General features: G+C 46.1%; 2 protein-coding genes across 3 annotated transcripts; both read left to right on the top strand.

Annotated features, from left to right (window-relative positions):
• The first annotated feature begins 14,523 nt into the window (after nt 1-14,523).
• Nucleotides 14,524-52,055, top strand: LOC115080612 (zinc finger protein 282-like). Of its 2 annotated transcripts, XM_029584889.1 has the most exons (9): nt 14,524-14,709; nt 16,905-17,031; nt 19,057-19,230; nt 19,648-19,761; nt 19,919-20,032; nt 20,775-20,924; nt 21,271-21,378; nt 51,356-51,783; nt 51,887-52,055. In XM_029584889.1, exons 1-9 carry the CDS (start codon nt 14,686-14,688, stop codon nt 51,905-51,907), a joined length of 1,260 nt encoding a protein of 419 aa, XP_029440749.1. In that variant the 5' UTR covers nt 14,524-14,685; the 3' UTR covers nt 51,908-52,055. The 2 variants fall into 2 exon arrangements, with proteins under 2 accessions (XP_029440749.1, XP_029440750.1); XM_029584890.1 differs by lacking the exons at nt 51,356-51,783; nt 51,887-52,055 and adding an exon at nt 42,207-42,564.
• Nucleotides 52,056-52,259: 204 nt separating this feature from the next.
• Nucleotides 52,260-55,700, top strand: LOC115081043 (oocyte zinc finger protein XlCOF6.1-like; the record flags this gene model as incomplete). The annotated part of the gene is made up of 1 exon (XM_029585555.1): nt 52,260-55,700. A coding segment is annotated over one exon (933 nt), but the record flags the coding sequence as incomplete, so codon positions are not given.
• Nucleotides 55,701-72,089: the final 16,389 nt, after the last annotated feature.

Genomic DNA, 72,089 nt, shown 5'->3' on the forward strand with positions numbered 1-72,089 from the left:
AGCCCCGGGACTCGCGTAAGTCCCGGGGTTCTCCGAGGGGGGCGTGTCGGGGGCGGTCCCGGTCGTCGCGGCGTTTTCGGGGCATGTCGGCAGCGTTTTGGGGGCGGGTACGGGGGCGTGGCTACGGCCCGTGGCGGTCCGGGGGCGTGGCCGCGCCCTCCGTACCCGCCCCCAGGTCGCGGCCCGGCGCGCAGGAGGCCCGCTGGCGCGCGGGGATTTACGCCTCCCAGAGGGAGGCGTAAATCCCCGGAGAAAGGTAAGGGAGGGGTGTAGACAGGGCCGGGCGGGTGGGTTAGGTAGAGGAAGGGAGGGGAAGGTGAGGGGAGGGCGTTAGAGGATTCCCTCCAAGGCCGCTCTGATTTCGGAGCGGCCTTGGAGGGAACGGGGGTAGGCTGCGCGGCTCGGCGCGCGCCGACTATACAAAATCGATAGCCTTGCGCGCGCCGATCCAGGTTTTTAGCAGATACGTGCGGCTCCGCGCGTATCTACTAAAATCCAGCGTACTTTTGTTTGCGCCTGGAGCGCAAACAAAAGTACGCGCTCGCGTATTTTTAAAAAATCTGCCCCATAGAGAATTGTATGATCTCTTATGCTGTTCCGTCTGTAAAGATGCAGAAAAATGATGGCAACAAAACATGAAATATTGTACACTGTGATTGAACATAAATTTAACAAATGTGAACAATGACTGCACTTATCAATATATCTCTATTGACTTATTTGATTACTCATTTACTATTATATTTATTAACGAATTGTTAATTGATTCTTATATGCATAATAGGTGCTGTAATAAAAATTGTAATGTACATATGTTTCTGATATCTATATGTAAAAATATTTAATATAAAACATAAAAATATTGATTAATGAAAAAGATAAAAACATAAATATAAAAGTGATTGTGTGTGTGTTCTTAGTATCTGTATACTGTATGGGAATATATAATATATGTATTTGTGAAACGTAAAATTAGTGAATAGTAAAAATAAATAAAAATAAATATGAAAGTGATTCTTTGTGTGAGTATCAATACTAACATTTATTGTGATCTTAGGATGAAAAACTTATCACAAGTGAATGAATAACACGAGGTGGGCCATGTGCACTAGATCTTCCTATGAAAAATCTTGCATAAGATAATTTAACCAAAATCTATAAAAATGCTAATTAAATATGACATGGAAACTTATATAGCATGTGTGCTCTAATGCTGAGACTGATCCGATCAAAAAATGGAACCATTATATCCCTTAGCTTAAGTGACTCCACAAAACCAAAGCAATGTGATTCTGGCAAGCAATACTAATACACACCAAATGAAAACCACACTTCAAAAATCGTGCCAACGTCTTTGAAATTTGAGAGTTGATTAAGAACATATCAACTTAAATCGCTAACCAAAGTAAATCAAAAGAGATTTATGAAAAATATATACTAAAAATTACGTGTCAAATTAATAAGCCTGCAATCGGTATTGCCTGTAATAATTAAATGTACACGCCATAGAAGAATACATCTATAGGATGACTGATACAAACCTATACAATTACTAGTAAATGCTCTATTGTGTATGCAAAGTATTCCTTTGTATTTTGCAAAATGAAAAAAACTCACTCATTGAAGGCTTATCTGGTTGGATACATGTTGTAATTAATTCACTGCATCGTCTTCAAAACAACGCAGAGTTAGAAATGTATTTTACAATATACAAGCAACACACTGAAGGCTTAACTAGTTGGATATATATTGTAACTAATTCACTACGTTGCCTTCAAAAAACGTGATGGTAAAATTGTGTCTAATGCAATAATTGCTACAAGCTGTCGATATCAAAATGAACTTCTATCATGAAAAATATATAATATGTATCTTTACATTTGTGTATCAAAAAACGTTCTGCTAAAAACACTCTCAGATAAAAAATTGTATGCACAAAGGTGACTTATCTAATAAAAAATATATTATAACTATTCCTTCATACAATTTGGAAGAATAAGATGTATTTTTCATACAATAACTCAATATTGCTAGCGCTAAGAAGAGATCCATATCATGTTGAACTAAATACTCACAGCGGGAAGGCTGCTGAAACGGCGATCAGCGCTCGAAAAGCACGGATCTTAAAGGCTCACAGGAGAGTGTTTATAAAGGCTAAAAACTCAAGTTTGCTATTACACATACTAAACAGGGAGGAATAGAGCAAGGAAACTATCAAAGATATCAATTTACCTTGAAGCGTTCGCAAAAATCGCTCTCCACTTGTAAAGTCAAACATGGAGAAACTGCTATGTGGGGAATGTTTATAGTCAAATTTGGCGCCAAAATCCAGCTGTCAATCATTGACGACTCTGTTATTTAAGTTATGCACAAACAAAAATTGTTCTTTAATGTGTATATAAGAAAGGATATACATAGTGAATTACGATTACTATATTTTGTGAAAAAATATGAATGAAATAAACAACCGAAAAAAGTGAGCTGTCAATCATGTGAGGGGGCGTGTCTACAAACAACAAACGCTGTAAATAAGGATAGATATATATGAAATAAATTATTGTGTGTTATAAAAAAGGGGGAATAATCGAGAAAAATATTTTATAAGTGTGTATGTTGGTGCTACTAAAAGAATCAACTGAAACTGTGTGTCTCTAAGCCAAAGGTGGTACAATAATGTTTATATCGAACCTGAAGATATCAAGGCAAAGTGTTGCCTTAATCAACTTAGACGTGTATCCAATTGTGGAGCATAAATACAGCGACCATAAAAACATTTAATGCATAAAAAGTTAATGTCAAATTGAGATATATTGAATGTGTGCATGAGTCATATATCACACATGATAATAATTGAAAAACTTTTACAAAAAAATTTTTTTTCAAAAATTCTCTATTCAAAAATATTTTTGAAAAAATCCTTGAATAAATTGTTTCCCAAAAGAATTTTTTTTTAAAAAACCGAAACAGTTAGGTAAGCGATGCCATCATATTTCTGCAATCACCAAGTAGTATAATCTATAATCTAATAAAAATGATGATCAACATTAAATTCATAGGATTCCTATGTATCACTGGTATAAAGATTATATCTATTGAAAGACAAACTAAAACCAATCAAAATTGTCAGACAATCAAATAACTATATAGAACATATTCAAATAAATAATAACCACTATTAAAGAATAAAACATGTTACAATATTAAATAAATAATTAAAACCGTGAGGTAAAAAAAGATATCTGTCATAAAAGGATATTACTATGTAGTAAGACTGACATAAGAATATTTCATAAATACACAGAATAATCTATTTCAGCATTCAGACCATTTGGAGAAAGAGTATCAAGTTCATATATAAATTTTTGTTCCTGTCGCAGCAGTAAACGGTCTAAATTACCTCCTCTCCAATTTAAAACTGGTTTTTGAAGAACACAAAATTTATAATCCGTGAATTTATGTTTATATTCAATAGAATGTGCCACTAAGGGTTTGGACAGAACATTACGTGTAATAGCACTTTTATGCTCTATAATCCTTTTATTCAGTTCTCTAATAGTCTTCCCTATATAAAATTTGTTACACGGACAAATGACTATGTATACTACTCCTTTACTTTTACAATTAGTGAAGGAAGTGAGCTTGATGGTTCTCTGTTGTTTGGGTATCAATAAATGGTCTGTTTTTAGATTCACTATGCAGACTGAACACGAGCCGCATGGGCGATGGCCCAATGGTCTTTTGTCTTGAATTGGAGCAAGTGGTAGGGCTGAAGGAGCCAACATATCTTTTAAGTTTCTATCTCGTTTATTGGCTATTAATAACCCTTTATCTTTAAAAGCGGCTAGTACCTGAACAATGGGCCAAAATTTCTTCAAAATAGAGATGATACTGTGTGAAAAATGTGTGTAGGTGAGTGGACACACCATGCGGTCTAATGGTGCTCTCTTCTTTTTAGTCAATAAATCTTTTCTTTTTTGTTTTGTAGCTTTAATGTAACCGTCTTCAATATATTTAATAGGATATTCTTTATCTAAAAATCTTGCTTTCATCTCTATAGTTCTTTGACGGAAGATGGAATCGTCTGCACATAATCTCCTTAAACGCAAAAATTGTGAATACGGTAGGTTCCTGAGTAATGACTTGTTATGGTAACTCTTATAATGCAATATTTTGTTCGTGTCCGTGGGTTTTCTATACAAATCTGTAGAGAACAACCCATTGATAAAACTGACTTGGATATCCAAATATGGAATCGATCTGTTGCTGTAATTCATTGTAAATCTCAGGTTCTGATCTAATGAATTGAGCCAAGTAAAAAATGTTCTCAGTGAGTCCAAATCACCTTTCCACATTAAAAAAAACGTCATCTATATACCTCTTCCATAGAATGATATTTTCCTTAAATTCATGCACAATTAAAAAGTCGTGTTCAAATTTAGCAACATACAGATTGGCTATGGAGGGCACCATTGTAGAACCCATGGCCACCCCTTTAATTTGTTGAAAAATTGTGTTCTTGAAATTGAAAAAAATTTTTGTGAGAGCTATCTCCGCTATTTGTATCAAAAAATCATCAGGTACTCTTTTGTGTATCGTGCGTATTTCTAATTCCTTGATGACGATATCTAAAGCCACTAGCTGCGGGATGTTAGTGTATAAGGCCTCTATATCAAGTGTCACCATAAATATTTCACCTGTTAATGATGTGAATGTTTCTAAAATATTGATAAAATGTGATGAGTCACGTATATAAGAAGGTGTCTCTATCACCTTTACTTTGAGAAATTTGTCTATGAAGGTGGAGAGGGGTTCTAGTAACGAGCCAATTGCAGAAACTATTGGCCTGCCTGGTGGGTCTGAAAGTGATTTATGTATTTTCGGTAATACATACAGAGTAGGCATAATGGGATTGTCAACTGTTAGGAATCTTAATTCTTTGTTGGTTAGGAAACCTCTATCTTGCGCCAGGGAAAGTATAGAATCAATTTCATTTTTAATACTAGCGGTAGGATTTTTGTCTAATTTAAGATAACATGTGTTATCTGAAAGTTGCCGTTCGATTTCACCTATATATTTGTCTGTATCCATAACCACTATTGCCCCTCCCTTATCCGCAGGTTTGATAACAATTTTCTCATCTTTACTCAATTCTTGTATAGCTTCTCTTTCTTTCTTTGTGATGTTATAAAATTTTTTCATTCCTCCATCTTCAAGTTTGCCTATCTCTTGTAAAATCAATGTTTCATATGTCTGTATGACCGGGTTGACCACACCTGGCGGGATCCATGTGCTGGATTTATTCACAATTGAGATGTCTATGATGGATTGTTGTTTATTGGCAAAGAAATCAGCAATTTTTAATTTCCTTATAAATTTGTATAATTCGATCCTAGTACGGAATGAATTGTATGAGGGAGTAGGAATAAAAGAGAAACCTTTATTTAATATATTAACCTCATCTATACTAAGGATTCTTGATGAATGGTTGACAATCCTATCTTTACTCAATACAACTTTATCTGTAGTTGTTCTTAATCTTGATTCCAATTTCTCCGATCCTGTTGTACTTGGTAATGGTTGTTGTAACTCGGTCTCCTTCCTCTCCCTCTCCCTCTCCATTCTCCTCTTCCCCTGAAAAAAGAAGTTGATGGTTTGGAAATAATTTCTTCTCTATCTGAATCACGCCTCCAGAATTTACCTATCTCATTGAGTCGTGTATATGGTCTATCTTTATCACCAGTTGTGAAGAGCGGAGCTGACGGATCAATGTCTGGTTCATTGTTACTACGTACTCTTTTAGCATTCCTATCTACATTCGGACTAGCTGGTAACCTTTTATCATTCCTATCTTCTCTAACATTTGTTTTTTCTTTCCCATTTCTAGTATAATCATTCTTTTTGTATATTGCTTGGTTGGAATATTGCCACGAATAAATATGGTTATTTCTATAATCAGTTTCGTCTCGTTTGAATTTCTCAAACTTAGTAGTTTTCAAATCTTTAGTAAATACATCAACATTTTTCTTAAAGTCCTCATGAATAATATCAAAACAGATGTCATGTTTTTTCAAAAAATCCAATTGTGTATCCAATTCACATTTCAATTTTTCTTCTCTCTTCTTTGCTGTCTTGATTATAAGGATCATGAGGTCCAGCGAGCATTTGTTGAGTATGGCTTCCCAACAGTTCATGAATTCTGGTCCCAGGTAACCTGGGACCTTTTCAGTGCGGATAAGTACCCGTTTTTTATCTTGGTTGGCAATTGCCTGGGTTACCTGGGACATTTTCAGTGCGGATAAGTACCCGTTTTTTATCTTGGTTGGCAATTGCCTAAAAATTTTTTTGAAAAACTTTGAAAAACAAAAAAAAACTGAGTTGATTAATGATTAAAGCAATAGTGACCCCTATGAGAAACGAGTTGTACACACAAATGTCTGCCCGTGAATAGAGGGTCTTACAAAATAGAAAAAAATACAAAATTTGTTTTGGCGTTCTAGGTGCTATATTAATTTCTAGACTAGTACACTGTTTGGTTTTGGTTGTTTACATTGGTGTGTACTGGAGTACACCAGTTGGTGTGTGTGGGTTTTTTTGTGTGATTGATATATTACTATCACCCAACGACGGGATAAGCCATGCCCTATTATCCATCTAACCACAGTCGTGGGATATCAATCATTCTTTGACGAAATCTCTCAACTCGACGAGGAACTCAAGAAACATGCTATTTCTCATCAAGCAAAGAACATGTTTGTAAATCTGGCCGAGAACATAGCCTTGTCCTTGGAAGTGCAAAATTGCTTTGTCTGTGGTGGCACAAACATTGGAGAACAATGGCCTTGGGAAGCTAAAGAGATCTTCCAGTTTGACCTAAATGCCATGAACATTACTACAACATATAACCGAAAGAACACTCCTTATGAATGGGCTCTTCAGACCGATGTGATTGGAAGACAATGTTTATCCTGACAATTCTCTAAACTATATACTGTGCCAATTGGAAACTCACCGTGCACAGGAGTCCTCACCGTTACACCGAATAATCATACATGGTGGCAAACAGAGAATCAGACTATACCTGCTACATTTTGGACTGAATCCAGGTTGAATGCCACCTGGAAGACAGCTGGACAGTCCTCAACTCAATTTATAGCCCCTGATGGATATTACTTTGTATGCGGACGATGGGCTTATGAACTATTACCTCCCAAATGGTATGGCACCTGCTTCCTAGCAACAATACGCCCTAGTTTTTTCCTGTTGCCAGTCACAGCAGGTGAAACTCTAGGTGTTCCTGTATACAGTCCCATGAAACCACACAAACGACGACGAAATTCTCAAGTTTCGATTGGAGATTGGTCTGATCAAGAATGGCCACCAGAATGTATTATACAATATTATGGACCAGCTACCTGGGCGGAAGATGGTTCATACGGATACAGAACACCAGTCTACATGATAAATCGCATCATCAGACTCCAAGCAGTGCTTGAACTTCTTACTAATGACTCTGCACTGGCCCTCAACATTCTAGCCAAGCAGAACACGAAATTAATTACTGCTGTATACCAGAATCGATTGGCATTGGACTACCTTCTAGCTCAGGAAGGTGGGGTATGTGGGAAGTTTAACCTTTCTAATTGTTGTTTACAGATCGATGATAAAAGCAAAGTCATCGAAGAAATCACTGATCGAATGGTGCGACTAGCTCATGTTCCTGTGCAGACCTGGTCCGGGACCTTTGATTGGACAGCATCAATGCCCAGCTGGATCTCATCCATTCCAGGGTTCAAGAAGCTTTTCTTTCCTTTAATATTTTTCTTAATCTCTTGTGCTATATTTCCTTTATGTCTCCCTCTTTTCCTCAGGAACTTACGTACCATGATAGAAAAGATCGCTGATCGAAGAGCAGCAGCCCAAATCATGATGCTGAACCAGTATACTTCAATCTCAACATTTCCTTCCTATGATTCATCAGACTCAGAAGATGAATACTCTGACACTAACCTTTAATGCAATTAATGTGACTAACGTACTTGGGCCATTATGTCTGTTAGGGTAAGTCCGGTTACAAAGGGGGGGGGGGGTGCTCCACTAGGGACCCCTCGTCTCAAACCCGGTGAAGAAACCAACAACCTAACAAACATGTTAGGGCCCACACCAAGTGAATGTAATACTAATTATTGTTTGTCTTTTCAGCTACCTCACAGATGAGAGTGATACTTCCGCCTTCTACAGAAGTTGAAGTATCAAAGGGGGGAATGAAGGAGTTCAATTTTATGGACGATTGTTGAATGAGACAACTGAAATCCTCTGATTAACAGCGCCAGCATTGAAACGCACAGCCATATTGAACGTACTAACATTTGGAACGCAATGGCTTGCATTACGTAGTGACGTAGTTACGTACTGACATTCAGTGGAACGCACCACCATTTTATAATAATAATTTGTATTGTATTAATACGATAGATGCTATAAAATGTCTAACATATCACGTCAATTAAATGACGAAAACAATTACTTGATTATAAGCTACACCTACTTGAAAGAATGTATAAAAGTTTACTCCCCACAGGGAGTGGCATACAGTTGTACTAAGCCATTGTCTTAGCTGCATCTTGCTGGCAATAAAAGTCTATCTTTACGGATCAGTTGTCTGGGCCTCCTTTCTGACTTTTTAAGACGGTTACACTGGTACGGCTTCGGACCCTTGTCCTGTTTTGATCTTGGACTGGACTTCGACCCTTCCTGTGTACCGAACCCCCGGACCAGCTTTGGACCTGCAGGAGGCGCCTGCATCCAGACCCTTCTTCAGTCTTCAAAGGAGTCTTCTAAGTCCCAGCGGCCGGATCCCTACGGGCTCCTCCTGGGGGGGGATCTCGAGCTTCCAGGGTGGTCTTCATTCAAGAACTACAGCCAGCGGCCTCGCCCTTCGACGGTAGAGACCTAGGGGGATCGCTTCCCTTTCAGGTAGCACTGACTCTACCTCGGAACAGGGGTCCACCTTCAGGTCCATAACAGCAGCTCCCCCTCAGCTTTACGATATCCGCAGTGAATGCTCATGAGAGAGATTTGCATGCGTTGGAGGCCCGGTATATGTTACTGGTGGAATAAGATAAGTGCAAGCATTAGCATTATTTACACAGTGCCTGCACCTGCCATTCTCTGCAACCTATGATTAGACAAGCCCAGTGTTTCACAATATTTGACAATATAAGCCATAAAGTTCACTGTGCCAACATATGACGCTTGCTAGAGAATATCTCACATTGAGTTCTTCTCCTGTTACAGCTGAATTTTTATTATTTTGCAAATTCAGCTCAGCATAAAGAAAAGCAATCAGGTAGTTCTCAGGGAACAGGACTGCAGTCAGACTACTCTGTCCTTGGAATTGCACCCTGGGCACATAAAAATGACTGGTACCCAGGTAATGCAATTTCTTAATGAGACACATGAGTAGAAAAAGGTAAAATACAGTCTTGATCCATCCATCATTTCATTTTTAGATGTTCAGGTACAGTTACGTGAAGAGTCATTTAGCACATCTAACTTTCGGAAAAGTACGGATTGTAATACTTTATTGTGATTCGATAGTCATCGTCCCACTTCTCTAAAAATGAACATTCCCGCCAGACAGCTACTAAGGCTCCTGTGCCTCTGTTCATCAAAAGAAGCTTTCATTATTCAAGCTAAGCAGATGGTGCTCAGGTTTAAAGAAAGAGGGTACCCTCATTGGGTACTTCGTAAAGCTTTTAAGAGAGCTTTATACGTGAACCGCAACCTTCTTTTTCTTCCCCAAACCAGGACAGAGGACTCTTCAATTAACTGTATTTTACCTTTTTCTACTCATGTGTATAATATTACATCCATTTTGAAACGCTATTGGTCAATGCTATCTCTTCATGAAGTCTTTAACTGTCCATTACGCTTTTCCTTTTGCCGTGGGAAAAATTTGAGAAATATGTTAGTCCTCTCTCATTTCCAACATGACTTGATCTCTGAAACAGCTACCATTTCGGGCCACCAACCATGTGGACAATGCTCAGTGTGCCCCTCTGCACTTTCTGTAACCACTTTGGAACATCCTATTACACATAGACAATTTTCCCTTAGATTTTCCACTATCTGTCATTCACGAGGAGTAATCTATGTGATTGTGTGCCCTTGCCCCAAATTATACGTGGGCAAAACAACTAGACAGGTGCGTACCCGTATTATAGAGCACCAATCTAACATTCGCACTGGCCGTGAATCGGCTCCCCTTGTTACACATTGGCAAATGGCAGGGCACTCTGAGAATGATTTAAGATTTCTGCTAATTGACCTGCTTCGTCCCCCATGTCGGGGGGGGGGGGGCAATTTCTCCAAAATGCTTATTCGTAGAGAACAGAAGTGGATCTTTACATTGAATTGACTTCACCCTGCAGGGCTCAATAATGAGATCGATTGGCAATATTTCATTTGATTCATTTGTGTCTTTATTTTGGTTCTGGCTCCTGTATTGTTTATCTTGGCTCTGATTGGCTGTCTTGCTTGCTTTCTGATTGGTTGTAAAAATCCGTGCCAAAATAGCCAGTTTTGAAACGCTGTGTTTTGTTGATCCGCCCGCTCTCCTTGCCGTATCAGCTGTATGAACTCCTCAGCTTGTTTAAAGGTCTGTGTTCCCGGCGCCATTATGTATACTCTGTACCCTTAAATTTGGTCCATAGTTCTAAAACAAATTTTCTGTTGTTTCCTTTTAGTTTTTGCAAAATTACTCTGTCCCTCCCGACGCAGCCTTCAGGCGAAACACGGGGTCCGTGTCGGGGGACCCTGAAAGAATTATTCACTTTCACTGCTTTGGAGCAATGGAGTTGCCATATTGATTTTTCAATAAACTGTACTTTGTTTCTGATGAAAAAACGTTTGGACCAATAATTTCTCTGCACTCCTTGTGGATTTGACATTGTGATTCTGAGCCAGCTATTAAGTCCTGCATGCAGGTTTTCCTGTACATTAGCTTGTACTGTACTCTTTATTATTATGTGAGAGCCGGTGTCACCATGTGGTATCACATGGCTTAGAGCCTCTGCTACATATACAGATCACTTGTTTTATGGTCATTGTGATTCTGAGCCAGCTATTAAGTCCTGCATGCAGGTTTTCCTGTACATTAGCTTGTACTGTACTCTTTATTATTATGTGAGAGCCGGTGTCACCATGTGGTATCTCATGGCTTAGAGCCTCTGCTACATATACAGATCACTTGTTTTATGGTCATTGTGATTCTGAGCCAGCTATTAAGTCCTGCATGCAGGTTTTCCTGTACATTACCTTGTACTGTACTATTTATTATTATGTGAGAGCCACTGTCACCATGTGGTATCTCATGGCTTAGAGCCTCTGCTACATATACAGATCACTTGTTTTTTTTATTGTCATTGTGTTTGAGTCACTTATCAAGCACAACATGTTCGATATGTTCCATGTAAACCGCCATGCAGGCGATAGTTATCTCTGTTACTTGTAAACCGGAGTGATATGTATACTATACAGGAACGTCCGGTATATAAAAACCAAAAATAAATAAATAAATAAATAAATAAACATGCAGGTTTTCATGTGAACTTGTACTGTACTATTTATTTTATTTATTTAGTCAGTTTTATATCCCGATGTTTGGTTTTTTGAACCTTCACAATGGTTTACAATTGTATAAAAACTAAAAAAACATGCACTACAAAATACAAACTACATAATTTAAATAAAATTCGCTTATAAACTACAAGAGTTACAATTAAATAATTAATAAAATACTAATGAAAGCAAAACTAACTCATTCATAAACTTAAATCAATCAAAACACTTAAAATAAATAAAATCGAAACAAAAAATATAAATCACTGGCTTGAGTCTATACTATCTGCTTGGTTAAAAAGCCATGTTTTTAACACCTTCTTAAACAGCTTCAGGTCTTTTTGTAGTCTCAATTCAGGAGGCACGGTGTTCCATAATCTTGGGCCCGCTAACGAGACAGCTCTTTCCCTGACAGATGTCAGTTTGTGCTGACATCTGTCTTAGTCCAATTATTTCCCTCCTCATTTTCACCCTTCTTCAATTCCCCCCATCTCTTAGCCTTCTCTGTCCTCTCTCTCTCCTGCCCACATTCCTGGTCCTCTTCCCTCTCCTCAGTCTTTGGTTCTCTCCCCCTATCAATCCCCATGATCTTCTCCCTGTGCTGACACACAGTATCCCCTGCTCTCACCCAATAAAAACAAAACAAATGATACAGATGCCAGCGAGGAAAATAAAACCTGGAACTGTTTGTCCGTGAGCTTCAGATATTTCTTTTTTTAATTTTTAATTTTGCGTTTTCAGAATATAATACAATATCCATTGATTAGGAATTCAAGAGATTATAACAAGTCATAATTAAAGGTAAACATAAAGGTAAAATAAGTTACATCTCTCGTATTAAGGAAACATGTTGGGAACCAAGATTAAGGAAATTGGAGCTAAATTAAGTATTTCAATCAAGTAATATAACAACTTCCCTGTAAGAACAAAACATACCCAAATTTTACACACTTTCAGGTTTCCCATCCAAGAAGCCCCTTAATTGTCCCGGTTCTAGAAATATGTATGTTTCCTTTTGATACTTCAGAACACATCTACAGGGATATTTCAGTATCATGGTTTCCCCACGATTTATCACCTCTGGTCTTATACGTAGGAATACCTTCCTGCGCTCCTGAGTAGCTTTTACAATGTCAGGATATATCCAAATATTCTGTCCGTAATATTTATCTGTTCTATTTCTAAAGAAAAACTTTAGGACCATATTCCTGTCATGCTCAAAGGCGAAAGAAACCAGTAGAGTTCCTCTTACTTTAATCTCTGTCTGAGATGAGAGTTCAATAATTTCAGTTAAATTCATAGACTGTTGTTCCCGTCCATCCGTATCTTCTGCTCCTATTGGCTTCCGCGAGATGATAAACGCTTTAGTAATTACAGGCATTAATTCCTTAGGAAGTTTGAGAACCTCCAACAAGTAATCCTTAAATGATTCAATAGGCGAAATTTTTTCCAAGACCGGAAAATTTACTACTCTTAGATTCATAAATCTTAGAGAATTTTCAACAAACTCAAATTTCTTTTCCATCATATTCTCAGATTTGATTAAATTAGTTTGGACCTTCTCCATAGATATTACTTTAGTTTCAATTTTCTCGATCCTTCCTTGCTGGAGTTTTGTGCTCTTCTCAATATTCATTTCTTTCTTACTCAAATCTAAAAAAGCCTTGGTTAAAGATGTTATAGCAGTTTCAATAGATGTTAAGGCTCTAGCGTGACAACTTGAGGCTTTCTTAATGCAAAAACAGTTCCAGGAATAATTTTTACCTCTGCTTCTTGTGTGTCTTCGGTGGTTGATTCCGGTGGAGCCTTGACGGGGGTACAAGGGGGGAGAGTCATTCCTCCAATAGGAGCACTCTCACCCAGTTCAGACTGCCTTCCTCCGCTTTCAACACCGGGGTCTATGGGATCCAGCCGCTTCCTTTCTTCCCCCACAGGGCTCGGCAGATTTTCTCCTTCAATCCCCCCTCGTCCCCGGGGCGGGGAAGGAGTCATCGGAGCCCCCGGGCTCAGCGAGATCACCTCGGCCATTGGGCTCGACCCAAGCTCCAAGGTCTCACCCTCAGTGGCCCTCGCTTCCGGTATCTTGGGTGTTGAGGCGAAAAAACTCTCGATTCTTGCTTGTTGGGAATCGTCAACCTTTTCTAAAGAAATATTTTTAAGCTTTGCTTTACGCTTAGTATGTGGCATCCCTCCAAGTTGTACAAACGCTGAAAAAGCACAGCAGGAAATCCTCAAAAGGTACTACGCAACAAGAGAGCTCCTCCGCCACGTCTTACAGGTCGGCCATCTTGGTTCCCCCCAGCTTCAGATATTTCTAATTCTTGTTGCAGAATAGAAACTGATCTGCAGCAGGGAAATGAGGCTGTGCCTAAGGCCATCTCATCCGTCTTGTCTGACCTTCCAGGGTGGGGGGCGATAGCACCAACTCTGCCTGGAAAGGCAAAATCCTAAATCTACAGAGGGCAGGCAGGAAGCGGAGAGTCGTATGTGGCCCGGGCATGAGACTGGCTCTGGTCTGCAATCTGAAGGTGCCAGGAGAAATGCCAGGGGGGAGAGAGAGAAGGGGAAATAATGTGGTGGGGATGAGCTGAGTGTGGGGAGAAGAAGGATTTCCCAAGCAGAAAATCACAGGTTCATAGATACACAAGGAATAAAGCAGTTCCCTGACTTGCTGCTCCTGTCTCCCACTCCGCCCTCTGCAGCTGATTCTCTCCCCGGATCCACCTTAAGGAATAAAGCAGTTCCCTGACTTGCTGCTCCTGTCTCCCACTCCCCCCTCTGCAGCTGTTTCTCTCCCCGGATCCACCTTAAGGAGTGAGCATCCCCCCTCCCTCCTGCCTGACCTCTGCCGGGGAGCTCTGCGCATGCACCGGCTCCTGCTTTCTTTCTCTGTCTGCAGAGAGCAGGAAAGGCTCAGAGTAAAAGCAGAAACTTTCTGCCTCCCCAGGACCGGAAATCCCTGCAGAGAGGAAGAGCAGGGGCTTTATCTGAGCCCCCAGGAATCAGCCCTGCCCCCTCTGAATCCCTCCCAGCACCTGCAGGACTGAGAGGGAAAAGAGGAGGGCAATGTGTGCCCTGGTGTCTGATCCGGTAAGAAATCCTTCTCTGTCCTCTTGTGCATGTAAAGGAAACCTTTTCCCTGTGCAACTCTTCCAGCCTCCCCTCCTGCCAGCACAGGGCAGAGATCTTTCCAGCCCCGGGAAGGTTTGAGCTCTGCTCACCCCGAGATCAGCAGAGGTTAGGGGGGGGGGAGGGTGCAGACTCTCTCCCATGCACACACATGAACCCCCTCTCATACATGCACACGCTCTCACACACATGTGCACACACTCCTGCACACACCCACACTGGTTCTGTCTTCCCCCTTCCACAGGTCTGATCCCTGCACTCTCCACTTTCAGGCACCAGCCCCTCCCACCACACCTCTATTCCCTCCCTCCCCTGTCACCATCATCCCCTCATCTCTCTGGTCCACATTTATCCTTAATTGTACTCGGCACATTTCCTCCCTCTTCCATGCCTGGTGAGCCCTTCAAGGTGGGTAACTCAGATCAGAGCGTTATAGTAGGGGTTAGGAAGCACTGGGGAGTGTTGCTAAGGGTGTGCATGCGATAGATGGGGGTTAGGACTCACAAAGAACAACGTATTCAGTTAATTCACTAATGGTTTGTGTTCTGCGTGCAGGGTCAGAGTTACAGTCAGTTAATTCAGTAATTTATGTACATCCAGCAAGCATGGGGACCGGTTGGGTCTGATTTAGAGCATTGCTGGTGTGTATGCCCTGGCGTGTGTGGACACGTGTGGGGTTTATGTTTGATGGGGGTGATGCACCACTCTCAGGGTGTTCGCCCGCTGCATGAACTCTCTTGCTTTTAGTTGGCGTCAGAAATGCATGCAGCCAGCGATTCCTTGCAGGTAGCGGGTGGGATTTGGGTTTCATGGTTCTGGTGCTGCTCCTGCGAAGGTTCTGGTTATTTTTGTGCTCTGAGAGTGTTAGGGTGAGGAGCAGTTGTTTTTGGCATGAGAGGGGATTTATTGTGTGGGTGATTGTTCTTTTACCTTCTCAGGTACGTGGGGGTCAGCGTTCTCCTCCTGACCCTGAAGGAGAGGCTCAGAAGCTGGAATCTGATGCCTAGGGAGCTGAAGACCTGTTCCCCTTTCCTGCCTCTTGTGATAGTTCTGGCGGGCCCCGTTTTGGACTGACTGCAGTTTATCTTTTTAGGAAGGCCACTGCAGAGGGCCATGCAATAGTCTGGGTGTATGAGTGCCGCTGCCTGCAGGTCCGGTTTGAGGTCGCCTGGTTATAGAGAGGGGCGTAGTTGTTTCACCCTGCGGAGTCAGTGTTGCTATTTGGCTTTCCCATGGTCAGCGTGGAGTCTGGCCTGGCTCTTAGGCTCTTTACCCCGTGATAACGCCTGGGATGAGTGGGGTGAGGGGGGTTATCAAGTCTCGCTGAGTTGCTGACCCCCGTAGGATTTCCAGTCTGTCCCTGTTTCTAAGATGGAGATGGAGACTTTGAGTCCGTGTCAGCTTGTGATGGCCGTGAGGAGCGTGAGATTATATATTGAAGAGGATGAGTGATAGAGGAGAGCCTTGGGGTTTGCTCCATTTCAGGGGCCGAGCTCTTGAGGTATTTGTGCTCTGGGTTATTACTTGGGCTCTGCCAGAACTGGCCCAGATCTTCTGCTAACCAAGCCGAGGAGGGGAGGGAGTGACAGCCTTCAAGCCCGGGACTCCGGGATTCAGGAGAGGGAAGGAGAGAGGGCACTGAGATATGAAGCTGTGCGAGGGGAGGGATAGTGGGGATGAGGAGATGAGGTCAGGATGTCCTTGGGGAGGGAGGAGGAGTCAGTGCAACGGCCACCAACATTACCTCAAGAAATACCCATGAAACGCGGGTATGGAGAGAGCCCCCCACCCCTGTCAGCCTCTGGATGGGACTCCCTGCCCTTGCTCTTCAACATCTGGGGGTCCTGCTCTGGCCGCTGTACTCTAAGCCCCAGGTCCCCAAGCTCCGGCCCTCCATCCAGCCTTCCAGATTTCCAGTGTTTGTCTGGGGGTCAGGCAGGCTGTGCAACACAAGGAATATTTAAGGGCCGGATTTTAAAAACCATTTAGTCACTTAATATAGGGTTTTCCACTTGTAAATGTACTTGGTAACTGGCTTTTAAAAATTGCTGCTATATATGCCATTGCATTGCCTGTAGGATCTTCACCTGTAAGGGCACTTTATGCACATAAATGGCTTTTTAAAATACCTGAGGGTGTCCTGTTTGCTGTTCCAGGCATCGGTCACATTCAGGGACGTTGCTGCTTATTTCTGGGAAGTGGAGTGGGACATTCTGGGAGAATGGCAGAAGGAGCTGTACAAGAAGGTCATCAAGGAGATTCACGGCGTCCTCCTGTCACGGGGTAAACCTGCCTTTTCTATCATCTACCTCCCATACACACAATTTTGCTACTATTTTCTGGGCTCAGCTTACAAGAATGCGGTATTATTGACATATGTGAGATAAGAGAATAGTACTAACCATATTATGCAAATATAGAACCTAACCCATTGGTGTGCAGGTCTGGAGGAGGTAATGTGTACAACCTATTGCCCAGCTTCAGATGAGCGAGCTCCACCCTTACCTTACCATGCTGGCTGTTCTGCATTGCTCCGTAAGATATCTTACTAATAAAGATTTTCCTTGCTGACGATCAGTATTCAGAGTTTATTCTAGCACTTCCTCACTGTAGTAACCAGATGTCACAGATCAAATATCACCACGGTATTGTTACATTGAAGGCACCAATGCAATTGCATGAAATATACAAAATATTTAGATTGTATTTATTCATTGTTAATGGTTTTCTATTAAAATATATTTTGTAAATACAATACAAAATATATAATCATCCCCCTAAGCATGAGTGCTACCAAATCCACCCCCCACCCACCAACTAACTTTCCTAATCCCAACTAGGACCCTAGTTTTGTGCTAAGGAAAAGTTCTTTTTTATTTGAAGATATAATCTATCATCAGATTTAAAGGCAAACTGATGGGGGTCTTCTATGGCCCCTTTGGTTGCCCTTCTGTACATTGACCGATACGAACGTCAACATATTTATGGATCTGAGTTTTGGAAATATATAATCCCTTGGAAAAGGTGAATCGATGATGCCCTGTGCATTTGGCTTGGTCCATTGGATTCATTACAAGAGTTTGTACAGTGGATTAATACTCTAGATCCAGATCTTCAGTTTAGCTAACAGTGTCATCAGGAATATAGAGCATTTTTGGATTTGCGGGTTTACAAAAGTCGGGGTTCTTTGTGTGCTCCGATGTTTAGATCTCCTGCAAAGGTTTCAGATTGGAGATTACGTGAGGTCTTGCATAAAGGAACATATAAAAGGGACGCTTTATGCGAATCTTGCTAATCTATTCATACCGTCCGTTAAGGTGCAGGTTTCTAGGTTTGTTCGTGCTACTCCTTCAAGCAAAGTCCAGGTGATTGCTCACCACCATTGGTCTGTTTGAAGCCATGAGCCTTATGTTTAAGGAATTACCGGTGTTTGCGATGAGAGAGAATCGTTCTTTGTGAGACCGTGTAACTTCTTCACATCTTCCAGTATCAGATTTAAGTACCATGGAGACAAACTGGACAAGTTCAGTGTGGGTCCCGTCCAGCATGCTCTTGTGTTTTTGAACTCAACGCACTTTTTTTGTAGAAACTCAATGGCGAGAATGTAGACTTCCGGCAGGATAGGATTGTCGGTTATCCCAAGCGATGTATGCGATTTTTGTGCCCTTGTACTAGTCGGGTATATATTGGGTCAGAACCAGGATTGTACTGGGAAGGAGGGGGCTCCGCTGGGAGGTCATTGGAGGTTAAAAGGAGCACAGGGTAGAAGAACGAAGGTTCTTTGTGATTTCTCGGGTGACTTTTAGGAGAGCTGGCAGCGTCTCTAAAGTATTGACACAGGAGGGACAGAGGTTCATCTCATGGGAACCAGTGGGCTCAAACCAAGACATCGAGCGGAGCATATTAAATATTGTCAAATATACTGTGAAATAATACATTTAAATGCATCTTATGTGAGTTTGGGCAATGATTACTGTATGGGGTGAAATTGTACTTTGGGCAGAGTGCATCGTGTTTTTAATGGCTTGGACTTATCCCCTGCAGAAGACTAACTGCAGTCATCAAAACTCGGGTCCTCGTTGAGATCAGTGACGCTTTCAGTGGGTGGTGTCTGTTTGTGTGGCTGGGGTAGCACTCGTGCTTGTGGGGATGTTTATATATCATAGATTGTATTAACAATGACTTTCTATTAAAATATGTTTTGTAAACAGTGAAGAAAAGAAAATTCAAATATTCTATGGTTTTTTTGCACCATTTTATATATTTCACAGATCAAATATCCTCTCTCTCCCTCTCACTGGCCTCTAGATAGGAAAACCCAAGTCCTGGGATACAAAGATAACTCTTTCTCAGATGCTCCTGATATGAAGCTGGGAGTCCTTCTCTCCAGGAGGGCACAGGCTGGCAGAGAGCACTGGCACCTGCAATGTCTCCAGCTTGGAGGGTCAGGAATAGAAATGACTGCACCAGAAACCCTCCAAGGTTTAACCTTAATCACATGCTCGCCTGCAAGTGTCTCTTCTCACCAAGCTCTGTCACACAAATACCCAAAGATGTGCACGCATGCACGCACACACACACACAGACACACACACAGACACATACACACATACACACACACATACATACACACACATACACACATACACACACACATACATACACACACATACACACACATACATACATACACACACATACACACACACATACATACACACACACACACACATAGACACACACAGACACACATAGACACAGACACACACATAGACACAGACACAGACACACACACACATAGATACACACGCGCACGTCTGCATCAAACAGTGAACAGGTAAAAGCTCCCAGGCCTGCACAAGTACAATTTATGAGTAATTTTGCTATCTTTACTGGCAGGTTATTCAATTCTTAATCCCGATATTATATTCAAGATTAAGAAGGAAGATGAGAAATATTTCCCTCAGCACTGGGAGCTGGAGGGGAAAGAAACCATGAAGGACCCCAGCATCAGTAAGTAAATGTTCTGGATTTAAAGGGCTTTGCATTTTCAGATCACAGGAGATGGGGCATTAACATCAAACATTTGGAGACTTCCAATCCATTTCCTAATATAATATTGGGAGGTCCTGGGTGACTCCTCCTAGACTCGTTTGTTTTCTCATCCCAGGCCTTCCGATTGTAACGTCTGTGTTCTCACTGAGCGTTAAACAAGAGGCAGATCTGCCCTTCCTGGATCCTCCTGAATCAGAGACGCCTGAAGGGATTCACCCTCCTGTACCAGGCAAGTACCACTCCCTGCCCTCGCCTTGTATTCTCCCCTCCTCTTCCCTCTGGATTTCCATACGACTGAGCTAACACACAGGCCCCTTCCTCGTTTCTTGTACCCGTTGCTCCCCACCTGCCTTTACCACCGCCCTCTGTGTCCGTCCTAAATCTGTGTAAATTTGCTGACTGGTTGCAAGCTGCTGCTGCCTCTGTCAGGAGGGGACTCCAGGCATCCACCCCCCTGTCAGTAAAGAAATATTCTCTCACGTTTCCTCTGCACATTCCTCCGTCATCTTCATATCCTGTCCTCTTCTCCAGGAGTCTCCTTTCCACCTTCCCTCGCCCTCCTCTCTATGAATTCCTTGGCTTTGGTGCCTTCTAGTGACATCTCCCACCCTGCCTCATATAATTATAATGAAGCGCAGGAGCCAGGTAGAATCAGATTTCTGAAATCTGGCAGCTGGATAAAAAACATCTGGTTTTATAAAAAATACTCTTTGAGGTAGAAATGTTCAGCAAGTTTTTGCAATAGCAGTAACCACACCAGATTATTTTGTAGATCCTGAGGAATGACGTCGCCCACCTCAGTGTTAAAATGATCAGGATACTGTTAGAATGGATTTCTGATGATGATCAGCACAGCAGCACCCTCCTTTCCTAGTGCTGCACTGGTGGTATATTCCTGAGCTCACTTGCACTGATAATACAGGCTCTAGGGTAACATTTCTACATATTGTAATCATCTTTTCCCATCACAGGCTCCCCCAGTGTCACCCCTGACATTTTAATACGATTTAAGCAAGAAGGACGTGGGACTGAGCCCCCGAGGTCTGAGGACAGAGGGAACCTGAGCATCCCAGGCGCCTGTGAGGAGCTGCATGAAGCAGGCGATGCAGCTTGGATTAAAGGTACTGCTGGGCCGATCCAAACATTGCTGAGACACGAGGCCTCCTCTGGGCCAGACACAGCGAGGAGGAGGCGTTAAATCATGTCCCTGACCTCTGACCATTCTTGTGTGGAGAATTTGTTTGCTCTCTTTCCATTCCTTCTGCTTTTCTCTTTCATGTTCAGATTTCTCTTTCCTTTCTTCTCCCTCTCTCTCATCTTCCCCCACCATTTCCCTCCCCCCTATCTTGTCCCATTTCTCCCTCCTCTTCTCCTCTTGCCTGTCTTTTACTCTGCATTTCTCTCTTTTCTTGGGTCAGGGTCCAAGACTGGTTAAAGGCTGAAGATGTTTTCCCATTTCTCTAACAGGCAGCCGAGGTCACAGTCCTGACCCCACAGCAGAGATCCTGAAAATGGAGGATCCTCCTGCCAGCGACCAGCAGGAGGGAGGAGAGGAGGAGGCTGAGACCAAGAGCGGTGAGCAGAACATTAATTTATCATAAAATATGGGCTATGGAGAATGTTAAACTTTACATGTAGAGAGGAATCTTATTGCTGGCTCTCAGTTAAATTCTCATTACTAAGTCATTAGGGTTCAGTTACTTTAAGCTGACAGGACTGAGGTTCAGGGACCCGGGTCCTGAATGAATCCCAGGTCTCCAGCAGGGCGTGGCAGAGATTTTGGTGAGTGACTGCAATCAGAGGGAAGGGAATCGCAGCAGAGACTGAAGGTGAGGATGAGAGGCACAGAACCAGCAGGGTGAGGTCAGACGTGGTCTGTTCCCCTCTGTTCATGGGCTGTTGCCCACTTGTACCTGTCTACAAGCAGCACCAGGCTGTATTATATATGATAGGGATCCATAGTCACCCTAATGCCGTTCAGTGATTAGATTTATTTATTTATTTATTTTTAATTTTTATATACCGAAGTTCTTGTAAGAACTACAAATCACTCCGGTTTACATAGATGGAGCTATCTCCCTTTCCAGTAAGTACCAGATCAGTCCAGGCTCCTGGGTTTTGTCTCCCTACATAACCCAGTGTGCCACCTGCACTCCCTCGGTATTTCTCTGTCTCCAGCAGATGGAAGATGGTGCAAAACCTGCAGTGTAAAAAAAAAAATAGGTAAGAGAAGCAGAGGATAGAAAAAATAGATATCTGCATAAAATAGAGGAATTGAAGCTGGAGGAATGTGGAGGCGGCCCCTTGTGCCGAGCAGGCTGTGTGCTCAGCGGGCAGGCGGAGCTCACCACCGGCAACTGAGACTTCTGGTGGTTGAGTCTTGCTGCTCAGCCGGTAATGGCGGGATGCATGTTTCCGTGGTCGGGGGACACTAAGGGTCCGGTGGACTCGCTCAGTGCAAACAGATTTTTTTTTTTACAAATTGTTTTAATCACAAATAAAAAAGACATAAGAACATAAGAAAATGCCATACTGGGTCAGACCAAGAGTCCATCAAGCCCAGCATCCTGTTTCCAACAGTGGCCAATCCAGGCCATAAGAACCTGGCAAGTACCCAAAAGCTAAGTCTATTCCATGTTACCATTGCTAATGGCAGTGGCTATTCTCTAAGTGAACTTAATAGCAGGTAATGGACTTCTCCTCCAAGAACTTATCCAATCCTTTTTTAAACACAGCTATACTAACTGCACTAACCACAACCTCTGGCAACAAATTCCAGAGTTTAATTGTGCGTTGAGTAAAAAAGAACTTTCTCCGATTAGTTTTAAATGTGCCCCATGCTAACTTCATGGAGTGCCCCCTAGTCTTTCTACTATCCGAAAGAGTAAATAACCGATTCACATCTACCCGTTCTAGACCTCTCAAGATTTTAAACACCTCTATCATATCCCACCTCAGTCGTCTCTTCTCCAAGCTGAAAAGTCCTAACCTCTTTAGTCTTTCCTCATAGGGGAGTTGTTCCATTCCCCTTATCATTTTGGTAGCCCTTCTCTGTACCTTCTCCATCGCAATTATATCTTTTTTGAGATGCGGCGACCAGAATTGTACACAGTATTCAAGGTGCAGTCTCACCATGGAGCGATACAGAGGCATTATGACATTTTCCGTTTTATTCTTCATTCCTTTTCTAATAATTCCCAACATTCTGTTTGCTTTTTTGACTGCCGCAGCACACTGAACCAACGATTTCAATGTGTTATCCACTATGACACCTAGATCTCTTTCTTGGGTTGTAGCACCTAATATGGAACCCAACATCGTGTAATTATAGCATGGGTTATTTTTCCCTATATGCATCACCTTGCACTTATCCACATTAAATTTCATCTGCCATTTGGATGCCCAATTTTCCAGTCTCACAAGGTCTTCCTGCAATTTATCACAATCTGCTTGTGATTTAACTACTCTGAACAATTTTGTGTCATCTGCAAATTTGATTATCTCACTCGTCGTATTTCTTTCCAGATCATTTATAAATATATTGAACAGTAAGGGTCCCAATACAGATCCCTGAGGCACTCCACTGTCCACTCCCTTCCACTGAGAAAATTGCCCATTTAATCCTACTCTCTGTTTCCTGTCTTTTAGCCAGTTTGCAATCCACGAAAGGACATCGCCACCTATCCCATGACTTTTTACTTTTGCTAGAAGCCTCTCATGAGGAACTTTGTCAAACGCCTTCTGAAAATCCAAGTATACTATATCTACCGGTTCACCTTTATCCACATGTTTATTAACACGAGCACAGAGAGCCTCTGTACTCAGTTCTGCCAGTGGCGAGAGCAGGAGGTCACCTCTCCGATTTTAATATTGCCTCGCCATTTTGCTGGATCCCGCTGAGATCGGGAGCACAGGGTCGCCCGTCGGCAGGCAGAGCGTTTGGGCCGCTGATGGCGGGAAGTGGAACCCGCCGCGCCGGGACGGTTCCTTCGTGCTAAGCGCAGGCCGGGATGGGGAGGGACCCGCAGGCGGTTTAATTTAGAAGTGGACGCTCGCTGTCTGGAGCGGGGAGAGGAGGCCGGCGGCGTCGAGGCGAGCGTGGGTGCCCAGTGCGCGCTTCTACATTGGCGAGCACCGTGTACCTGCCTGCGCGGGAGGCGATGTCCAGGGGGTTTTCCCTCTTACGGTCATGGTGCGGGGGGAGGGGGATAGCATTCCCGTGGGAAGCGTTGAGGGGGTGAGAGGTTGCACGGGGGCCATGACAGAGGCTCCTGTTATAATAATCGCACCCCGATGCATGCAGGATCTGCGGGGCAGGTTTAGCGTCTCTCGTTCTAGCCTGCGGGAGGAAGATAGATCCATCCCAGCCTCTCTCAGTCCCTCTCTCTCCTGGTAAGGTTCAAGGCAGTGGTCCGGCAGCCATTTTTTTAATGTCTTGGGCGATGGGCAGATCCTATGGATCTCTCCGACGGGGATGAAGGAATTGGGGCACAGCGGATTATTTCTGAGGGAAATTCTAAGGGGGGCTGGCTTTGATGGACCCCCCTTCTCCTGGATCTGTGCTGTTAGAGCGTTTCTACTGCGCGCCCCGCTCGGGAGATTGTTTGGTGCCGTTTTCAGGGAGGGAGGGGGTGGCGAATCCCCTGATAGAGCGGGGGCACTTATCTCTCGCCCAAGGAGACAGGGCTGCTGGGCTCTAAGCCCTGGTGGGCGTCGCGGGTGCTATTTGTTTTTTTTTTTTTGCTCCCTGAGTTGGCGGTGCAATGGCTTGGAGGGGGGTAAGCTCTGGTCTCAGAAAGGGGGCAGCCTCGGAGTCCGATGTGGAGAAAGAGAGAGGGGGACTTTCGAGTGGGCCCAGGACTGGAGCGCTAACCCGCTGTGAGATTGGAGGTGAGAGACCCCGGAACAGCTGTGAACTCCGGTTGGAGGCGGCACTCCAGTGACAACATCGGGCGGCGCCTGCCGATAAATTGAACGGCAGACGCTGAGAGCACCGGAGTCCGAGGTGGAGAAAGAGAGAGGGGGACTTTCGAGTGGGCCCAGGACTGGAGCGCTAACCAGCTGTGAGATTGGAGGTGAGAGACCCCGGAACAGCTGTGAACTCCGGTTGGAGGCGGCAGTCCAGTGACGTCATCGGGCGGCGCCTGCCGATAAATTGAACGGCAGACGCTGAGAGCACCGGAGTCCGAGGTGGAGAAAGAGAGAGGGGGACTTTCGAGTGGGCCCAGGACTGGAGCGCTAACCCGCTGTGAGATTGGAGGTGAGAGACCCCGGAACAGCTGTGAACTCCGGTTGGAGGCGTCACTCCAGTGACGTCATCGGGCGGCGCCTGCCGATAAATTGAACAGCAGACGCTGAGAGCACCGGAGTCCGAGGTGGAGAAAGAGAGAGGGGGACTTTCGAGTGGGCCCAGGACTGGAGCGCTAACCCGCTGTGAGATTGGAGGTGAGAGACCCCGGAACAGCTGTGAACTCCGGTTGGAGGCGGCACTCCAGTGACGTCATCGGGCGGCGCCTGCTGATAAATTGAATGGCAGACGGCGCACCGCCGCCGTCGGCGCGCTGATTAAGCCGCGCGCTCCGTAAGGGGCGCGCAGCTTGGTCCGGCGAAGGCTGTGAGGCTGGCCCGACTCACTGATTCCGCAATCTTTTGATCCTTTTCATATTTTGATAGAATTAATGTGAGTAATGAAAATCCTTCATGGTTTGTTTTTGTAATCTGTTTTATGATTAGAATGCCACATACTAAAAGAAAAGGAAAGGTCAGACAGGATGCCTCGACCCCTGTAAGACCTACCCTAGTACAAACTACCATGCCAGGTTATTTTTCATCAACGGAATTAAATTCCCCAGAGGGTCCCGCTAGGGGTGGAGATGGAGAGCAAGCCTCTCCCCCCTTGGGAGAAGTTAGTCTAAGTCCCGGGGCACCAATAACACCTACTCCACCCCGGATTATTGCATCTACCATTGATCTAGGCCCAGCATCCCGACGGATAGCGTCTGAGATTCTAAGCCCGATTGAGGGAGATCATGGAGAGGGTTTAGCATTAAAGAAAAGGGAAGGAGTTTCGACTCCTCCCCTATACGAGGTGGAAATTAGGGAAGGGGATTGCCCTTCCAGCGGAGCAGAATCTTTCTCCTTTATGGGGAACCATGGCAACCAAAAACCCTCCCCATTTCAAATATCAGACTCTGTGCCTATTATACTATCAGGAAATCCACAAAAAGTGACTATAGATAGGGTTTGGCAAGCTACAGTGGCACTACAAACTAATATTTCAAATTTGAATAGTAATATTAAGGATATGCAAACATCTTTGTTTAATCTGAATCCAATTGTTACAGGTCATGAGGGGATCTTAGCAAAAGTTGAGGAAGAAATGAAGCAAATTAAATCTGCAGAATCATCTATTATACAGGGAGAAATAAATTTATCTAAGAAAGTTGAAAATATGGAAAATACTATTAGATACACAAATTTAAGAATTATTAATTTTCCAAAATGTAAGCTAATATCCCCCAAAGAGCAATTAAGAAATTATTTCCTGGAAGTATTATCATTAACATCTGAAAATTTACCATCTATATCAAATGCTTATTTTATTAGTTGGAAAAATGAGGAAACATCAAATCAGGGAGTGCTTGACACATCCCTGAATGTAACAGAACTTATAGAAACCTCTTTAAGTTCCCAGGTAGAAAAAAGGGGTACTCTTATAGTGAAGTTTAACCTTTCATCAGAAAGGGATAAAATTTTGAAATTATTTTTGGCCAAAAGAACCTCTTTATACTTGGGTCAAAAGGTGTGGATATATCCAGACCTAGCTAAGGAAACCCAACTGAGAAGAAAAAAGTTCTTGCTGTTAGCGAACCAAGCAAGAACATTTGGTATTCAGATCGTTGTAAGATTTCTCTGCAAATGTGCAAACTCTTTATATTTTGATCTTAAAATGCAAATAAGACACATCTGCTTGTCTCTTTTCTTCTTAAATATCACAAAAAAATCCAGACACAGGCTGTGTTTCAAAGTGGAGTCTGCATCGGGGGAAATCACACAGGAAATCTCATAAGCGGTGATCCACGTCCTCATTCCTCCTTACATTCAGATGCATTGGCTTTGCCGGCATTTTAAACTCTCGGTGCCAACTTTTAACTTATTGCAAATAGAGGAAGTTACAAAGAGACTCTGCTTAAATATAAGGCAGATGAAGGTCTATTGACTGTAGGAGCCTATTGTGATGGTCGTAAAAACTGCAATAATTTGTGTAAGATTTGATTGAATCTTTATTCACCTTTTTACTTAGGTCAGTGAGAAATACTCCACAGCACACAGGAAGAAAGAGTGAAATGATGGCAGAAAAGGACCAAATGCTCCACCCAGTCTGCCCAGCAAGCTTACGCCAGTATCTGCTGCAATGTGCAGGTTACCCCCATGCTTATCAGTTTCCCAGACTGTAAAGGGCAGGGCCCTCGGATGCTGTTTGAATCGAATTTCCTTTAACCAGTGCCGTTGAAGCAGAGAGCAAGGATGGAGCTGCATTAACAAGGCTTAATTGTTAAGGGTAGCAACTGCCGCACCAGCAAGTTACCCCCAGTTACCCCCATGCATTCTTTTCCTCACTTCCATCCTCGAGCCTTTAGGGACCCGCAGTGCTTATCCCTTGCCCCTCTGAAATCTTTCACTGTTTCTGTCTTCACCACCTCCTCCGGAAGGGCATTCCAGGCCTCCACCACCCTCTCCATGAAGAAATATTTCCTGACGTTGGCTCTGAGTCGTCCTCCCTGGAGTTTCACTACCTGACCCCTAGTTCTACTGATTTCTTTCCAAAGTGAAAGGTTTGTCGATGATTGTGCATTATTAAAACCTGCCAGGTATCTGAAGCTCTGTATCCTATCTCCCCTGCTCCTCCCCTCCTCCAGGTACATACATATTTAGGTCCCTCAGCCTCTAACATTGCTCTAAGCTCCAATGGCAACAGGTAATGTGGAAAAAAAGGATTTCCATTCACAAAAAGCAGGGAGTAGCTTGCTTGTTACGGCGGTTACTACCCCAAACCAAATAAGCCTCACCAAATAAGCCTGATACTTCACTTTCAATGCATATCCAGCATAGCTCTCTGCTTCAATGGCAGGGGGGAAAGACTAATACTTCATGCATATCCAGCATAGCTCTCTGCTTCAACGGCAGGGGAGAAACCGATACTTCACTTTCAATGCATATCCAGCGTAGCTCTCTGCTTCAATGGCAGGAGAGAAAGACTGATACTTCATGCATATCCAGCATAGCTCTCAGCTTCAACGGCAGGGGAGAAACCGATACTTCACTTTCAATGCATATCCAGCGTAGCTCTCTGCTTCAACGGCAGGGGGAAAGCCTGATACTTCATGCATATCCAGCATAGCTCTCTACTTCAATGGCAGGGGAGAAAGACTGATACTTCACACATATCCAGCATAGCTCTCTACTTCAATGGCAGGGGAGAAAGACTGATACTTCACGCATATCCAGCATAGCTCTCTGCTTCAACGGCAGGGGAGAAGGAATGATACTTCACTTTCAGTGCATATCCAGCATAGTTCTCTGCTTCAACGGCAGGGGGAAAGACTGATACTTCACATTCAATGCATATCCAGCATAACTCTCTGCTTCAATGGCAGGGGGGAATTAAGAAAAGTGGATCTATATACAGACAACAACCAACAATGACTTAAGTACATAATCTGGGTAAACAAGCATGGGTGGAGCTTGCTTATTGCGATGGTTACTATCTCTAACTAATTAAACTAGATATTTCACTTAGATGCAGTTCCAGCATTGCTCTCTACATTAATGGTGGGGGTGGAAGGTAAACAGAACCAAAAGTTTACTAAGGTAACAGATAAGTAAGTGCGAAAGTTTGCTGGGCAGACTGGATGGGCCGATGGTCTTCTTCTGCCGTCATTTATATGTTTCTATAACTCCTTTGAGATATGGGCTCCAGTAATGAACACAGTACTCCAGGTGAGGCCTCACCAAGGCCCTGTACAAGGGGATTATCACCTCCTTTTTCTTACTGGTTATTCCTCTCTCTGTGCAGCCCAGAGTCCCTCTGGCTTTAGCTATAGCCTTGTCACATTGCCTCGCCGCCTTCAGATAAGAAAATTGGTTCTTACCTGCTAATTTTCGTTCCTGTAGTACCACGGATCAGTCCAGACCATGGATTATGCCTCCCTTCCAGCAGGTGGAGACAGAGATAAACTTGAAAGGCGTTTTCACTTAACCTGGTGTGCCTCCTGGACCCTTCAGTGTATAGAGCAGTGGTTCTCAACCTTTTTTCGGTCGGGACACACCTGATAGATAGTTGTCACATGCGTGACACACTGAACACATGACCGTCACGGGGCTAAATGTAAACATATATTTTGTATCTACGGGATCCACCCTGACCCCCCCAGAACTAGGCCATTCCCCTTTCAATTTACCATGCAAAAAAGATTTCTGGTGTCATCTCAGTAACAGCAACATAAACACTCTCTCCTACCAGGTGCAATAGCCCTCCATATGAAAAAACAATAATTTACCACCAATACATGTCCTATTGAGAAAACACAACAAATAATATTGATACAAATGCCTACATGCTAGTAAAATACTTCACATCGGTCACACACATAGAATCGACCTTCACCAAGTACAGAAAGACCGCAAATTACAAATATGGAGACAAACTGGAATGGAGATCCAAAAAAGCTACTCTGCATGCAGTGCAAAACTGAAGAAATGGAAACAGAAATATAGCACCTAATAGACTCCCAGGATCTGCAATAATGTACACAAACTAACCTGCACAAAATTACACCTGCATTATGGAACTCATTCAAACAGTAACAATCCTATCTATGAAAAGACAACATTACAAATATTTAACCAGGCCCTAAACATCAATACACCTCCTATGAGGAAAACCAGAACAAGCCAAGCTGTTATAGATCCCTACTGTGGCGATGATGGGGCCCCTGGTGGCAGGTCCTCAGCGGTGACTTCAAGCTCGGGGCTAATTATCAAGGACTGCTTCCACAAAGTCCTTTATAGCAGATCCCTTCTTGAAGTTTCTCCCAGGAGACAGGAGTAGAGGATAACCATAAGGCAAGGAGGCTATGGGTCAGCACCACTTGTGAGGGAAGGTTCTCGTACAACTAGGCCCCTGAGACCAAACTTCCCTCATTCTCCACTAGAGTAAGGGTCACCCCCCCGGGCAGCCCTTTAAAACAACATATTACATTCAGGCAGAAGCTTCTTATGTATTGAAGTTTATTAATTAAACAAAACTCCACAGAAAGGAAAAACACTCAACATAAACAGTATTACCAGACCTGCATTACCAAGCAGTAACTGGGAGCTTGCGGGTTTGATACCCTTTAAGCCCTGATTCACTAATCCCCCAAAACATCCAAGCTTCTCACTCTGAATTTCTAGTATATGTTCCCCTGCACAACATGTGGGCAAAGTAGGTTTTTCCCCCAGTACCTTATACTTCCCCCAAGCATAACACAGTACTGAAACCTCCCCCACTGCAGGAACGTCTCCTTAGGCCAGCTGCCAGGTCCTAATTACCTCTTTTCCTCCAGCTGACTTCATTAAGTAAAACTACTCTTTTCACTGCCACAAGCTCCCCTGGCTTGTACAGTCCTAAAACCATGTTATATTCTTCCTTTTTACCTTATACTTCGTTCCAAACCCCACAATAAGCATTCTCCACATTTGCATAAGCCTTCCTACCTCAGCTTCTTCAACGCCACCGGAGCTAATCCCTCTAATTAACCCTCAAGGCACTGCTGATGACATTTATGCATATCCCCTGTTACACAGCCCTTAAGAGTGAAGGAATCCTGTTAGAGCTGACGTAGCCTTTAGTGGAAAAGGGTCTACCTGGGCACCATCCCCCTACCTCAGGCTTTAGATGTTACTTGCCTTGCCTTCCCTCCAGCTCTCCTCCCCCTCCTTTGGAAGGCTACTCTCTTTATGTCAGATAGAGTGCCCCTCCCTAGGAAGAAACCGCCCTTGTGTTTCCCTGCCCCCAACCCTTCCTGAGGCTGACTACCAGGGCACCTGGGAAATGTAGTTTCCTTCCTGCAAAGTAACAGTCCCTTTGAGGAAAACACCTCAAAGTTATACAGCACAGAGACTCCGCTCTGGCTCAACTCATCACACACCCTCCCCCTTAAAAAGTCTCTGTGCGTGATATACAGTGTTTCCCCCTTGAACACAAAAGCTACTTTGAGAAGAGAGTATACTATCCCTTCTTCAAAACCTCTTAAAGTGTTACAGTGCAGAGACTCCTCTCTGGTTCAAATTACCACACACCCTCCCCCTTAGAAAGTCTCTGCACGGGGTATGTGTGTTCTTATCCCCCTTTCTAATTTCAAACCTAAACACAAAACCTTTGAAACAAGAGCATATCCATCCCTCTTTGCAACCCATGCCTATAGGGATATGTAGAAAGGCTTTATAAGCCGTAGCTTCATCTACCTTCCTCTGCCTTGCCCTGCATCTTTGATGCTTCTCTATAGGGAGCTTCTCCGATTTCTTGAATGTCCACCACCCTCTGTCTTTTCTATTCCCGTCAGAGGATGTGTCAAAGAGCACTACTAGCCCCTTGCTGTCACCCATGCCTTTGAGTAGCTGGCGCCAACCTCTATATCCCCTATATGTTCTTAATCTATTTTGTCTCTGCCAGCCCACTCCCCTTACTATCGGGACCCATGAGGATTCCTTTAACTCTGCTTTCAATAGAGTGAGTTCTCTAGCTAGCTGCAGAATACCCTCTGCCTTCTGCAACCACTCCCCTGACATCTCTTGCCGTTCTCCCTGAAGCTGATTTGTCTTGTGTCCCTTCTTCTGCAATGCCTGGCCTTCCTCAGACTGCACTTGGCACCAGGGCTGTTCCTCATCCGGGATTTCCAAAGTCTGCTGGTTTAACTTCAATGACCACTGACCCTTCTCCCCCAGGTAGGGACCATCCTCCAACACCCCTGATTGATTCTGAACCTGACGGCCTTGAGCTTCAGATACTTCACTAACTTCTGGCCTCACTGCTTTTGACTTGACTGGGCATGTAGACCCCAAGTGAAATACACACTGAGTCTCCTTGGTATCTAAGCAAGCTCTCTGCTCTTCTTTCAACCTCTCTAACCCTAGATTCAAATTCATTTTCTCAATCTCCGCTTCCCTGCGTAACAACTTTTCTGCCTCCAGAGCCTCTTGCAGTGCAGTAACCTGGACTTGCAGTTCCCCTTCTCTCTGAATTAGCTGTTTGACCCTAGCTTCAACTGCGCCTTCTACTGCTGTCTTTTCTTCCAAAATCTTGCAATTTTGGTCTTGCAGCCACTGGATCCTGCCTTCCATCTCCCGTTGCTGAGTAGCATGCACCTCAGCCTCCTGATCTAATAACTGTTTTAATCTGGCCGCTTCCTCCTCAGCAGTTTCCCTAAGTTGCTGCTGGGTGGCTACAAGGTCAGAGAGCTCCTGGCACTTTGCCTCCCACCTTTTCACCTCTGCTTCCTGCATACTCCTCTGTTCCTCTATCACCCTTGTCCACCTTTCTTCTGACTCAGCATTACTCTGCTGTGCTTGCTGCAGCTTCCCCTGCAGGCATGCAACTTCCCCTTTAGTGGCCGAATGGCTATCGAGTAATCCGGACATTAGCAACTGCAACTGCTGATTTTGTTCTATCTGCTGCTGCAATAAACTCAGGGCTGTCCCCAACTCCAGCTCTACCTTCACCTTCCCCTGAAGGGCTAGTGCTAGTCGTTGGGCCAAGGACCCTCCTACAGAGTCCTGATCCACTCTTCCCCCTGGCTTGCGCAGACTCTCCTGCTCAACCCGGATGCCTTGTACTGAGGAAACTTTCTCCTCTTCTACCCTCTTCTTAAAATCCGCTTGCTTCTTCCTTGCTTTCTTCCCCTTTAGACCTGGAGTCTTACCTACTTCTAGGCTTCCTTCCACACTCCCTATCTTCAAACAATCCTCCCCCTTTTGACCACTGTAAGGGGAGTTTCTTACTACTTCTTTGTCATTGGTGCTGCTTTCCTGTTCAGTATCAGCAGTCCTCAACCCCTCCGGAGCCAGGCCCCCTTCTCTGGCCGAGAAACAAGCTTGGGGCAATTCCTTCCTTTTACTCCCCTCTACTGTCCCTTCCTGCCCAGAGTGTGCCTCTCCTACTTCGTGGGATTCTGTTGAAAGACAAACCCCTGTGAAGACATCTGGGTCACCTGCACCTTGAGACTGTGAGGTATTCACTCCAACCTCCCCAATCCTTATCTGCCTAGCATGACCCCCATTCATCTTCTGGGCCTTATTGTCCTTACTGAAGCTATGCAAAACACCCTTTGACTGTTCCGCCTTAAAACCACCCCTACTCTCAACCTGGGTACAAGTGTTGGGGTTGCCTATATTCTCACCCCTTCCATGCGGAGATCCCTCAAGGTCCGTCCCTTCCTCAACCCACTCTCTGTAAAGCATTTCTAGTGGGTCTTTGGGACAAGTCTCCCCTACATGGCTGTCTTCCACACAAATCTGGCAAGAGGTACTGCCCCCCCCGGCTTCTACCCCTTTTCCCATTTCTTTGGGGAGTCCCTTGGGCTCTTCTCCGTACGACCCCTCCTGTGCCAGGCCCTAACTTTGCCACATTAATCTCTTGCCCCTTTCCGTGTACTTCTGCACATGGGCAATCTTCCTTAACATGGTCTGGCTGCGGGCCCTCTAAGCATTCCCATTTCCACATTTTGGGACACTTCCCAGCCAATTCTACTTTTGGCCGTTGGCTGGTGGGTTTAATCCCTACCCCTGGAGATCTACCCCTCCCAGCCTCCGCTGTGTCCCTCTCCCACAGCTCCCTGGAGACCCCTTTCTCCCAAGGACCCTGCTCCTTACTCCAGCCCCCCTGGCTGCCTATAAAACCATCTGACACACAGTATTCTCCATCATAAACATTTTCCTTACAATCTAGTCCACCAACTTTAACATCCCAAGCTACACCTTGTTGAAACAGTCCCAATGATTTCTTAACTGAAGGTATACAGTCCCAACTCTTTTTCCACGGTGGACTGCAATAGCTTCTGTTCTGTGAATCCCGGGTGTCCCATTCTCTTGGGTGTTCCATCGTGCTCCGGCCTTCTTCTCCTTAACACCGCCAGCTTCTGCCTCCTCCAAGTGGGGCCTCCCGCTGTTGGCCTTGGTTTCTTCGTACACCCTTGCTGTCGTTGAGCACCTGGTAAGGAAAGAAAACAGGGGATCCGAGTGCAGACTGCTTCACCCAAAAGAAAAATCTGCCAGCCCCTTCTCTCCAATTACACCTTACCAGAGGAACAAATTACACCAGCACTTCAGCAATATACATCCATCCCCTCGGTTAGAGAACCACTGGACCTCTCCTTGGCACCACCACACCACAGTACCCTGAGCCCCTTCTCCTTCCGACGGTAGGGCAAGCCCCAGGTACGCTTACCGGAACTCAGACACAACAGGCCTCCAGAGCTCTCCACGGCTAATCCCCCGCCTGGTCTGCTCCTCCCGTTCTCTGCCGGTCCTCTCAGCGATCTGGTCAGGCTCCACAACCTCATCCGTAAGATGGGCACTCGTCCGGGCTGTATCCTGCTATAACGTGTAGTTCGATGATCCCACTGCTGCCACCATTTGTGGCGATGATGGGGCCCCTGGTGGCAGGTCCTCAGCGGTGACTTCAAGCTCGGGGCTAATTATCAAGGACTGCTTCCACAAAGTCCTTTATAGCAGATCCCTTCTTGAAGTTTCTCCCAGGAGACAGGAGTAGAGGATAACCATAAGGCAAGGAGGCTATGGGTCAGCACCACTTGTGAGGGAAGGTTCTCGTACAACTAGGCCCCTGAGACCAAACTTCCCTCATTCTCCACTAGAGTAAGGGTCACCCCCCGGGCAGCCCTTTAAAACAACATATTACATTCAGGCAGAAGCTTCTTATGTATTGAAGTTTATTAATTAAACAAAACTCCACAGAAAGGAAAAACACTCAACATAAACAGTATTACCAGACCTGCATTACCAAGCAGTAACTGGGAGCTTGCGGGTTTGATACCCTTTAAGCCCTGATTCACTAATCCCCCAAAACATCCAAGCTTCTCACTCTGAATTTCTAGTATATGTTCCCCTGCACAACATGTGGGCAAAGTAGGTTTTTCCCCCAGTACCTTATACTTCCCCCAAGCATAACACAGTACTGAAACCTCCCCCACTGCAGGAACGTCTCCTTAGGCCAGCTGCCAGGTCCTAATTACCTCTTTTCCTCCAGCTGACTTCATTAAGTAAAACTACTCTTTTCACTGCCACAAGCTCCCCTGGCTTGTACAGTCCTAAAACCATGTTATATTCTTCCTTTTTACCTTATACTTCGTTCCAAACCCCACAATAAGCATTCTCCACATTTGCATAAGCCTTCCTACCTCAGCTTCTTCAACGCCACCGGAGCTAATCCCTCTAATTAACCCTCAAGGCACTGCTGACGACATTTATGCATATCCCCTGTTACACAGCCCTTAAGAGTGAAGGAATCCTGTTAGAGCTGACGTAGCCTTTAGTGGAAAAGGGTCTACCTGGGCACCATCCCCCTACCTCAGGCTTTAGATGTTACTTGCCTTGCCTTCCCTCCAGCTCTCCTCCCCCTCCTTTGGAAGGCTACTCTCTTTATGTCAGATAGAGTGCCCCTCCCTAGGAAGAAACCGCCCTTGTGTTTCCCTGCCCCCAACCCTTCCTGAGGCTGACTACCAGGGCACCTGGGAAATGTAGTTTCCTTCCTGCAAAGTAACAGTCCCTTTGAGGAAAACACCTCAAAGTTATACAGCACAGAGACTCCGCTCTGGCTCAACTCATCACACTACACAGAAACTACAAGCTTGCAGAATACCTTTACCTGGGTCACACACGCAGAACACAGATAGACCATCACCAAATACAGAATAAAGTGACCATCAATTTAATGATTTTGTTTTCCCATTGTTGCACTGCATACACTCAGTCTGGCTTCTTGCTGTTTCCAGTTCAGTTTTTGTCTCCACATTTCTATTTATACATTCTCAAGTAATATAAAATAAAAATTCTAAAACTAGAATAATAAATATAAAACAGCTGATAAATAGAATAATATCTGATCATTAAAAACTTACAAAATTATTTAAAAAATTCCCTAAACACCAGTAAAATATTTCAAACAGCAGACAAATCACATAATACCCAATAATTAAAATGGCAGTCAATCAAGAAAGATAAACTTAAAAAGCCACCTTTACTTACCCTCACTGGCAACTATCCTACTCCTTTCCCTTGTAGGCCTTAGCACACACCAGAAGCAGCAATGGTTGGTGAAGCTCTGTTCTGACGTTCCTCTTCCTTAGGGTCCATGACTTGTCTGTCTCACACACACATACACACTTTCTGTCACACACACACCAGTCACCTCCCTAACCAATCTTTCTCTCACACACACACCAGTCACACCCCTGACTGATCTCACACACACATACACACCAGTCGCCTACCTTACCAATCTCTCTCTCACACACACACCAGTCACCTCCCTAAGCAGACTCTTACTTTCACACATTTTTTTTTCTTACACACACAGTGTCAATCACACACATTCTCTCACATACTTACACACATGCAGGCACTCTCTGTCTCTCTCACTCACCCCCACCCCACATGGCAGCTATTGCACAAGGCAGCCGGCATCCTACTATGAAAGCAGTTGTGACAAGTTGAGATCTGCAGCAGGAGTGACTCCCCCAGCCCCGTAGCGGTAAGAAGGCAGCACTCAGCTGTTTGTCTGTGCTGTGATCATCACAGCACAGAGCAGTCAGCTGAGAATGTGGCCGCGGGCATTTCCTGCCATGCGGCTATTTAGGAAATCCGTCGAGTAGCCATGATGTGCAAGGGCAGCGGGAGTCAGTGACCGTCTCTCTCTGTGGGCCATTATTGGTTGCATGGGTGAGTGGCCAAGAGCAGAAAGGCCGCAATTCTAGCTACAGGAGCCAGGGGACGTTCCTGTGGTACAGAGGGTACAGAGAGGAGGGGCTGAGAATGGCGGCTGTAGGCCATGGATGTGCAGAGCCTCGGGAAGCCAATGACAGGCTCCCCATGGTATGAAGAGGCTGCGTTTTGATCGGCAGGAGCCAGTTGATCGCAGCCTGAGGAGAGGCAGGAAGTGTTCCCGAGGGGAAGGGCTGGAGCGGACATGAGTCTCTGAGCCTAGTGCCACTACGAGGAGAGGGGAGAACTGCAGAAAGCATTGGGGGGGGGCTTACGATTTAGGCCCTAAACCTGCTGACATCAGCGGGACCATATAAAAAAAAAAAAAAAAAGTTAAATGCCGCAGACCCAAGGCAGCTAATCGACGGATTTCCCAATCACCTGCGTGGCAGGAAATTGCCACGACCATATTCTCAGCTGACTGTACTGCGTCGTGATGATCGCAGCACAGACAAACAGCTGATTGCTGCCTTCTTACCGCTGGGGGGGGGGGGGAGACTTGGGACATTAATTTGACAGTGGCAGCAGCAGCATGGCCCTTTCTTCTTCCCGCGTGCCTGGTAAATATAATTTCCTCTTCCGGGCCACAGGGGCGGGACAAAGAAAAGGCCATGCTGCCGTTGCTGGCTTCCACAAACACTGCTGCCGTTCCACTCTGGGCTTGAAAGTGCTGATAGCACGGGCAGGAAGAGCAGCAGTGTTCGTTGAAGAACTGTGCGCGTCTTGCTGGGGTGAGGAGCGGGAGGGATGAGTGGGAGACCAGGAAGTGCGCGACACACCTGCCAGTGCTTGGCGACACACTGGTGTGTCGCGACACACCGGTTGAGAACCGCTGGTATAGAGTATCAAAGCAGAAAAAGACTAGCAATGAATCAAGCAAGAACAGAACTTTAAGAACGAACATACAAACATGTAACCGTAGCTTTCTCTCTTAGTATGCTGCAATAACATAACCTGAATATGCGCACGCGGACTTTACAGATCCCCCTGTTACCCACTCCTAGTCTTTGGGTGGGCATCTGGACTGATCCGTGGTACTACAGGAACGAAAGTTAGCAGGTAAGAATGAATTTCCCTTTACCTGTATGTACCCGGATCAGTCCAGACACCTGGGATGTACCTAAGGTCCCCGTAACTTGGGTGGGACCTGGAGATTCCACTCGCAGAAAACTCTCACCAAAGCACATGGAAGCTGGAGCCCCGACATCCAAGCAACAGTGTCTGGTGAATGTGTGCAGCAGCAGCTACCAAGCAGTCTCCCTGCAAATCTCCTGCGGAGATACCTTCTGAGCCTCGGCCCAAGAGGTTGCCTGAGAACGCTTTGAGTGAGCCCTCAGACCTCCAGGCACCGGCATCGAACCAACTGCCTCCTTAAGCCAACGCACAAATGTAGTCTTAGCAGCCTGACACTCCCTCTGTGAAACATTCCCCAGAACAAAAAGGGTGATCTGATCTACGAAACTCATTAGTAACTTTCAGATACCTCAACCATCAATGTCTCCGTCCAAGAGCCGAAGGCCTATTGCATGAGACGCGGAGGAATCCAAACCTAGAAAGGTTGGAAGATCCGCAGTCTAATTAAGATGGAAGGCCGAAAAAGAAGGCACCGTGCGTGACCACACTCTGCGCTCTGAAATCTGCAGAAACAGATCTCGGCGTGATGAAGCCTAGAGCGCCGAAATCCTCCTGGCTGAACAAACAGCCATCAGGAAAACCACCGTAAAAGTCAAGTCTTTGAAGGACGCCCCCCTCAGTGATTCAAACAGAGCCTCACTCAGTCCTCTAAGCCCCAGAATAAGATTCCAAGCCTTTCCTCACCGACTGATGCAAACGCTTCGCTCCCTGAAGGAAAGGTAGGACATCCCCGATGTGCTGACAGAGAATAACCCTGTACCTTGCCTTGGAGACAGCTCAAAGTTGCTACCTGCGCCCTCAGAGAGATAAAGGCCAAAACCTCCAGAAGGAAGTCAAAATATTCAGTACTGAAGCTTGAGTAGGGGTGGCAAAGCTATGGCGAAGTTAAATCGGTTACCGGAAGAGACGTACACCAGACCTTGAAGATTCTCCAAACTCGCACATACGCTAAAGACGTGGAAGTCTGCCTGGCCTGCAACAAGGTGGTAATGAGTGTTTGAGAACATCCCTTCCACCACAGCCATCTCCTCTCAAAAACCGAGCAGCCTGATCCACTAATATCGAGCCCTGGTGCAGATGATGGGACAGATGAGCGAGCCCCAGCGGGGCTGCCTATGGCCAAGCTGACCAGATCCGTAAACCCTAGACTAAGACGGCCAGTCCAAAGCCAGAACCTTAAACAGTAACCAAAAATCACAGCCCGAACTCACGGGAAAGGCTGCCCCCTTTTTTTTTTTTTTTTTTTTTTCATTTTTTATTTTCAGTTTCAATAATACATATTTCCACTTTTAACATGGTTATCAGAAAACGGATTTTATACAATTTTGTATCCAAATAACAAATTTACAAAACAGTAAATTCCTTTCCTACGTTACTAAACCAGAATAGAAGTCCGATACATGAGCAAGTCTCCAATATAATATTACCAAAAAGATGAGAGTAAACAGAACTTTTATTTCTATAACCAACTATATTTAAGCAGATTTTTCCCTTGGGTTACCTCGGGCCTCCAAAAATCTCTCTAGATGTCACGGTTCAAAATATACATATCTATTACCTTCTACATTCATAATACATTTGCAGGGAAATCTTACAACGATCTGAATACCAAATGTTCTTGCTTGGTTCGCTAACATCAAGAACTTTTTTCTTCTCAGTTGGGTTTCCTTAGCTAGGTCTGGATATATCCACACCTTTTGACCCAAGTATAAAGAGGTTCTTTTGGCCAAAAATAATTTCAAAATTTTATCCCTTTCTGATGAAAGGTTAAACTTCACTATAAGAGTACCCCTTTTTTCTACCTGGGAACTTAAGGAGGTTTCTATAAGTTCTGTTACATTCAGGGATGTGTCAAGCACTCCCTGATTTGATGTTTCCTCATTTTTCCAACTAATAAAATAAGCATTTGATATAGATGGTAAATTTTCAGATGTTAATGATAATACTTCCAGGAAATAATTTCTTAATTGCTCTTTGGGGGATATTAGCTTACATTTCAGAAAATTAATAATTCTTAAATTTGTGTATCTAATAGTATTTTCCATATTTTCTACTTTCTTAGATAAATTATTTCTCCCTGTATAATAGATGACTCTGGAGATTTAATTTGCTTCATTTCTTCCTCAACTTTTGCTAAGGTCCCCTCATGACCTGTAACAATTGGATTCAGATTAAACAAAGCTGTTTGCATATCCTTAATATTACTATTCAAATTTGAAATATTAGTTTGTAGTGCCGCTGTAGCTTGCCAAACCATATCTATAGTCACTTTTTGTGGATTTCCTGATAGTATAATAGGCACAGAGTCTGATATTTGAAATGGGGAGGGTTTTTGGTTGCCATGGTTCCCCATAAAGGAGACAGATTCTGCTCCTCTGGAAGGGCAATCCCCTTCCCTAATTTCCACCTCATATAGGGGAGGAGTCGAAACTCCTTCCCTTTTCTTTATTGCTAAACCCTCTCCATGATCTCCCTCAATCGGGCTTAGAATCTCAGACGCTATCCGTCGGGATGCTGGACCTAGATCAATGGTAGATGCAATAATCCGGGGTGGAGTAGGTGTTATTGGTGCCCTGGGACTTAGACTAACTTCTCCCAAGGGGGGAGAGGCTTGCTCTCCATCTCCACCCCTAGCGGGACCCTCCAGGGAATTTAATTCTGTTGATTAAAAATAACCTGGCATGGTTGTTTGTACTACCACTTTTCTTAATTCCCCCCTGCCATTGAAGCAGAGAGTTATGCTGGATATGCATTGAAAGTAAAGTATCAGTCTTTCCCCCCTGCCGTTGAAGCAGAGAGCTATGCTGGATATGCATGAAGTATCAGTCTTTCCCCCTGCCGTTGAAGCAGAGAGCTACGCTGGATATGCATTGAAAGTGAAGTATTGGTTTCTCCCCTGCCGTTGAAGCAGAGAGCTATGCTGGATATGCATGAAGTATCAGTCTTTCTCCCCTGCCATTGAAGCAGGGAGCTATGCTGGATATGCATTGAAAGTGAAGTATCAGAGTTTCTCCCCTGCCGTTGAAGCAGAGAACTACGCTGGATATGCATTGAAAGTGAAGTATCAGGCTTATTTGGTGAGGCTTATTTGGTTTGGGGTAGTAACCGCCGTAACAAGCAAGCTACTCCCTGCTTTTTGTGAATGGAAATCCTTTTTTTCCACATTACCTGTTGCCATTGGAGCTTAGAGCAATGTTAGAGGCTGAGGGACCTAAATATGTTTGTACCTGGAGGAGGGGAGGAGCAGGGGAGATAGGATACAGAGCTTCAGATACCTGGCAGGTTTTAATAATGCACAATCATCGACAAACCTTTCACTTTGGAAAGAAATCAGTAGAACTAGGGGTCAGGTAGTGAACTCCAGGGAGGGACGACTCAGAGCCAACGTCAGGAAATATTTCTTCATGGAGAGGGTGGTGGAGGCCTGGAATGCCCTTCCGGAGGAGGTGGTGAAGACAGAAACAGTGAAAGATTTCAGAGGGGCAAGGGATAAGCACTGCGGGTCCCTAAAGGCTCGAGGATGGAAGTGAGGAAAAGAGTGCATGGGGGTAACTGTGGGTAACTTGCTGGTGCGGGAGTTGCTACCCTTAACAATTAAGCCTTGTTAATGCAGCTCCATCCTTGCTCTCTGCTTCAACGGCACTGGTTAAAGGAAATTCGATTCAAACAGCATCCGAGGGTCCTGCCCTTTACAGTCTGGGAAACTGATAAGCATGGGGGTAACCTGCACAGTGCGGCAGATACTGGCGTAAGCTTGCTGGGCAGACTGGGTGGAGCATTTGGTCCTTTTCTGTTGCGATCCCGGTCACTAGGTTAGTGACCGGGCCCTTACCTCCTTCAGTAGCGCCGCGAAACACCGGGTCTTGGGCCTCCCGAGCCGCGTGGCAGCGGCGTCTCCACGAGGGAGACGTCGCCGAAGACTCCGCCCCTCTGGAGGGGAACGCGCGCGAGGGCCGGCGTTTTAAGCAAGCAGCCCCGGATGTGCTGACACGCCTCCAGATGACGTCAGACGCCGGTAAGGGGATTTAAACAGGCCCCGGGAATTCTTACTTTGCCTTGCAACGAGGTCTCTCTCACGAGTGCTAGTTGCCGTTCCTGCTTGCCTGGTTTCTGACTTCTGCCTGCTCGTCTCCGGATTCTGCCTGCCTGTCTTCAACTCCTGTTTGCCTGCCTGCCTGATTCCTGGACTTCGCTTGTCCTTCTGATTCCGACTTCTGCCTGCTTGTCTCCAGGCTTGACTCCGGTCTGTGACTCCGACTTCAGCCTGCCTGCCGCCTGCCTCGACCCCGGTCCGTGACTCCGACTTCTGCCTGCCTGCCGCCTGCCTCAATCCCGGTCAGTGACTCCGTTCCTGTCTGCCTGCCGCCTGCCTTGACCCCGGTCCGTGACTCCGACTTCAGCCTGCCTGCCGCCTGCCTCGACCCCGGTCCGTGACTCCGACTTCTGCCTGCCTGCCGCCTGCCTCGACCCCGGTCCGTGTCTTCATTCCTGGAATGAAGACACGAACCTGTCTACCGCCTGCCTTGGCTCCGGCTCGTGTTTCCACTCTTCTGGTCCATCTCCTAAGTCCCAGCGGTCCGGGTCCCTACGGGCTCCTCCTGGGGGGACCTCGGGCTTCCAGGGCGAAGACTCCTAAGCCCTAGCAACCCGGGCTCCCACAGCTCCTCTGGAGGGGTCACGGGTTTCCAGGTGTCCAGTCTGACCAGTGAGTGCTCTGCCTTCCGACCGTCCTCCTGCGTCGGCCGGTCCAAGGATCCACTTCCGGATTTTGCCAGTCATAACACTTTTCTGCCATCATTTCTCTCTTTCTTCCTGTGTGCTGTGGAGTATTTCTCACTGACCTAAGTAAAAAGGGGAATAAAGATTCAATCACAAATCTTACACAAATTATTGCAGTTTTTACGACCATCACAATAGGCTCTGCCAGTCAATCACTACAAACCAATCACTACAAACTACAATCACTACAAACTACACTACAAAAACAATCACTACAAACCAATCACTACAAACCAATCACTACAAATCACTACAAAAAATCACTACAAAATCACTACACGTCAATCACTACAAACCAATCACTACAATGTTCTAATTCTTATTAAACTTGTTTATCTTTCCTTTAACTCTAATCCCAGTTAGAATAACCCCTGTTTATTGTAACTTTCTCTTCCGTGCACTTGTTTTATACTACTGTAATGTATACTCTTATGTTTTTTTTTTTGTTTTTTTTAATTCTTTATTTATACTTTTTCAAAATAATATAAAACATATTATTTATACAGCAATTTCATGGTAGGGTTAAGTGCCCTATGTCTAATTATACATGAAATTTAATTCAAAAAAAAAAAGGAAATATTTCACATAGCCCTTATCCATTTTTAACAATCACCTTGGAGGGGGTTAGTCATTACTTGATTAGAGAGATAAACAAGATTAATTTAAAGAGAAAAACAAAAATACTAAGTTACTGTGCACATTATTTCAATTGGATACCGGGGATGATGTTGACACTCTGGTACCTTCAAGAAAATTCTTTAATTGATCTGGATCAAAAAATATAAAGAGATCATCTTGTCTCTTTATTATGCATTTGCATGGAAACTTAAGCACAAATATATATCCAAGTGATATAACCTCCTGTCTGTAAGACAAGAAGGCTTTCCTTCTCAACTGAGTTGAAATAGCCAAATCAGGAAAAATTTTACTGTTTTTTCTAGAAATACAACAGGAAATTTACTAAAATACCTTTTCATAATTAAGTTAACATCTATGACGGAGTACAGGGAGACTAACAATGTTCCCCAACTAATTACATTCGCTGATGAATCTTCCAAAAAATTCGAAAGATTACCTTGAAACAATTCTGCTCTTTCAGTGTTACGTGGTTGGGGAAGAAAAAAGCATGTATTTATGGTTGGTGAGTGATCCAAAGAAAAGTTTAATTTTTCCACAAGAAATTTTTTGAGAGTAATAATTGGATCCTCACCAAGCATCCTTGGAAAGTTTAGAAATCTTAGATTACAACGTTTATGGTTGTTCTCCAACATTTCCATTCTTCTAGACATAGAATCTTTATCCTTGATTATTGCTACTTTAAAGTCCATATTTTTCTTCTCCTGAACTTCCAAATGCTTAATTTTTTCATTCATATCCTTTATTTGCTTTTGTGTCATAGTAAATTCCTGTTGTTTTTGTCCCGAAATCAAATCCACTTTCTTCTCAAGACACTTTAAATTTACCGTCAAGCCAGCCATCATGTCCCATAATGTATCCAAAGTCACTAACACAGGTCGAGTAGGGATTTCTATCCTCTCTGATGATTGTGGAGAGTGTTCTTCCACTGGAGTTGCTTCATGAAGACCTCCCTCAGTAACCAGGGAGGTAGCCAGAGCAGCTTCAATACCATGAGACTGAATGCTAGGTTGAGAAAGTCCTGCATTCAGATCTAACGTCTCCATGATATTAGATGTACTCTCAGGGGAACTTCTTTCTCCTCTCTGAAGAGGTGGCAACCCTGTGTTAGGACTTAAAGAAGCCTCCTCCAGAGGCTCACAGGATCCTCCCTGATCATGTGGCACATTGGATTCTTCGGCTGCTTTACTTATCGGCACAGGAGAGGTTAAAAAGTTTGTGATCTCCTGCTGAATGGGTGATGGAAGTGAGAGGGGAGGGAAGATTCTCACTCGTCCCTTCCTCTTAGGAGGCATTTGCCTAAACCACTCTGGATATGGTCACAAACTGTCTCAGCTAGTATTTCTAACAGTTGATCCCGAGAAGGGATATTAGGAGGGACTTACTTGGGTCTTTGGTCGTTGGGAGAACTCCGGCGAAGTCCGGCAAAGTCTGATGTATCATGCGCCCCTCTAGCGTGCGCGGCTCCAGCGGCGCGCCGGCTCTGCAGCGCGCCGCAAACTGGCAGATATTATAGCCACTTCCGGCCCCGCCTCCGTACCTCCCTCCGGCGGCAAAGTCACCTCAGCTGCGTCGGGATACCGGCTCCTTCTCCCGCTCACCAGCGCTGTTCCGGGGGTTCCTCCTGGGTCCCTTCTCGCCCTCGGGAACAGAGTGCCGGCAGGCCGCTATTATAGCCACTTCCGGCCCCGCCTCCGTACCTCCCTCCGGCGGCAAAGTCACCTCAGCTGCGTCGGGATACCGGCTCCTTCTCCCGCTCACCAGCGCTGTTCCGGGGGTTCCTCCTGGGTCCCTTCTCGCCCTCGGGGAACAGAGTGCCGGCAGGCCGCTATTATAGCCACTTCCGGCCCCGCCTCCGTACCTCCCTCCGGCGGCAAAGTCACCTCAGCTGCGTCGGGATACCGGCTCCTTCTCCCGCTCACCAGCGCTGTTCCGGGGGTTCCTCCTGGGTCCCTTCTCGCCCTCGGGGAACAGAGTGCCGGCAGGCCGCTATTATAGCCACTTCCGGCCCCGCCTCCGTACCTCCCTCCGGCGGCAAAGTCACCTCAGCTGCGTCGGGATACCGGCTCCTTCTCCCGCTCACCAGCGCTGTTCCGGGGGTTCCTCCTGGGTCCCTTCTCGCCCTCCATACTCTTATGTTTTAGTTATGTATGTTATAATGTATTGATCACCCCTTGTTTTATGTAAACCGACATGATACGTACTCCCGTGAATGCCGGTATAGAAAAACACAAATAAATAAATAAATAAATAACCTTCATCTGCCTTATATTTAAGCAGAGTCTCTTTGTAACTTCCTCTATTTGCAATAAGTTAAAAGTTGGCACCGAGAGTTTAAAATGCCGGCAGAGCCAATGCATCTGAATGTAAGGAGGAATGAGGACGTGGATCACCGCTTATGAGATTTCCTGTGTGATTTCCCCCGATGCAGACTCCGCTTTGAAACACAGCCTGTGTCTGGATTTTTTTGTGATATTTAAGAAGAAAAGAGACAAGCAGATGTGTCTTATTTGCATTTTAAGATCAAAATATAAAAAGTTTGCATTGTCATTGCGACCACTGATTAAATATAAGGCAGATGAAGGTCTATTGACTGGTAGAGCCTATTGTGATGGTCGCTAAAAACTGCAGTAAATTGTGTAAGATTTGTGATTGAAATTCTGATAAGCCAAAGACTGGATGACAATTCCCATAGAATGACCACACTAAAAAGGTGAATAAAGATTCAAACGTTCCACATAGAAGGTGAATTTTAATGCTGGCTCTCAGTTAAATTCTCATTACTAAGTCATTAGGGTTCAGTTACTTTAAGCTGACAGAGCTGAGGTTCAGGGACCCAGGTCCAGAATGAATCCCAGGTCTCCAGCAGGGCGTGGCAGAGTTTTTTGTGAGTGACTACATTCAGAGTGAAGGGAATCAGTGCAGAGACTGGAGGTGAGGATGAGAGGCACAGAACCAGCAGGGTGAGGTCAGACGTGGTCTGTTCCCCTCTGTTCAAGGGCTGTTGCCCACCTGTACCTGTCTACAAGCAGCACCAGGCTCTATTATATTTGATAGGGATCCATAGCCACCCTAATGCCGTTCGGTGTTTAGATGGAGCTATCTCCCTTTACCTGTACGAACCCGGATCAGTCCAGACTGTGGGTTGAGCCTCCTTTCCAGCAGGTGGAGACAGACTAAAACTGAAAGGACATCCTATATGAGGACAGAGCCTATCCTGTAACCCTTCAGTATTCGTCTGTCTCCAGCAGGTGTAGCAGCTCACCCTTCAGTTCTCTGCTTTAGGCTAGTCAGCCTTTCCTTCTTTTTCTTACAGATCAAGCAAGTACTTATTCTTCCTATTAAAAGAGAATTTTCTTTTAGTGACTTTTTTCTTTTTCTTCTGTGTGGGAGACAGATCCGTCTTCCAGCTCTTGCCGGACTCAGGGGGGCTTTGCCCCTTGTGCGCTGCATAGCCTGAGTCCGTACCCGCTTCCAGGTGTGGGGACCGAGTCTGTCCAGGTCTCGTCTTCCCCCCCTGGCTGCCGAGAGGGTTTAGAACCCGACTGCTGCGCTCAGTTAAAAAAACAAAAAAATAAATATAAAATAAGATCAATTTCAAAGTTGAATGTAAGTTACAGGTATTCCCTTACCTCTAACCTATTTGCAGCAGTAGACCAGTATTTTTCTTTTTTTCTGGTCTCAGGAGGCCTTGAACCGGCAGCCAGACAGGCAGGAGTCAGTAGGTTTCCCTCCTGCTTCACTTCGGGCCTGCAGGCTGTCAAACTTTTTTTTTCAGATTTTTTTCTGCAGGAGCGGCTCTCCTATGTCGTGGCAGGCAGCCTGCCTCTCTTGTGGGCAGCCCTCTTCGCAATTTTCGCAACAGGGCCTCTGCTCTGCTTGCCTGACGGGTGGGGAAGGTCCCTCCTCGGAAGGACAAGCAAATTTAGCCCGGGGATTGACTTCCTCCGGCATGGCCAGGCCGTTTCCGGGTTGGCAAAGCCCGGGAACGGTGGCCATCTTGGATTTTTCAGCGGCTCCGTTTTCGGAGCTGCCTGGGGCTGGGGGCCTGGATTTTTTTAAGATACCCCCTCGATTTGAGCCCCGCGGGTCACCAGGAGGGGTTCCTCGACCCCCCCCCCCCTCCCCCCCCTCCGGAAATTCCAGGGTTCGTTTTTCAACTGAGTTTGTCCTCCTCATACATAAATCATCTCTAGCTAGCCTGCAGGAGGACGAAAGCCCCCTCTCGACCCCCCACCAAAACTCCATCGCTCCGCGCCATTGACTGCTGGCCCGGCTGCGGAGCTCCAGGAGTCGGTTCGGGTGCGGGTGGTCCCGGGGTTGCCCCCCCTCCCTGACCCTCCGGTGGATCCAGGGTTTCCGGACCCCGCCGCTCCCCTGGATCCGGAGGGTACCCTTCCTCTGGAGGGGGACGACCCCAGAGCCCTTCGCTTGTTCCTCAAGGAGGAGTTGGAGACCCTCATCCCCTTTGTCCTTCAGGAATTGGGTTGGAGTGGCCCACTGCGGATAACTTGATGGCCTCCTTGCCCAAGGATATGGACCCGGTCCTGGGGGGGGGTCTCAGGGCTCCGGCTACCGCATTTCCCTTCCATCCCATGCTCAAGCTCATGATCCTACGGGAATGGGAGGCTCCCGAGGGGGGTCTCCAGTTGGGGCGTGCCATGGACAAACTCTATCCCCTCCCAGAGGAATGCTTGGAAATGCTTGGAACCTCCCGGAGAAATGCTTGGAACCTCCCGGAGGAATGCTTGGAATGCTTGGAACCTCCTACACTTCCAGGATTTCAGATCTGTATTACAAGTAATCATTTTCTTGAAAATAGATTACTGCAACTCATTGCTGCTTGGGCTACCAGCTAACACTTTGAAACAGTTACAAATGTTACAGAACGCCACAGCAAGGATTCTAACAAAATCCAACAAAAGGGACCACATAACACCCATCTTAAAGAACCTTCACTGGCTCCCAATCAAATATAGAATCCTTTACAAGACCCTCTCAATCATCCACAAAGTCATCCACAACACCACCCCAATTGAGCTCACGATCCCTTTGCAGCCTCACACTACCTCCCGACCGATGAGACTAGGCCAGAGAGGCACTCTACAGGCCCATCCTGTCAAAACAACACTAAGTAGAAGAGCTCTTTCCACCGCTGGCCCTATACATTGGAATTCACTCCCACCAGACCTCAGGCTCGAACAATCGACACCCACCTTCAAAAAAAGACTTAAGACCTGGTTGTTCAACCAAGCATTCTCCTAACCCAATTATCCTATTACAGATCCCTACGGAAGACCCTTCCCCTTGACATTTCCACAACATCCTTCCAACACTAATAATCCATTCGTATTAGCTCTCTCCCATTGAACGTCATGACAGTTGGCTTTAGGCCTCACCAAGACAGTCCCAGCGACTTCACACACTGTTCCTCCAAGTTCTTTGTATATAAATTGTATCCTCCCTGTTCATTGTAAGTTATTATCCAAGTTTCACTCACCCTGTTCTATGTAAGACATTATTCTTTATATTGTCACTGTAATTGTTGAAATGTGAACCGAAGTGATTAGTAACTTTGTTACCTGAACTGCGGTATATAAAACTGTTAAATAAATAAATAAATAAATACATGCTAAAGAATCCCTCTGTGGACTCCTGTGTTTCGGCGGTCACCAAGCATACCACGATCCTGGTGGAGGGATCGACGGCTCTCAAGGATGGACAGGATCGTAAGCTGGAAGCTCATATGAAACGCATCTTCGAAATCTTGGCTCTCGGAGTCTGGGCGACTTGCTGCAGCAGTCTCATGCTGCGGGCAGGCCTCAGGTGGATCCAACAATTACTCTGCACCCAGGGCCTCCCGCCGGCAGAGGCGGAGCAGGCTGAGCATCTGGAAGCCATAATCGCTTATGGGGCAGACGCACTCTACGATCTGGTTCGTGCGAAGGCGATGGCTTTGGCGGTGTCTGCCTGGAGACTCCTCTGGCTACGCAATTGGTCGGCCGATCAGTCCTCCAAAGCCCGGTTAGGCACTTTGCCTTTCAAAGGTAAGCAGCTCTTTGGTGAGGACCTTGAGAAGCTTATGGACTCCTTAGCAGACGACAAGGTCCATAAGCTCCCGGAGGACCATCCTAAACCATTCCGGTCCTACACACCCTCTCGTCCTCGCTTCCGGGGTCAGCGTCGTTATACTCCACGTGGGCAGGGTGGTTCCTCATAAGAACATAAGAACATAAGAAAATTCCATACTGGGTCAGACCAAGGGTCCATCAAGCCCAGCATCCTGTTTCCAACAGTGGCCAATCCAGGCCATAAGAACCTGGCAAATACCCAAAAACTAAGTCTATTCCATGTTACCATTGCTAATGGCAGTGGCTATTCTCTAAGTGAACTTAATAGCAGGTAATGGACTTCTCCTCCAAGAACTTATCCAATCCTTTTTTAAACACAGCTATACTAACTGCACTAACCACATCCTCTGGCAACAAATTCCAGAGTTTAATTGTGCATTGAGTAAAAAAGAACTTTCTCCGATTAGTTTTAAATGTGCCCCATGCTAACTTCATGGAGTGCCCCCTAGCTAGCCAAGTCTCCGCGCTCGGCTCTCTCCTGGGTTGGGTGGAAGGTCATTCCCTAGCGGGCCACCCAGACGTGATTCGGTTTCTGAGGGGCGTTAAACATCTCCACCCCCCTTCTCGGGCCACGTGCCCGTCGTGGAGTCTTAATCTGGTCCTTCGGGCTCTCTGCAAGGCTCCGTTCGAACCTCTCCGACACACTACACTAAAAGACCTTACGCTGAAGACTGTCTTTCTGGTCTCTAACTCCTCCGCTCGGCGGATCTTCGAGATTCAAGCATTTTCCTGTCGGGAGCCCTTCTTGCGTTTTTCCGATTCAGGGGTTTCTCTCAAGACGGTCCCTTCTTTCTTGCCAAAAGTTGTTTCCACCTTCCACATCAACCAGTCAGTAGAACTCCCTGCGTTTTCCCCAGAGGAGATTGCGGGTACAACTGGGGGTGACCTCCGTCAACTAGATGTCAAATGGGTCCTGCTTCACTATCTCCAGGGTCTCGGACCATCTCTGTGTCCTTTGGAGTGGTCCCAACCGGGGTAAGCCGGCTTCTAAGACCACTATTGCGCAGTGGTTGAAAGAAGCAATCTCTTCGGCCTATCTTTGCCAAGGTCGACCGGTCCCCAAGGGCCTGAAGGCTCATTCACTGCGCGCTCAAGCTTGGGCGGAGAGTCAATCCGTTTCTCCGCAGGAGATTTGCAGGGCTGCCACTTGGACGTCCTTGCATACTTTTGCTCGACACTACCGTCTGGATGTGCAAGCTCCGGTCTTCGGTTCTTTTAGGCGGCAAGTGCTTCGAGCGGGACTGTCTCGGTCCCAACCGGTTTAGGGAAGCTTTGGTACATCCCACAGTCTGGACTGATCCGGGTACGTACAGGGAATGGAAAATTAGTTCTTACCTGTTAATTTTCGTTCCTGTAGTACCACGGATCAGTCCAGACGCCCTTCCCTGTCTGTCTTTATTTCTGTTCTCTCGAAGCTTGTTTCTTGCAGATTCTAATACTTCATTCTTGTGCAAGAATACTGAGCGATTACACCAGAAGCCTTGGTCGTTTTGAATACCAAGTATATGTAAGAGCGTATAATTATACCACGTTTCTTACATTGTTCTACAGTTGGTCTATTAAGCTTTATGGTTACTTGCTTGATCCTATTCTGGTTTTGTTATTTTCTGCTTTGACGATGGTTACACTGAAGGGTTACAGGATAGGCTCTGTCCTCATATAGGATATCCTTTCAGTTTTAGTCTCCACCTGCTGGAAAGGAGGCTCAACCCACAGTCTGGACTGATCCGTGGTACTACAGGAACGAAAATTAACAGGTAAGAACTAATTTTCCTATAAACGTCTCCCTCCATTTTTGTAAATTTAGTAATCATACTCTCGCTTTTATCCACCAGAAGATGGATTCAGGAATAATAGTGAGAGGCAGAGAATGTGTGATGGGCAGCAAACGGAGGAATGGAAAGAGAGAGACCCCTCCAGAGACAGCCCAGGACCTTCAGCTGAATATCGAGGAGGTATCAGTAGAGTAACATCACCCAGGGGGAAAGAAGTAGTCCAAAAAGGAGAGCGTCCATATGCATGTTCTGAACAAGGAAGAAATTTCAACCTCTGCCCCAGTCTTGTAGAAACTCAGACACTCCGTGAAGGAGAAACTCCATTTCAAAGTGCTGACACTTCAGAAAACTTCACCACAAACTCACAATCTGTTGAACAGCAAGAAATTATTGAATGTGGGAACAAGTTTCCTGAGAGGACAAGTCACACATCTATCCAACAATATCACAGAAAGGAAGAAACAACATTTACAGGTTCTGAAGAAGAGGTAAGTACCCCTATGAATACAAAACTTACAGCACCTGGAAAAGATCACCTAAAAAAGAAACCATTAAAATGCACTCAGTGTGAACAATGCTTTTTCTTCCAAGCTGAGACGGAAGGACGTGTAAGAATTCACTCTGGAGAAAGACCAATTCAGTGCCTTGAATGTGAAGAGAGGTTTACCGAGAAATCAAACGTGAGAGAACAGAAAAGAATTCACAGACAAGACCAACCTTTTAATTGTTCTCAGTGTGAAAAATGTTTCAGATATAGATCCTGGCTTAAAGTTCATCAGAGAAGTGACAAGGGAGAGAAGTCATTTATATTGTCTGAATGTGATAAAGATTTATATCAGAAATTTAGTTTAAGAAATCACATAAGTATTCACGCAGGTGCGAAACCATTTAAATGTTCTGAATGGGATAAATTTTTCGCTCACATGTCCACTCTTAAAAAACATGAAAGAATGCACGCTAGTGAGCAACCATTATATGTTCTGAATGTGATAAATGTTTTACTCAAATAGCCCATCTTAAAAACCACAAACTCATCCATACAGGTAAGAAACCATTTAAATGTTCAGAATGTGATAAATGTTTTGCTAGAAAATCCAATTTTAAAAACCATATAACCACCCATACAGGTGAGAAACCATTTAAATGTTCTGAATGCGATAAATTTTTCGCTCACATGTCCACTCTTAAAAAACATGAAAGAATGCACACTGGTGAGAAACCATTTAAATGTTCTGAATGTGATAAATGTTTCACACACATGTCAGATCTTAAAAAACACAAAAGAATGCACACTGGTGAGAAACCATTTAAATTTTCTGAATGTGATAAATGTTTTACTCAAAGATCCCATCTTAAAAACCACAAAACCATCCATACAGGTGAGAAGCCATTTAAATATTGTGAATGTGATAAATTTTTCGCTGACATCTCCTCTCTTAAAAAACATGAAAGAATGCACACCGGTGAGAAACCATTTAAATGTTCTGAATGTGATAAATGTTTCTCTCAAATGTGTCATCTTAAAAACCACAAAACCATCCATACAGGTGAGAAACCATGTAAATGTTCTGAATGTGATAAATGTTTCACTCAAAGATCCCATCTTAAAAAACACAAAATGCTCCATACAGGTGAGAAACCATTTAAATGTTCTGTATGTGATAAATGTTTCACTCAAAGATCCCATCTTAAAAAACACAAAATGGTCCATACAGGTGAGAAACCATTTAAATGTTCTGAATGTGATAAATGTTTCACTCAAAGATCCCATCTTAAATACCACAAAACCATCCAGACATGTGATAAATCATTTAAATGTTTTGACTGTGGTAAATGTTTCACTCAAATATTTAACCTTAATAAACACAAGAGTCCATACCATTGCGAAAAGGTTTAAATGTTCTGATTTTGGTAAATGTTGCAGACATATATCTGCTCTAAGAAGCACAAAAGAATCCATACTAGTCTGATTCAGAGCAATTTCCAAACACTCCCTGATATGTTACCTGTGAAAATTACACATGATGACCTTCAGAAGGAGGCTCTCTTTGGCACAATGCTAGTACTAACAAGAGTATTAGTCGTAAATTTGAGATACAGATAATTTCTAACCTAACCTGGCTATGAATTAGGTTGATTCCTGTCAAGGTCATTGCAAAATAAACTAATTTAGAGAAACTGCCCCATACAACAGCATGAAATGAGCCATGTGAAACAGAGAACATATAAATGCTCTGAATGTGACAATATACATAGACAAACAATAATGACAGTAGAAATGGACCAAATGGTCCATCCACTCTGCCCAGCAAGCTTCTTATGGTACTATTTGCTGCGCCATGCAGTTTAGTCCCAGTTTCTTTTAAGGGTAGCAACGGCGACTCCATGCAATTATCCCCAAGCCTTAGGATAACCCATAAAAAAATGTAGTGCTAGCACCATTTTTACGGGGTGATGAGCCTTCTTGAAAATTCAGACAGTGCTGCCTGATCCCCTTTGCTTATGGACTTGTCCTGTATTTTTTCCCTTATGTCTGTGCATCAGTACCCCAGACTGTAAAACTCAGGGATCATGTTGATTGTCTCTGAATCCAATTCCTCTTTCCTGCCACTCTCCCCTCACTATCAAAGCAGAGAGCGATTGTTGCAGTTGCGATAAAAGCAGGAAGACTTATTGGTTAAGGGTAGTAATCCCCATGCTTTCTATTAAGGGTAGCAACTGCTGCTCTGTGCAGGTTACCCCCATGCTTCTCAGTTCCCCAGAATGTAAAAGCCTGGGCCCTTGTTGGTTGCGGTCTGAATCCAATTTCTCTTTTCCCCTGCTGATGAAGTGGAGACCTGTGTTTTATTTGCATGAAAAGCATTAAGGCTTATTGGTTAAGGCTAGTAACTGTCGCACTGAGAAATTTACTCCCATGTACCCTTTTCCTCATTTCCATCCTCTAGCCTTTAGGGATTCTCAGTGTTAATCCCATGCCCCTTTGAAATCTTTCACTGTTTTTGTCTTCACCGCCTCCTCTGGAAGGGCATTCCAGGCCTCCACCACCCTCTCCGTGAAGAAATATTTCCTGATGTTGGTTTGAGTCTTCCTTCCCTAAGCTTCATGTCTTGACCCCTAGTTCTGATTTCTTTCCAACGGAAAAGGTTCGAAGTTCATGCATCTTTAAAACCTTTCAGATATCTGTAGGTCTGTATCCTATCTCCCCTGCACCTCCTCTCTTCCAGGCTGTACATATTCAGATCCTTCAACCTCTTCTCATAGGTCTTCCAATACTGATCCTGTCACGTGGAAGCTAATATATACCCCAATCAATACCCCTGACGTCCCTACGTTCAAAATCAAGTCCCTCATTTCCTGTTAAAAAGCGAATGCTCCTCCCTGCAAATTCAGCTCAGCATAAAGAAAAGCAATCAGGGAACAGGGAACAGGACTGCAATCAGACTACTCTGTCCTTGGTATTGCACCCGGGCACATAAAAATGACTAGTCCCCAGGTAATGCAATTTCTTAATGAGATGCTGCCGAATGGTATTACCGTTACCTTCCCAACACGTTATCTCTCTGGGAAAACTTGGTGAATGTCCCAGAAAGCAGGAGAATTTCAATTTTTATGTTAGCCACTAAATGTGATTTCTTTATAGATTGAAGGCCAATGTTTCATGCTAGGTGAATTAAAATATAGCTCATTTACTTCCAATCTAGCTAAGCAGGTAGAACAGATGTTATAAGGCATTAGATATAAATATATGATATCAGATAGACTTTTATGTGTCTCTGTCTATACTTTGGTTTTAAATTCCTAAGAAATAGACATTATGTGCTCTTTATCTGTGCATCTGTTTTTTAAATTCTTTGATGTTATGTGCACTGTTTTCCAAATACCTGAATTTATTTTATAATTCCTTTTTTGTAAGCAAAAGGTATAAATATGTTGTGAATTCTAACCTGCATCGTCGGCTAGCAGTCCTCCGAGGACCCAGCATCCAACCTATAGGTGAGATAAGCCTTTCCTAAGATAAGACTCCTTAAGAAATTGCATTTATGGAACACACTACTCCCCCGACTTAAGATCACTTGCAAACACAAACGATTTCAAAAAAAGCTCTTTAACACCATATTTTCACTCTAGGCTTCCCAGATTTATCTGTATCCTGACAATCCTCTTCCTTTGTTTATTTTTTTCTCTCAGTCCATGATTTTATGTTACGTTTTCTGTTATAGTTTAATAGTTATCTTAAGTTTATCATTGATTTTAGATTTTAAGTTATGTTCAGACTAAACTATGTTTTATTTGTAACTCGCCCCCTTTCCCCCCCCCCCTGAAAATTGGAGGGCGTGGGAAAGAAATGCTTTTAAGTAAATAAAATTGCCTCATATATAATAAACAAGCATATATTTGTGCTGAACACTTTCTTTGTCTGATTTACTGAGTTGCTCTGTCTTAATAAATAATTATCTTTCTCACCCTAATACGTTACACTTATTTGACATGGTGTGCTGGGGAGAGAGAGTGAACTATAAGGGAAACTCCTTATTAAAGATTTTCTCACCCAGTACTACCGCACAGAATATGAACCAAAGACAACCCCACACCATTTTGGCTGCCTTTCTCTGGACCGCCTCCAGCCTGTCTCTGTCTCCTTTGAGATACGGGCTCCAGAACTAAACACAGTACTCCAGGTGAGGGATCACCAACGCCTTGAACAAGGGTATTACCACCTCCTTTCTCTTACTGGTTATTCCTCTCTCTATGCATCCCTTCTGGCTTTAGCTATCACCTTGTTCCCTGTACGTACCAGGATCAGTCCAGACGGTGGGTTATGTCCCCCGTCCAGCAGATGGAGTCAGAACAGACTTCGAGGGACGTCACCAGTATAAGCCAGTGCTCCCTCTGCTGGAGCTCAGTATCTTTCTGACTCCAGCAGATGAGAGTTGGGGGATCCACGGTCTCCCCAGGCTGTCAGGATTCTTTTTTCAGGATTTCTCTTTATTTCTCTTTATTTCTTCTCATTCTTGTTATTGAGCTAATTGAATCAAGTTAAAGTTAAATTCTTTGAAGCAAACATGTCTCCCTAGAGTCGACCCCCCTAATGGAGTGGGCGGAAAGGCATCTAGTCAGGATCGCAGCTTCTCACATCGCCGGAGTGGACAATATCCAGGCGGACTTTCTCAGTCGTCAACAACTGGATCCCGGCGAATGGGAGCTCTCCGCCGAGGCGATGCGGCTGGTGGTTCAGCGGTGGGGCGCGCCGCATTTCGATCTGATGGCCACGGCCGCCAACGTCAAGGCACCTCGGTTTTTCAGTCGCCGGAGGGAACGAGGCGCGGAGGGGGTGGATGCCCTAGCCCTCCCTTGGCCGACTCATCGGCTGCTCTACGTCTTTCCTCCGTGGCCCTTGGTGGGCAAAACGCTCCGCAGGATAGAACATCATCAAGGGCCTGTGGTACTCGTCGCTCCGGAGTGGCCGCGCAGGCCCTGGTTTGCGGACCTTCTCCAGCTGGCGGTGGACGGCCCGCTTCGGCTCGGTCATCTTCCTTGGCTCCTGCGCCAGGGTCCAGTATATTTCGACCAGGCCGAACTCTTCTGTCTTGCGGCATGGCTTTTGAACGGCGCCACCTTCGACGCAGGGGCTACTCTGAGGCGGTAGTTTCTACGATGCTGCGGGCCCAGAAGTCTTCTACTTCTGTTGCTTATGTTCGAGTTTGGAGAACTTTCGACGTCTGGTGCTCTTCCAGGGGGATCCGACCCACGGAGGCGTCTGTCCCGTCGATTCTGCAGTTCCTTCAAGATGGTCTGGATAAGGGACTCGCCTATAATTCCCTACGAGTCCAAGTGTCGGCCCTGAGTTCTTTCGTGCGAGCGGATGGCTCTCTTCTCCTGCAACCGGACGTTGCCCGTTTCCTCAAGGGGGTCAAACATGTGCGCCCTCCTGTCCGGGATCCTTGTCCCTCCTGGAGCCTCAATCTGGTGCTTCGAGCCTTGTCAGGGGCACCTTTTGAGCCGATACGTGGAGCGACACTCAAGGATCTGACTCTAAAGGCGGTCTTCCTTGTGGCCATCTGCTCCATGCGTCGTGTCTCGGAGCTACAAGCGTTGTCCTGCAGGGAGCCTTATCTCAGGTTCACGGATTCCGGGGTCTCCCTGCGCACCGTTCCTTCCTTCCTTCCGAAGGTTGTCTCGTCTTTTCACTTGAATCAGACGGTAGAACTTCCGTCCTTTGGACCCAGCGAGCCTAGGTCTCTTCGTCTCTTGGATGTCAAGCGCACCTTGCGTCACTATCTGGAGGTGACCAATGATTTCCGGCTCTTAGATCATCTCTTCGTTCTCTGGTCAGGTCCGAGGAAGGGGTGTCAGGCCTCGAAGACGACGATTGCACGGTGGCTTAAAGAAGCTATCTCGGTCTCCTACATTGGAGCTGGCCGTCTTCCGCCTAGCGGGGTTATCGCTCATTCCACCCGCTCACAGGCGGCGTCCTGGGCGGAATTTCGCTCCGTCTCCTCCCAGGAGATCTGCCGAGCAGCGACGTGGAAGTCGCTGCATACCTTTTCACGACATTATCGACTGCACCTGGCGTCATCCTCCATGGGACATTTTGGTGCCCAGGTTCTCCGAGCAGGGCTTTCAGGGGCCCACCCGGTTTAGGGAAGCTTTGGTACATCCCACCGTCTGGACTGATCCTGGTACGTATAGGGAAAAGAAAATTATTCCTTACCTGCTAATTTTCGTTCCTGTAGTACCGAGGATCAGTCCAGACGCCCACCACTCTGGGATCTTTCTGCTTCTGCTCGGTTCTGATGCCTGTCGATATCTTCTATTACCTGCTGTTTGTGCCTTGTTTCTGTTTTGCACAGCTCTCTACAAGTTGGGTTCTTACCGCTCGTTGGCGGTTCATTGTTATTGCAGTTTAGTGCCTGTCTTTTCAGGTATGTTGAGTAACTTGATTCAATCCCTTTCAGGTCCTTTGGGCTTTGCTATACGGGATACTGAGCTCCAGCAGAGGGAGCACTGGCTTATACTGGTGACGTCCCTCGAAGTCTGTTCTGACTCCATCTGCTGGACGGGGGACATAACCCACCGTCTGGACTGATCCTCGGTACTACAGGAACGAAAATTAGCAGGTAAGGAATAATTTTCTTTCACATTGCCTCACCATTTTCAGATCATCAGACACTATCACACCATAGTCCCACTCCCAGTCAGTGCGCATTTTTCTTTCACCCCCCATTCACACAGCTCTTTTGGATTGCTGAACCCCTGATGCACGACTGCACTTCTTGGCATTGAATCCCAGCTACCACATCTTTGATCACTCTTCAAGATTTCTTAAATCACTTTTCATTCTCTCTACTCTGTTGCACTCACTGGTCTGCGGGGTGCTCCCACAGATTGCCGTTCTTAGCTCTGGCCCGACTCTCGGCAGCACATGCAGTGGGCCACCGCCACCGATTTCTCCCTAGCCAGCTGTTTTCCTAAACGTGGTGAATCACCGCCGACACCAAGCAAATGCCACCACACCTGCCTATACTATTGGTTAGGCGCGCGGACACACACCTATCTTCAATATTTAAAAGGGACCACGGTGGGAAATCTCCAATGGTCCTTGCTGATGACGTCCGACAGTGAGTCCTATAAGAGGCCTTTTCTAACACGGCTCCAGTGCCTCATCAACAGGTCTTCTATTTCCTAAAGTAGTCTGAGTTGTCTTCAGCCTTCGGCGCCCTTTGTCTCCTCTCTTTAGTCCCAGCATCCTGCATCTTCGGTTCTTCAGTGTGGCTTGCTTCCTGTCTTGCTCCTTGCTTCCCTGAACTGCCTGTTCGTCCCTCCTTCCCATTGGACAGATACCCGGTACTTGACCTTGGCTTGATTCCGGACCTTCTCGATGCCTCCGACCATAGCTTGCCCCCAAATACGCCAAGCCTTCTCCTGTTCTGATCCCATAATGCCAACAGATCTCTCCACCAGCAGAAGCTGCTGGCCCCCGGTACCTGAAGGCTGAACCCAAGGGGCATGTAGGCGGGTAGAGGCGAAGCTCCAATTGGGTCTCTGCCTCGTCTGAATCTGCCTGCGGACGGTGGGAACCTGCAGGGCTCCTCCCAGCAGGTTGCATCAAGTCCACCTCTGCCCAAGGTTCCATGCCTGCAACAATACTCCTCTCCGTTTCAGAGCTTAGTATAATTCGCCTAAAAACTTCTTGTAGGGTTTTAGTTTGTTGATAGTCAATGTTTTTCAAGTGAACATAAAACTAGATGCAATAACCAATAAAATCATTATAAACAAAAGTCAAAACATAGTTTCCTAGCGTGTAGCAGATGGGACTCATGACCAATGGGTATAGTGTACTCCTCTTAGCAGTTGGAGACGGATCAGATTTCAATCTGACGTCAGCCCCTAGTACATTTACCCCTGCAGGAAGAGCAGCTCCTCAGTATTTTCCGTCTCCATAGCAGTTAGGGACTATCTGCACGCTCTCAGAGCGTTAGACCAAAATTAAAGAAATTTAAAGAAGAAACCCACCTGAAGACGAGCCCCACACTCCTGCGGTGATACCCTCGGGTCCCTCCCCCAGTTGAGTTTCCTGAGGTGATTTCCGTGGTCCCTCAGAGGTAAGCCTCGGTCCGGTGGCCGATTCGCGGCAGGGACCTACCGAATCCTCGGGCGCGGCGTAGAGGCAGCCTTGATCCGGCGGCCGAATCGCGGCGAGGACTTAGCCCCCGATCTCGGGCGCGGCTGAGAGGCAGCGGGTGTACCCCCTCGAGCGCGGCGGTGAAGGTATTTGCCCTCTCCCCCCGCAGCCGGAGACCACCCGGAGCGAAACCGGGAAGTGCCGAAGACAAGGTAAGGTGGAAATCTTCTACTTAATCCGGTCTCCGAAGATCAAGGAAGAGCACAGGTCGGTGATCGGAATCTGTGCCACCGGGTTGATCCGCCCTAGCAGGGCTAGGCCCCGGCTGTTCTAGGGTCTGCCCACGTGGAGACCCTCCGAGGAGGTCGTCATATTGCCCGCACTCTCGCCGTCGCCATCTTGGCCTTGTTCGCCGCACCGCTCGCCGTCCGATCCGAGCGCACAAATTAAGCTAAGCGCACAAAATTATTTGTGCGCATAATCTTAGGCGCACATAAAACCTTACGCGCATAAGTTACGCGCACACTACAAGGCGCACATCTACGTCTAGACGCACATCTGTGCGCACATATCAGATGCAATGGAGCGCATAAGAACATACGCGCCCACAGAAATGGCACCTCCAGAAACAGGAATAAAAGCTCAAGGCCTCTGTCCAGCATGCCACATCAGAGCCGCACAGAGCGAGGAAGTCGACGCCCTATGCGCACACTGTGAGGAGGCCCTGGGAGACCCAGGTCAGGGCCAGTACCACCCAGGGCCCAGTGCTAGCTCCTCAGGGGGCACCCCAGACCTAGCAGGCCCCAGTGAGTCCATCCCACAAACGGGGACCCCCAGGGAACCGGCGCCCCTCAACTTAGACCCAGCATCGATCTCTTGGGTAGAGTTGTTTAAGGGGATTCACGCCTTTGTCAAGATGCAAACTGAACCCCGGGCGGACCAGCCATCTGCACTACCGGAAGACCCTCACGCCCCAGGACCCTCGCGGCCTAGGCATAGGCTTCCACCACCCAGAAGCCCCACCTATGGGGCACAGATTTCTTCGAAGAGGAAGTCGAGCCCCTTGAGGAGGGGGAACTTCCCGTGGGGACAGAGCCACACCGAACCATGAGACGCTTCTTCTCAAAGGATGAGCTTCCGGACCTTGTATCCCAATGCCTATCGGAACTCGCCATCCCGGGCCAAGGCACCTCAGGGGAACCTAGAATGAACGGCCTGCGACAGACGTCTCGCCATTTTCCTCTCTTACAGGCGGCACAACAGCTAACTGACCTGGAGTGGAATGCGCCGGAGTCCTCATTCAAAGGGGGCCGAGCCTTATCAGCCATGTACCCCCTGGACCCAGCGACCAAGGAGCTTCTGGCGTGCCCTAGAGTGGACGCCATGGTCTGCACGGTCACTAAGCGCACTACCATCCCAGTGGAGGGATGAGCGGCGCTCAAGGATGCACACGACTGGAGCCTGGAAGCCATACTGAAACAATCATTTGAGGTGGCAGCCATGTCCCTGCAGATTGCGGCCTGCTGCACCGTGGTGACACGTTCCTGTTTATCCCAAGCCAGGAACAACACCCCGGGAGAAGACATGGAATCAGCACTATCATTCCTCACTGATGCGGCCTCCGATCTAGTGCGCACAGCAGCCAGAGGAGTGTCGTCCACAGTGGCAGCCAGGAGACAACTCTGGCTTCGAAATTGGTCTGCTGACGCCTCCTCCAAGTCATGCCTCACGAGAATGCCTTTCAAAGGATCCCTCCTCTTCAGCAGTGAACTAGAGAAACTGGCCAACAAATGGGGCGACTCCCCATTACCTCGCCTGCCGGAGGACAAGGCGAAGAGAAACCAGCGTCCCTTCCCCAGATCCACCAGAGGCAGAAGCTCACAGCGCTTCAACCCTTACAAGAACAACTATCAAGCGCCCCGCCCTATGGGCAGGAACCAGTCTTTTCGGAACAAGCACAACAAGAGGGGAACCAGCTCGGGTCCAGGCCCCAGCCGCACCCCACAATGAGATTCAGCCGACCCATCCAAGGCAAGAAGCCATAGGGGGCAGGCTAACCCTATTCTACCGCATAAGGGTCGAGATAACTTCGGACAAGTGGGTCCTAGCCATCATCCGAGAGGGGTACTACCTGGACTTCTTTCGAACCCCTCCGGACAAGTTCGTGGAATCTCCCTGCCACGACCCCCGCAAGAGGGCGGCAGTGGAAGCTGCACTGACCAGACTTCTGGCCCTCGAGGCCATAACCCCGGTACCTACACGAGAAATAAATACTGGACATTACTCCATTTACTTTATCGTTCCCAAGAAAGAGGGTACATTCAGGCCCATCCTAGACCTCAAGTCGGTCAACCAACACCTAAGGATCCCACGCTTCCGCATGGAAACCCTACGTTCGGTCATAAGTGCAATACAACAAGGAGAGTTCCTCACATCCCTGGACCTGTCGGAGGCCTACTTACACATCCCAATTCATCAGGAACATCAGCGCTACCTACACTTCAAGGTCCTGAATCAACACTACCAGTTCCGGGCACTACCCTTCGGGTTAGCCACTGCACCCCGGACGTTCACCAAGGTAATCGTAGTGGTGGCGGCAACACTTAGGAAGGAAGGAATCCTCGTTCATCCCTACCTGGACGATTGGCTGATCAGAGCAAAATCACCAAGAAAGCCATCAAGCAACCAGCAGAGTCATCACTCTACTAGAAAGCCTAGGATGGGTAGTCAACACAAACAAGAGCTCCCTTCAGCCCTCGCAGTCGCTGGAATACCTAGGAGTCCGATTCGACACCAAGGAAGACAAGGTCAGCCTGACCCCCACGAGGAGATCAAAGCTGTGGAACCGGCTCCAGACCTTACTGAGCGCCTCCCGTCCCATAGCATGGGATTACCTGCAAGTCCTCGGACTAATGGCATCCACACTGGAAGTGGTGCCATGGGCACGAGCCCACATGAGGCCCCTGCAAAGCTCACGTCTATCACGGTGGAGTCCACGATCCCAGAACTACACCGTACGTCTACCACTACCGGCCAGAGTCCAGACCCAGCTACAGTGGTGGCTACAGACCAGCCACATGAGCTGGGGATCAAGACTATCCTCCCCAACCTGGACCCTGCTCACCACAGATGCCAGTCTACACGGGTGGGGAGCACACTGTGAAGAGCTAACCGCCCAAGGGCGGTGGAACGAAGAAGAGGCGGGGTGGAACATCAACCGCCTAGAGGCACGGGCGGTCAGATTAGCCTGCCTGCGGTTCGCCCACAGACTTCGAGACAAAGCGGTCAGAGTGATGTCGGACAACGCCACAACAGTGGCCTACATCAACCAGCAGGGCCGGACCAGAAGCCAACAGGTCTCCTTAGAAATAGACCCTCTAATGACCTGGGCGGAAGCAAATCTCCAGGACATCTCCGCCGTCCACATCGCCGGGAAGGACAACACTACGGCAGCTTCCTCAGCAGGGAAAGTCTAAACCCAGGAGAATGGAAGCTGTCACCCACAGCCTTCAAGATGATAGTGAATCGGTGGGGGACTCCAGACGTGGATCTTCTAGCAAACAGATCCAACGCTCAAGTACCCAGATACTTCAGCCGCAGGCGAGATCCACAGTCCCAGGGGATCGACGCCCTGGTACAGGCTTGGCCACCAGGGACCCTGCTATACACCTTTCCGCCGTGGCCCTTGCTGGGCGCAATCATTCACAAGATTCAGCGGCACAGGGGGCTAGTCCTTCTGGTGGCCCAGGACTGGCCAAGAAGACCCTGGTACGCAGACATGAGAAGACTACTGGCAGGGAATCCCCTACCCCTGCCTCCACACAGAGACCTGCTACAACAAGGTCCCATCCTCCACGAGGATCCAGCTCAATTCTCTCTTACGGTCTGGCCATTGAGAGGGCCCGCCTGAGAAAGAGGGGATACTCGGGGGCAGTAATAGATACTCTCCTCCGAGCATGCAAGTTCTCCACATCTCTAACATACATAAGAATCTGGAGAGTCTTTGAGGCCTGGTGCGAAGACCACAATGTCAAACCACGCTCCTCTAAAGTTCCCGTGTTCCTGGAATTCTTACAGAATGGACTACAGAAGGGTCTGTCCCTCAGTTCCATCAAGGTACAGGTGGCCGCATTGTCATGCTATGGCTCCAGATGCGAGGACGACAACATAGCCTCGCACCCAGATGTATCACGCTTCCTGAAAGGAGTCAAACACATTCGCCCACCACTAAAGTGGCCAGTGCCCCTGTGGAACCTCAACCTCGTCTTGGAATTCCTAGTGGGATCCGCCATCAGACCCCTCCGAGGCCTGTCCCGCCATCTGTTAACCTTGAAGACGGTGTTCTTGCTGGCCGTGTGCTTGGCCCACCGCATCTCAGAGCTACAGGCACTGTCCTGCCGTGAACCATTCCTCAGACTCACCCCGGGGACCATTCAGCTATGCACGGTTCCCTCCTTCCTCCCCAAAGTGGTCTCACACTTCCACCTTAACCAAACCATCTCACTACCTACGATGGACGGCTTGAAGAAGTCGGAAGAAGCCCGTAGTCTGCGCCATCTCGACATTGGCAGACTCCTATTCAGATATCTGGAAATGTCGGAACCAGTACGAAAGACAGACCACCTTTTCGTCCTTCACAGCGGGAAGAGGCAAGGGGAAGCGGCCTCGCGGGCAACCATTGCCCGCTGGATCAAGGAAGTCATCAAGGCGGCTTACGTAGAAGCGGGAAAACCACCACCTCTACAGGTCAAGGCCCATTCGACCAGAGCCCAGGCGGTTTCCTGGGCAGAAACTAGAATGCTGTCACCTGCCGAGATCTGCAGAGCGGCAACGTGGTCCTCCATCCATACCTTCTCCAGATTCTACCGTCTGGATGTTCAGGTGCGGGAGGACACAGCATTTGCAAGGGCAATCCTAATTGGACCACGGGCAGCCTCCCACCCAGTTCGGGAGTAGATTTTATACATCCCATTGGTCCTGAATCCATCTGCTACACGCTAGGAAATGGAGAAATTACTTATCTGATAATTTCGTTTTCCTTAGTATAGACAGATGGACTCAGCAGCCCACCCTCGGCTGCCGTTATACACGGTCCTTCAACGAATCAAGGGTAAGCCATGCTTTCATTTACCTAGGGCATCCACCCTGCCGGGTGTCGATGCTTTCCGGTTGAGCACACTGGCGGTCTCCAGCTATAGTCAACCAACCAGTTCAAGTTAATCAAGTTAATCAAGTTTAACGTTCTAACAAAAGTTATCTAAGTTAATCATATTAAGTTAATCAATCAGTCAGTCACACATATATCCACAATGCTTTGCAAGGAAGAATACTGAGGAGCTGCACTTCCTGCAGGGGTATATGTACTAGGGGCTGATGTCAGATTGAAATCTGATCCGTCTCCAACTGCTAACAGGAGTACACTATACCCATTGGTCCTGAGTCCATCTGTCTACACTAAGGAAAACAAAATTATCAGGTAAGTAATTTCTCCAATAGTGCATGTACAGTAAAATCTAAAAATGTACTTCAAACCGCTGGGAGTGGCAAACTCTCTAGAACCGTCACGTCTCTGAAAATATGCAACTAGTGTTTTCGGCTTTATAATTGAAAGAAAACAAGAATTATTTACAATACAAATTAAAATATCTTTCACTGTCAGCTTGTGGTATCTCATGGCTTAGAGCCTCTGTTTACATATACAGATCACTTGTTTTATGGTCATTGTGATAAATTGCAGGAAGACCTTGTGAGACTGGAAAATTGGGCATCCAAATGGCAGATGAAATTTAATGTGGATAAGTGCAAGGTGATGCATCTAGGGAAAAATAACCCATAGTTCCATATTAGGTGCTACAACCCAAGAAAGAGATCTAGGTGTCATAGTGGATAACACATTGGAATCGTCGGTTCAGTGTGCTGCGGCAGTCAAAAAAGCAAACAGAATGTTGGGAATTATTAGAAAGGGAATGGTGAATAAAACGGAAAATGTCATAATGCCTCTGTATCGCTCCATGGTGAGACCGCACCTTGAATACTGTGTACAATTCTGGTCGCCGCATCTCAAAAAAGATATAATTGAGATGGAGAAGGTACAGAGAAGGGCTACCAAAATGATAAGTGGAATGGAACAACTTCCCTACGAGGAAAGACTAAAGAGGTTAGGACTTTTCAGCTTGGAGAAGAGACGACTGAGGGGGGATATGATAGAGGTGTTTAAAATCATGAGAGGTCTAGAACGGGTAGATGTGAATCGGTTATTTACACTTTCGGATAGTAGAAAGACTAGGGGACACTCCATGAAGTTAGCATGGGGCACATTTAAAACTAATCGGAGAAAGTTCTTTTTTATTCAAGGCACAATTAAACTCTGGAATTTGTTACCAGAGGATGTGGTCAGTGCAGTTAGTATAGCTGTGTTTAAAAAAGGATTGGATAAGTTCTTGGAGGAGAAGTCCATTACCTGCTATTAAGTTCACTTAGAGAATAGCCACTGCCATTAGCAATGGTAACATGGAATAGACTTAGTTTTTGGGTACTTGCCAGGTTCTTATGGCCTAGATTGGCCACTGTTCGAAACAGGATGCTGGGCTTGATGGACCCTTGGTCTGACCCAGTATGGCATTTTCTTATGTTCTTTTGTTCTTATTGTATTTTTGAGTAAATTTGAGCCAGCTATTAAGTCCTGCAATCAGGTTTTCCCATACATTAGTTTGTACTGTACTATTTACTGTATTGTGTTGACATCCAGTCTCAGCTTGTGATATCTCATGGCTTAAATTATCTGCCAAGATATACAGATTACATTTTAATGATTGTCATTTTTGTTTGGAATCTGGGCTCGATGGACCTTTGGCCTCTCCCAGCATGGCAGCTCTTATGTTCTTAATCAGGTACTTGTGACCTGGATTGGTCACTGTCAGAGACAGGAACCTGGGCTCGATGGACCTTTGGCCTCACTCAGCATGGCAGATCTTATGTTCTTATGTAGGTAGTTGTGACCTGGATTGGTCATAGAGGCAGTAGAGGAGGACCGGAAGGCTCATCTGCATACTGCTCCCAGCATCCCCAGGGAGCGGAGTCCAGAGGTCACCGCAAGCGATCCAGGGATTGACTTCCACAGCCCCAGCTTCCAGATGCCCCGCACCCTTTGCAGTAGAGGAGGACCAGAAGCACGTGCCGAATCTCAAACCCTTTCATTAACTGAGTGAAGATTAATTTAACTGTGGTTTAAGAGGATTGGTAAGTATAGTTTTCAGAAATTTTGGGGCTTATAAAAGTTTGGTGAAAGCTGAAATTAAGGGATATATTCTTTAGAGTTTGTGTATGTCTGAGGTAATAAGCAAGCCAGAGATAGTTAATTCTAGTGTCTGTCTTTCCCACCCACTCAACCCTTGATTTTTAGGCATAAGACTCTTTCTGATTAAAAATCAATCAGGGACTTATCTAAATCATACTATTGTACCAGCCCTTATTGAAAGTTTAATCATCCCCTTGTAGGACACTAGCTGATTAATTGTTGTGTTCTGCACTCGTGGAAGGCCACAAGCGCGGCCCCCTACCTTGCCCGCGACAGCAACCCGCCGCGGGAACTCTGGGGGAAACCCATAAGTTGATGCCCGGTGCTTCGGTGCGAGCTCACGCCCTGGCCGTCGGGTGGGGAGCCATCTCTGCTCCCCCCCCTCGCAGCGTCCTGCTGCATTTCCTCCACGGAGGAAATCCAAGATGGCCGCCACCATCTTTAGGCACGAGGCCGCGCCTCCTCATTAGCTTTAAAGGGACAAGATCCCTTTAACCAGGTTCAGCTGTTCCCTATGAGCCAGAGCAGAGGAAGTATAAAAGGAGACTTCCTCTGCTCATTCCTGGACTTGGCAACGTCCTTCGTTCATCAGGACTGCTTGCTTCGGTGAGTCTTTCTGTGCTTGGATCCTTGTTCCTGTCTTGTCTTGGAGTTCCTGGTTCCTGACTTTGGATTGGCTAGCGGTGATTCCTGGTATTGACTTCGGACTGGCAAGCGGTGATTCTCTGGTGTGTGACTTCGGACTGGAAAGTGGTGATCCCTCGGTGTGTGACCTCAGACTGGTAAGCAACGACCCTCTGGCACTTGACTTCGGACTCCTTCTTGACCATCGTCTCCAAGGGCCCTCCTAAGTCCCAGCGGCCCGGGTCCCTACGGGCTCCTCCCGGGGGGACCGCGGGCTTCCAAGGGTGAAGCTCCAGTCAGCCCTTGCACAGACTCCTTGACCTCTCAAAGTTCCACCTAAGTCCCAGCGCTCCGGGTCCCTATGGGCTCCTCCTGGGGGGACCGCGGACTTCCAGTGGCGAAGACACACTTCCTTTCTTCATCTCACGACTCTTTGTCTGCCTTCACAGTCGCCTCTGTCTCCTGTGCCGAGGGTAATCTGGTCACGTCTTCTGTTCCTGCCTCACCACTCGACGGGAGAACCTACGGACCATCATCCCAAGGTATTCCATCCTCCCGTCGGCCCAAGGGTTCACAAGCCTGAGCGTAAAATTAATTACTAAATTCACCTGCAAATTTAAAGTACTCTCATTCCAACTCCCTTAGTATCCTAAACTTAACTAGGAACTGAATAAAACTAAGATTAAGGCAGCAGTCCAGCAGCAAGAGGGGGGCTTTCCAGTCTTTTGCATTGAGTGTCACATGTATGATTTTTTACCCACTGGTGAGAGATTGTATGTATGCACTCGGTGCACAGAGCTCCTGGCTCTCAGGGAACGAGTCCGATCTCTGGAGGCTAGAGCAGCAGACTTGGAGGAGCTGAGGGAGACAGAGAGGTACATTGACGAGATCTTCAGGGACATAGTAGCCAAGTCCCAAATCCATTCTGGCAGCCCCAGTGCTGCCTTGGATCAGAAAGGTCTCCCAGTAGGAGAACATAACCCTGGTGTAGCAGGAAGTGATCCTGTAGCAAGGACCTGCTCTCCAGGTGATGTATTGTCCTCTTGCACTGAGGACAAATCTCCCAGGGCTACTGCCCAGGAGGGAAGGGTTAGGCCGGCCATCATAGTTGGTGATTCGATTATTAGGAATGTAGATAGCTGGGTGGCTGGTGGACGTGAAGACCGCCTGGTAACTTGCCTGCCTGGTGCGAAGGTGGCAGACCTCACACGTCACCTAGATAAGATTATAGACAGTGCTGGGGAGGAGCCGGCTGTCGTGGTACATGTGGGCACCAACGACATAGGAAAATGTGGGAGAGAGGTTCTGGAAGCCAAATTTAGGATTTTAGGTAGGAAGCTGAAATCCAGTACCTCCAGGGTGGCATTCTCTGAAATGCTTCCTGTTCCACGTGCAGGTCCCCAGAGGCAGGCAGAGCTCCAGAGTTTCAATGCGTGGATGAGACGATGGTGCAGGGAAGAGGGATTCAGCTTTGTAAGGAATTGGGGAAACTTTTGGGGAAAGGGGAAACTTTTCTGAAAGCATGGGCTTCACCTTAACCAGAGTGGAACCAAGCTGCTGGCACTAACTTTCAAAAAGGAGATAGAACAGCTTTTAAACTAGAACAAAGGGGAAATCCGACAGTCACTCAGCAGTGCATGGTTTGGAGGACTGTATCCTTGAAGGATACCAATGAAACATGAGATTTAGGGCATCCCAACAGAGAGGTTCCATTAAAAGCAAATATAGTCCATATGCCTATATGTAAAAAATCACCAAAGCTAATGATTTCCGAATTATCCCAAACAACTGAAAAGCAGGTTGTCAAAACAAGCAAAAACCACACTTTGAAATGTCTGTATGCCAATGCCAGAAGTCTAAGACGTAAGATGGGAGAGTTAGAGTGTATAGCAGCAAATGATGAGATGACATAATTGGCATCACAGAGACTTGGTGGAAGGAGGATAACCAATGGGTATCAGGGTACAAATTGTATCGCAATGATAGGGAGGATCAACTTGGCAGGGGTGTGGCACTTTATGTCCGGGAGGGTATAGAGTCTAACAGGATAAAGATCATACAAGACACTAAATACTCAGTAGAATCTATGGGGTAGATTTTCAAAAAATGCGAATAGGCGTACTTTTGCTGGCGCATCAGGCGCAAGCAAAAGTACGCTGGATTTTAGTAGATACGCGCGGAGCCGCGCGTATCCACTAAAATCCTGGATCGGCGCGCGCAAGGCTATGAATTCTGTATAGCCCTTTCCTACCCGCATGACCCCCGGGGAGGGAGTCATGGGCCCAAGCGAGAACTGCTCTCCGAGAGCGACGTGGAACGACGGTCTTCCCTTGGGAGGACACGAAGGTTGCAGCAAGACTTACTTTCTCAGGATTCAAAATAAATTGGGGTGTATCAGGAGTCTCTTCGACCTCAGAGGGGCGTGAGAGCACGTCAGCTCGAACGTTCTTCGAGCCGGGTTGGTGGCGTAACGTAGTCAAACCGGTCAAAAAACAGCGACCACCGGGCTTGTCTTGGATTCAGGTATTGGGCTCGCTTTAATAATGCTAGGTTCTTATGAATGGTATAAATCGTAACCGGATGGTTGGCTCCTTCCAACCACTGTCTCCATTCCTCCAGGGCAAGTTTCATGGCTAGCAACTCTTTGTCCCCAACACAGTATTTATTTAAATTTCTATACCGATATTAGTGGGGACATCATATCGGTTTACATCAAAAACAAAAGGTTGGAAATTACATAAAACAGGTAGGTGGGGGGGGGGGGGAATAGGAACTATAGAACGCAGAGTAGGAAGTACATAGGAACAGGCTACTCAGAGAGTGGCACAACAATTTAAACTAAGCAAAAAATTTGTGGGAAACAAAGAGAACTTTATACAATATTCGTGTTGGGCAAAGAGGAAAATTTATATCAAAATGAGTAGGGATGATGTTCGTGATGGGCATGTTGGGTGGCCGTGGGAAGGATTAATCTTGGTAGGCGTGTGCGAATAGCCAGGTTTTTAGATTAGCTCTAAATTTGGAGCTGCAGGTCTCGAGCCTGAGGTTGGGAGGTAACGAGTTCCAGAGGGTGGGTCCAGCAATAGATAGGCCTCGTTCCCTTGTCGAGGTGAGGTGTGCTATTTTAAGTGAGGGTACATGGAGGGTTCCATTGTTGGAGGCTCTGGTGGATTTGTTAGATCGTAAGGGGCAGAAAGAGTCGACAAGCCAATTTGAGTTGTGTGTATGTATCGCTTTGTGGGTCAGGGTAAGGGTTTTGAATAGGATGCGAGAGGGGATAGGAAGCCAGTGCAGATTCTTGAGGAGGGGTGTAATGTGGTCATATTTGCGGGCATTTGAGATGGTTCTCGCTACTGTATTCTGCAGCATTTGGAGAGGTTTTATTGTGGAGTAGGGCAGGCCAAGGAAGAGGGAGTTGCAATAGTCCATTTTTGCTGTAAGGGTGGCCTGGATGACGGTGCGGAAATCACTGGCATGGAGTAAGGGTTTGAGTTTCTTCATTACATTAAGTTTGAAGAAGCCTTCCTTTAGAATCAGGTTGATATGCTTTTTTAGAATCAGTTGTTGGTCTATGTGAACACCAAGGTTTCGTGCGATGTTTTGTCTTTTGAAAGTATTGTATGCGGGGTCGTTTGTGATGACAGGTTTTGGGGGTGATTGTTGGGAGATGAGTAGGAGTTCAGTTTTCGATGCGTTCAGGGCTAGATGAAGGTCGGAGAGGAGAGCATTGATAGATGCAAGACAGTTATTCCAATGGTTCAGTGCATTTGTCAGGGTGCCCTGGATGGTTATGGCAATTTGCACGTCATCAGCATAGAGAAAGAATTTGAGGCCAAGGTCGGATAGATGATGGCAGAGGGGGGTCAGGTATATGTTAAATAAAGTAGATGAAAGGGAAGAGCCCTGTGGGACTCCTTGGGAGAGGGCATGATAATTAGATTCAGAGTTGCCTATCTTGACTGAGAATTTTCTGTTGGTGAGATATGATGTGAACCAGTTGAGTGCTGTGCCTGAGAGGCCTATGTGGGCAAGGCGGGTGAGGAGGTGTGTGTGGCTTATGGTGTCAAAGGCAGCGGAAATGTCCAGAAGGGCTAGGATGTAACAGGTTCCTTGGTCCATGCCTCTGAGGAGGAAGTCAGTAAGGGAGAGGAGGAGGGTTTCTGTGTTGAGGTGCTTACGGAAGCCGAATTGGGAATCATGAAGAATCTTGTTTTCCTCTAGATAGTTTGTTAATTGAATGTTTACTATCC

This window comes from Rhinatrema bivittatum, chromosome 19, assembly GCF_901001135.1.
Source record: "Rhinatrema bivittatum chromosome 19, aRhiBiv1.1, whole genome shotgun sequence".
Lineage (NCBI taxonomy): Eukaryota > Metazoa > Chordata > Amphibia > Gymnophiona > Rhinatrematidae > Rhinatrema > Rhinatrema bivittatum.

What these genes read in the sequence shown, in the direction of transcription:
- LOC115080612 (XM_029584889.1), top strand. Translation starts at nt 14,686, where the DNA reads ATGTGTGCCCTGGTGTCTGATCCG. An exon ending in CGGCGTCCTCCTGTCACGGG is followed by an intron (nt 17,032 to 19,056) that starts GTAAACCTGCCT and finishes ACTGGCCTCTAG; the next exon opens with ATAGGAAAACCCAAGTCCTG. An exon ending in GGAGGCTGAGACCAAGAGCG is followed by an intron (nt 21,379 to 51,355) that starts GTGAGCAGAACA and finishes TTTATCCACCAG; the next exon opens with AAGATGGATTCAGGAATAAT.